This window comes from Lygodium microphyllum, chromosome 29 (assembly GCF_053477565.2).
Source record: "Lygodium microphyllum isolate KBCC chromosome 29, Lygodium_microphyllum_v1.1.10, whole genome shotgun sequence".
Lineage (NCBI taxonomy): Eukaryota > Viridiplantae > Streptophyta > Polypodiopsida > Schizaeales > Lygodiaceae > Lygodium > Lygodium microphyllum.
In genome coordinates, this window is record NC_141163.1 from 71,929,883 (window position 1) to 72,001,971 (window position 72,089).

At 38.7% G+C, this 72,089-nt stretch overlaps 1 protein-coding gene and 1 pseudogene across 1 annotated transcript; one reads left to right on the forward strand and one right to left on the reverse strand.

Annotated features, from left to right (window-relative positions):
• Positions 1 to 26,312: 26,312 nt before the first annotated feature.
• Positions 26,313 to 28,440, reverse strand: LOC148010780 (uncharacterized; annotated as a pseudogene).
• Positions 28,441 to 31,494: 3,054 nt separating this feature from the next.
• LOC148010781 (uncharacterized) lies at positions 31,495 to 33,896 on the forward strand. The gene is made up of 6 exons (XM_087671435.1): positions 31,495 to 32,128; positions 32,246 to 32,473; positions 32,606 to 32,960; positions 33,061 to 33,191; positions 33,280 to 33,415; positions 33,498 to 33,896. The coding sequence occupies exons 1-6, from the start codon at positions 31,779 to 31,781 to the stop codon at positions 33,735 to 33,737; spliced, it is 1,440 nt and encodes a 479-aa protein (XP_087527561.1). The 5' UTR covers positions 31,495 to 31,778; the 3' UTR covers positions 33,738 to 33,896.
• Positions 33,897 to 72,089: the final 38,193 nt, after the last annotated feature.

The following is a 72,089-nucleotide window of genomic DNA, read 5'->3' on the forward strand; positions in this document are numbered from 1 at the left end:
TGGTCAGGAATTTCAAGCCGTTTCTCCAAAAACCATTTTTGTAGCAAGATATAGCTTCTGCAAAAAAAAGGGATGCAGGCACAGTCTCCTTTGATGACGTTTTCTTTAGATCTGATGTCTTGATGTCAAATGGTCACTACCAAGCCTTTAGGCTTTAGGCATTCAAGCTCTGATACCATGTTGGAAGAGAGGGAGAGAGACAGAGTGGAGCGGAAGATGAGCCTCGGCTCATTGTTGTCCTTCTTCCATTATTCTTCCATCATACTAACTGAAAGAGATTTGCACACGTATGCATGACTAACCAAGTCTAAAGTCACTGACTACACTGACTTATTGAATGTCACACATGTGTACAGTTGTATCCAGCTAATGTCCAGGTCACACACATAAAGATAGACTGATTGAAGAGTAACGGGAGCTTGATATTCTAACACCATCATCATATCAACTTGAACAAAGTGAAGAAACTCCCTCATGTCATCAATACTTCAAAGAAGAATAAAAGGGCAATCTACATGAGTACTCAAGATCCATCAACCAAGGGGTTGAAGCTTTAGATGCTTGAAGGATCATGAGGGCCTAACCCAAAATAGAAAAATATTTCAGGTCTAAGCAGCCTCAAATAGTATGACTAAGATGAACATAAGAGAGAACCTTAATTACCCAAGAAGGATTGGGAAAATTTCAAGACTTCAAAAACCCTAAGAAAAACCAAGGAAAAATCTCAAGGGAAAGAGTGAACTCAAGGATTGTGTAGGGACTGCCTATTGGGATAAATTCTATCTTGAATTGTGCATTTAAAGGATTGATTGATGCACCTTGAAATTATATTTTTGTGTTTGTGAGATTTAAGTTTTTAATTGAATCTGACTAATAACAGGTTGACATGGTTACACTAGACCCCTCCTGAGGCTAATAGCAAAAATCCTATACCAAGGGGGTTTGTTTGATCGTATTAGGAACTAGGACCCGCCCCACTTTTGCAAGACAATAAGGGTGCTAAGGGAGCTTTGACCATAAATTTTTTATGTGCTTAGGACCTTCCTAACCCCTAGAAGCATAGGGTGGTCTTCTTAGAAGGCCCTATTACTAATTAAGGACATGAAACTTGATAGATTATATTTTTAGATTCATCCTTATAAACAAAAAATATATTAAAACAAAATAAACCTTCAAAATGAATAACGAACTGTTTTACAATAACTACTTTACTTGTTTGAGTGTTGTGATTGTTAATTATTGTGAATGAACCCTATGTTTAAAGGTTAGTTAAGGAAATTGTTTTTATGTGCTTTTATAAATATGGTAGATAATTAGATAATTAAAGAAACAGAAAATAAAAGTAAGAGGACAAAACCCCCAATGAGTTCATCCTAAGGATGGGTGGTCTCAGTTAGCCGAGAGCTTTCTAAAAGTCACATTATTTAGGAAATCTCACATTCACCAATTAGGAAATCTAGTAGAACATTGACTTCATGTTACTTTAGGGGACCAGAGTGAGGCTATGCCCTACGGGCAAAGGAGTTGGCATTCTACACTCCCCCTTGTTTCTTACTCTTTGTGAATCAAGTGCAACGTGGATCTACATACTCAAAGACTTATGCTAGAGGACCATTAGGTAATTGTAGCTTATGAAGAAACCATATTCAAGTTGATCCTTGTGGGAATGGCCACGATCTTCTTGTGCGAGGTGGACTCAAGTGACTCTAGGTGACAAACTTTGTGGTATTCCAAGGAGTCGTCCTGAATGGCATTGCTTACAAATATCTCTTGGGGGACCACCTAAAATTGTGGTACTAAGGGGTCTTCAATTAAGCACATCACATCATAACAATGCCCATATCACTCTAACACCCATAAAGCAAGTGATTTGTATTTTCAACATGGAAACCAATAGAGACAAGCTATTACGCTATCTTGTCATGCCATACTCTTGATGCTTGTTTCAACCCATACAAGGCTTTGCATAGTCTACACACATAATTGCATGGGCCATGATCTCATAATCTTGTTTGCTGCTCCATGTACACTTCTTCTTGCAACTCAACATGCAAGAATGTATACTTTATGTCTATTTAATGCAAGACCCAACCTTTTTCTTGTAGCCAATGCAATGATAGCTTTAACAATTGTCATCTTTGCTATTGTTGGACCAAATTTCTCCTCATAATCAATCCCATAAGTCTATGCATAACCTTTGGCAACCATTATTGCTTTATACCTAGTAATACTTCCATTTGCATTATGCTTTACTTTGTAAACCGACTAGTAGCCTATAGCTTTCTTTCCCTTGGGCAATGGCACCAAATCCCAAATTGGATTTACATCCAACGTAGCCATTTCTTTATCCCCATGACTTTCACCCAATGCATGTGATCTATAGCTTTCTCAAAACAAGTGGGCTTAACTGATTTTATAACATTTTCCATGCACGTAATGGCAAGCAACATAACCTTCATAGATCAAACTATTTATAAGATAATTTATTCTTGTTGATCTATGCATTTGTGAAGCACTTTGTGATCCCTTTACATCATCCCTTGTTTTTCTTATGCTAGGTGTACAAATAACTAGAGTACCAAACTCCTTATCCATACTCTAATCTAAGTCATCAAACTTGCCATCTACATGTGAATAGTCTACGAAAATATCCAGCACACCAAGTGGCTCAACCACTTTTTCTTTTCTCTTTTATGATAAATTTTATGCACTTATAGGAATGTTATTTACACATAGCCTTCGGCTCCCCATGGTCTTTCAGTAGACCTAGTAAAGGAGGATTCATCTAACCCACTCAATGTCTATGACTTTCCGAGATAGCAAGCTCAACACATGTGAACATTGATGATGGACCACCTAGCTAGATGTAACGTCCCCACCCGCGTAGGGATTCCCCCCCCCCCCCCTTTTTATTAAAAAAATCGATTTTTTTAATCTTTTCTCCCTCTGTCATCACTGGCAGGGCGGAAAGAAGAGGGATGACATCGGGGAGGAGTAGCCGGAGTTGACGAGGAAGGACTCAAAAGGGAAGGCAACATTGAAGAGGAAGAGGAAGTTGATGATGATGATGATGGAGGGGGGAAGGCCACATGGTAAAGCACTCCCCCTTGGGCATAATGGCCCGCCATTCACGGGCAGCTAGGAGGCCCCAAAACTCCCCGCCACCATGCAATATCACGCTCCCCCCCCCCAATAATACCTCCTTCCCCTATAAAAACCCCCCTCCTTAAGCGAAGAGGATCACGCTATTCTTTTCCCCCCTGCTGTCGGCTAAGAGAGGGGGAGAGAGAGAGAGAGAGAGAGAGAGAGAGAGAGAGAGAGAGAGAGAGAGAGAGAGAGAGAGAGAGAGGACCTTCTAGAAGGCTCTCCTTGTCTTTCCCTCCTTAGAGGGTGGCCACACACATTTTCTCTTTCTCCCGAGATCATCCCCTAACCCGCAAGTCGATTTTCCCCAATTGCCCCTCTTCTTAGGCAAGAGGCTGTCAAAAACCCTGCGGAGGTTGCACATGGGAACAAGGAAGATCGAGAATGGCCCCGAAGTGAAGAATGTCGAGTGTAGGAGAAAATTCCACAATATGCAACAAAGCCTCGTACGAGGGCATCATTGCCAATCCAACTGTGGTATTGGTTGTAAGTAATGTATTTCCAAATTCATAGAAGCTTGCTTTGATTCCCGCATGCCAGATGCATTAGACCCGAATTGTACCATGTGAGAATAGTTCATTCAAAAAGATAAACTTCGTCTCAATTATTCGAAGGATTGAGTTCCCAAATGCATGTATCAAGAAAAGTTAATCGCACCTAATCCATGCATAGTGTAAGCAGCATATAAGATTCTAAAGTATTAAGCATCGATAAGGCTTCGATTAGTCTTTACTTAGGACAATATTGTTCAAGGTTTGCAGGGTTACCTTGAGGATTATGCACATAGATAGTACTTGCACGGGAAAGATTAAACGAAACATACATCAATGGTACATGAAAGGATCTTGCATTAAAGGTCTTGCATATGTCCTGTGAAGGTTTTGCATTGAACAATAATTAAAGAGTTTACCTTGTGCTGCCAAACCATGAGTTGATTACAACTCACACAATAATTCAGGGATTATTTTACATTGGAAGATAGTCTTGCATCGTTATAAATTTGTACTCATATTACTCGGGTTAACTGTAGTTACAAGAGTAAGGTTTATTCCAATGCAAGTTGTATTACATGTCAATAAAATTTCTAGGATTTCTAATCATCCTGAAGAGTTGTAGCGGTTTCTAGGTCTTCGTCTTCATCTGATTCCTCTATATATCCAAAGACTGCACTTGTGTAGCTTCATTTTCTTGGAGGCTCAATATCTTCTGGGCTTAAGTTGGGGCAGTCTACTTGGACATGTCCTAGCTCATTGCAATGGAAGCATCAACGATTGGGATATCTCTTATGGATCTACCCTATCTCTCCGCATGTGTGGCATCTCTTGTCCTAATATTGGGAATCATCTTTGTCACAATTGCCCGATTTAAGCTCTTGGATGATTGGCTTTGCTCGAAGTAATGCATCTTGCAAGTTTGTTGGATGCATTGCTTCAAGATGGTGGTTTAGAGGATTGTTCAAGCCATGGCAAAACTTGGATACTTGCTATGCAATATCCATAGGTGGTGCGTATTTTAGTAAGGATGCAAACTTTGAGTAGTAAGCTTTCAGTTGCTTTAACTTGAAGAATTCATTCATCTTCAAAGTATGGTAGATTGGCGGAAGGTATCATGCACGTATAGCATCTTCCAGCTGAACCCAAGTGACAGCAGCTTCAGAAACACCTTGATGCTTCCACCATATCCGAGCCTTGCCAAGTAAGTTAAGTTTGGCTATCATTGCTTGATTGGCAGAAGCAGGTCCCACAGCAAAGAAATAATCATTCATCGACTCAATCCATATCTCCGCCTCCCCTGTGACGTCTATTCCTTTTCCACCAAACTCGGGTGCCTTAATTTGCTTGAGAAAGAATTTCTTCTCTTGCATGTCAACATCTGTGGGTACAAAAGGTGCCTGACAATCAAGCCATACCACTTAGGTTATTCTATTTAGGATATGTCTATGAACCATATATTAATCAATCACATATCATTACAAAGTTTCGCTCTAATACCAACTGTAATGTGCCTACCTAGTGGTTGTCCAGGTGCTTTTTTAGCGATCCATCGAGAGATGAATCTAAGTGACGCCACCCAGCACGCCCATGGAATGTTACGGGGTTTATCGGCTACGGTTTCTCGAATCTGCCTCGCAACAGAATGATCGTGGCTGAACCCACTAGGATCAACCTAAAATTTGGGTTCCTAGTGGTCAAAGTCTCTTAACAGCATTCTAGCATCGGGTCTTGGATATCCTACTTTACTTAGAGATACCCAAGCCGAAGCAGATCCATGCCACACTTGATTCAAAGAGAATGGGAAATGAGAGGGATGCATCCCTCAACCTCTCTATCAATAGGGCAGTCCCATTCCAGTCCCCTAAAACGGCATGAATCGGGGTTCTAACCTAACAATTTTTAAGGATCGGGGACGTCAGTAAAACCTTGTGAGAAGCCTCCCAGTTCTCTGGGACCACCCTACCATAAGGCAGACCCATCGGGGGTTCCGCCCACCCACTTCCCTCAATAGGCATTCTTTAGTTATTTAATTAGGTCCTACCGCAATTATGTGTGACATTTAAAGTCGGCTTCTTTAATCAAGCCTTTTAGGAAACATGGTTTGCTCACGTAATTTATAGCACAGACACAAATACAGAGCAAGTAGTCCTTTTGACAAACAAGTTCAAACAAGCTCATTAACTTATCTTCAAGTTAATCTTTGTCTCCTACCCATACAGGAGAAATTATATGTCCCTTTTGCCCTGCAAACGTAGCTGGTCCAAATCACATGGCACCACAATTCCATCCTTTATCTAAAATAGGATCTTCCAATGCCACAGACGTTGGGGCCACTGAGGTCTTCAACTCCATTTCAGACTTGGCAAGGGGTGTCTAGAGCTCCTCTAACTTGCAAGCTGCCTAGGAGTGAAACATTATTCCCATGCTTGGCCTTTTCACCACTCGACCTTCAACTCGTGAATCGAGTAGTGCTCTTTTCAGGTCAATCCGTACGGTGCGATCATGGAGGTGATCCACCCATGCAAAATATCCTTCCTTAATTAATCCAGTTAAGAATCACACACAATCAAGGCATTCAGCCCTAATATCATCTTTCAAAAAAGGCATCCTTTTATTCCCATGGCAAATTTGTCATCACATATCCCGCCACGAAATTATATAACTATTCAAGCACTTGAACAATTGTCCAAAACCGCAACCAATAATTAGTTTGGAAGCCCAACTATTATTGCACATTCTTGTTTAACCATCAAGACCATTGCATTTCTTCAAAAGGTGCACGAATAAGTACAATGTCACTTTTTCCTTATGTTTGCTCTCCCCCTCAGGATGCGAGAGCAATACTATGCAAAAATTTTACTTAACACTCCCTTCCTTTGGCTAAGGTGTATGTTAAGGTCTCATACAACTATACAAGATGTAGGTTCTATTGATCACTTACATTGATCCACAATCCAATAATCTTCCTAAACAAGTATAAAAGTATCGATCTTTCCGTTGACTTAGGGTTTTCTAATCCTTGAGGTCTCCACTTACCTTTGAGGCCTAGAGTTGTTATTTGTATCCAATCTAACCCCGAATGGGATGTCAATGAGTATGGACCGACCACAATGCAAAACGTCCCATCATAGGGAATTCTAATTGGACAAGAGGAGTTGAGGATACTAGGTGGTTACAAACTCCTTAGACTCTTGCAAATTGTAAATTACCCTTTGAGCCCAAATAGGATTCTAGAAGTCCCGATACTAGTCTAGGGACTGAACTTGGTGGGAATAATACTTTCGGGTTGATATTATGTCCAGTCGGGACAGGAAGCATTGTAAAAAGATATATTCTTAAAGAAATTGTTCGAGAAAGAATTGCTTTATACTATTTTTGTGTCGTGAAAGAAAGATGTATAATGAGCGTGTACTAGAAGATATTCAAGGAAGCCATTTTTATATGTCAAGCCTAAAGTGGTAGGTAATTAGGTAATTAAAACTACTCTATTGAGGAAAGTGGGTCCTTGACAAGTCTAAACCTACGGCGGGGTGGTCTCAGTTAACCGAGAGCTTTCCTCAAAAAGGAAAATTATCTTAGTAAATAGGCAAATGAATGGCCAGTAGACATTAGGAAAAACCTGACTTACATTGTTTTAGGGGATCCGAATGGGATTTTGCCTTACAGACAGAAAGCTTGACATGTTGCACTCCCCTTCATCTCCCATTCTCTTTGAACCAGGTGCAATGCAAGTCTACCTTAGTTCGAGTGACCCATGAGAAGTGGGAACTTGAAATATTGATGCTAGCTTACGAATAGGTGACTTGACCACGATTAGAATCCCAGAACTCAAGTTGATCCTCATGGGAATGGTCGAAGAATTCCACTACGAGGTAGACTCAAGAGAGCTTAGACACCAATCTCTAAGGTATTCTACGGAGTCTTGGATGGCATTGTCTAGGATATCTCTTGATGAATTACTAGGAACGTGCCACAACGAGAAGGAGCTCGGGGGCAGGCACCTCACAAGAACACATCATGCTTGGCTGGAAAGAGCTCGCAGAGTTCTACATTGGCCCTCACTGTGTATCTCAGATGCCATGGTAATGCACATTATTAGCTGCAAGACACTAGAGGACGCATGGACTATCTTGATGATGAGAAATTATGGTACTACTACTAGTGCAAGGAAAATACAACTGAAATAAAAGTTCAATACTATGGAAAGGAAAGGACACTCCATTCAGGAGTATGTAACATACATAAAAACCATTGTTGATTAGTTGGCAACTATTGGAAGTAAAGTAGAGGATGAGGATTTGGTTGCAATGACACTGAATGGTCTTGGACATGAATACAAGTCATTTGACACATCTATACAAGTGAGATCTAAGATGCCCAACTTTAATGAGCTTGTTTCATTGCTTATACATGAAGAGGTTAAGTTGGGTTTAGCTACCAACTCAAGTAGCCCGAAAGGAAAAGATGTAGTATTTTACTGAAATCAAAGAGGCCGTGGTAGTCGTGGCAAAGTGTCCTTTCATGGTCGAGGGATCAACAAAATGCATCTCAGAATATGCAAAATTAGCAAGGGTATAATGCTAGAGGTGGTGGATACTCTCAAGCAAGGGGGAGATCCAATTCTAGAGGCAAATGATCCTAGCAATCTTTGCAGACTACACATGAAATGCAAACAAGGATAAGGATTGTCACTACTGTGGAAAGTATGGACAAATTGCTAAAGAATACTAAAAGAAGCAAGCAAATCAAAGAGGCAAGCAATATAGTCACTATGTCTATCTCATCTAATCATGTAGAGCATGAGAGTGGTGACAAATTCTTTGCTATGACTTATGTATGAAACAAGAGTACTCAACAAGAAAAGTCAAATGACATATGGTACATTAATTCAGGAGCATCAAACCATATGACACCACATGGGGAGTGGTTTGATGAAATGAAAGCAGGAACAAATGGCTATGTATGTGCACAGGAGATTAAGCTCAGAGCATGACATAGCCCATATAAGAGTTGTCCCATTGGTTATGCGTGGTGGTAAGAAGAAAAATTGTATGATGTTCTAGATATTCTATCAATCACGAAAATTTTGTTATCTATTGGCTAGATGGCTTAATAAAACCTACATGTATGATTTAATAAAGATGGTTGTTTTATAGAGGAATTTTGATGGCATAGGTTACAAGCTGATTACAAAGGGCAAAGGACATATAAGAATGTTTACTTTGGATGCAAATATTCATAAGTTGAAAGTTGCAATGTTTGCTCATGATGATGCAAGTGTCAAAGATATAGATATCTAGCATAAACACATTGAACACATAAATGTACAAAGACTGAAAAATATGCAAAAAAATGATATTGTTTTGGGATTGCCTAGATTGAAATATGCCAATTTGGGATAGGTATGTTCAACTTGTCAATTTGGAAAACAAGCTTGATTTCCATTTGCTCAACATATACAAAACAACAATAGACCTTTATAGCTTGTTCATTTGGATGTATGGTGACCTTTGTGGATGATTTTAGCAAGTATACTTGGGTAATACATTTTGAAACACAAAGATAAAGTTCTTGAAAACTTTATGGATTTTAAAGTCATGCAGAGAAAGAGTTCAACTATTATATCTCATGCCTACGATCTAATGGTGGCGATGAATATGTGTTAAAGGAGTTTGACACGTACTTGATTAAGCATGGGATCAAAATACAATGGACATGTACCTATACTCCTCAACAAAACGGAGTGGCTAAAATGAAAAATAGGGTCATTGTGGAAGCAATGTTGAATGAGAAAGATATACCACTTTCTTACTAAGTTGAAGTAGTTCTTATTGTATTTATGTCATGAATCAAACACCCACAAATAACATACATGAGAAGACATCATATGAGCAGCTTTATGGTTATAAGCTTGACATTAGACACTTGAAAGTGTTTGGCAGCATTGTATATGTGCATGTCCCTGATGAGAAACAAAAAAAGCTTGATCTAAAAGCAGTGAAGTCTGTGTTTATTAGTTACTCACAAGAATGGAAACCTTATAAGTGTTGTGATCCATCTACTCATGAGACGTTGATCAACCGTGATGTGGCCTTTGATGAGCTAGCATCATGGTATAGTTCTACGTAGGTAATAGTTCATGATCATACTTCAAAAGGTCCATATGCCGAAAATGGGTGCAAGACACTGCTACTGCTAGTGGACCTACACATGATATATATGCTTGTGTGAGTCCTTGGACAGGACGATAATGTAGTCATGGTTCTCATTCCACTGACACGGATATGTCAGTAAGGGGGAGATTGGACATGGATAAAGGGAAAGAGAAGGTATTTGATGATGTAACAACAGGCTCGTTGACATCGAGATATGATTCCACTGATAGCTTGGATAGAGAAGTATGATTAACTGGACCAAGTTGTTGACTACCTTGTTGAAATGAACTTATTCAACTCCAATAGGTGTTTGCAATGTGGCTAAACTTCTCACATATATCACATTTTACATGTGGACAAGTATGTAGAAGATGCTGACTGCCACACCACTTATAGTTAAATCTTAATCCAGCTTCCTAGTACCCATCAAGTTCTATTAATGCTTAAGAAAATTAAGATCCATTACAATCTAATGGTACTTTTTTAAAAAAAGCATTCCTATCTTGGAGAAACTCTTTCATGAGCTCTCTAAAAAGTAACTACATAAGTGTCGAATAGTTTCCACATATGCACCTAATACCAAACTCAAAGACCAATCAAAAGTTGAGATACTTAACCAATGACGTACCTCTACAAGTCTCTTCATAAGGAATCGGTACAAGTTAGGGAAGACATGGTCAGTAAAGGTATCCACCTCATTACCTTGGCTGAACAACATCATGTAGTCAATTTGATACAATGTGATCCCACATATTATGAGACTACTTCTCTAAGGTCCAATATCAAATCAATGCACCCAAAGAATTGCTCCATCACTTGCTCCTAGATAAAATCCTGAATAAAGAGGAGTTACACATTTCCAACTGCTTTAGCAACCCCTCATTGCTTAGTGATCTAACTTATGTATACTTATGGCTCAACCCTCGCATCTAGATGCCCTTACCCGAGCACAAGTATAATCTTGAGTCTTATGATTGATAGGTACCCAAAGCAAACTTTATATTTAAATAAATAACCTTAGTCTATAATATCAATAAAAAACTCATATTCAAACCAACCAACACCACAAAAATCATGCATACACTTTAATTGACTCCTCTAAGCTTGGAAGCTTGAATTCCTTTATTGTAGGGGGAGGAAAGCTAAAAGCTATTGAGCATCCTCCAAATCCTCTATACATGAAGACCTTGACTACACACATGAAGTGAATTTTTGTGGTAAATCAATAAATGGGTAAAAAGAAGATAAGTAAATTAGATTTAACTTTTTCCACCAAATAACTCTAATGGACACTTTTTTTTAAAAACTTGCGGCTCACATCTAAGAGTGAAGCCCAATTGCATGAAGGTAAGGAATAGCATTGTCAATCATGGCATTGCACTCATTCAAATCATAATTGTTAGTCTAGGAGTCTCCCTTCAAGAAATCTTACCCCCACAATTTATTAGTCAACCTACACCATAGCAGGACATGCCTGGAGATCAAGACATTCAAGAGAGGGGAAAGAGGTAGAGAGAAGAAATAGAGAGCCCCCCAACCCTAGTGAAGAGCATGATAGGCAAAAAAAGAAGCAAAGGGAAGAAGAGGAATTGAACTAATGAGGGAGAAATCGAAGAGGAGTGGTTGATAATCTATCTTGCTAAGAAAAGGTCTAAAAAGGAGCAGAAGAAGCTAGAAGCTAAGATGAAGCAAAGCTAAGAGGAGTATGAAAGGGCAATATAGTTGAGGAAGCAATGCCCAAAAATGACAAGCCCCTTTCACAACAAGTAGTAGAAATCCTAGCCAAAAAAGGGTAGAGTAGTTCTAGGAAGGGGAACGAGAAAGTGACAAAAGAACCACAACTAGTTGACTCATTAACCCTCACAAACTAGTGACAAAAATAGAGGACTTACAAACACAAATTAAGGGATATTGCTTTGGTGATGATGTAGAAGATCTCTCAAAAGGTGTTCTCACATTCTAGAATAAAACACAAAGTGTACAACAATACACAGAATAAAACCTATAGAATGTTGAATGATAATGAGAATGAAGATGATACAATCAAAGGGCCTCTAACCTTTGTATCTCTAGGATTGGAACAAAGGTGTCTTGAGAAGGTATCACGGTGTGTCCTACTTGAAAAAATCTCCTCTTATCACCCATTAGAACTTTGTCACCCTTTTGCAATTGATCGATGATTTTTTTTTTTTTGGATGGGGTGTTGGTTGATTGTTGCCTCCACATGCATGATAAATAGGAAATGGAGTCACCTCAAGTGCTATATTTGACACATACACAATAAGTATTTGGGGCTCTAGGTACAAATGAGTATCAACTGCATGGCAAGGTTGATTTGAAGATGTTGGACACTATCCACTTTTTGATGGGGCCTTTGTATTTAGAGTCTCAGGTTTTCAATATTTTGTGATAAGTGGTAGGGTGTTGGTGATAAGAATTCATCATTTTGTAAAATCCAAGCACCATGGTCACTTCCAAGTAGATTATAACAAAAAGAAATACAAAAATCCCACAACTAATATCTGAATACACAAAGAGTAGATTTATGATCTAGGATGTACTTTGCTTCCTAGCTACCAACACAATAGTTCTAATCATTACATAATTGGTTCATATTACCTAAGTCCAAGGTGAACATGATCTACTAATACAATACTTCTAATTGTGACATATGAGTGCATCTTTCCAACTCCAAGGTGAACTTTGAATGAGTTGCATGAGGTTTCACCATGTAGAATTGATAATTGGCATCATCAACAAGGTTCCTTGCAAATGAAGTCTATTTGAATGTTGTTGGGGAGAGGAATAGTTAGCTTAGAATCAATTGCACAAAGTTCATTAAATGTACTTTAGGCACAACACAAATATATTTGAAAAAAAATATTTTCCAAACTATTACTTAAGGTAAATTTTATTTGGTAATTTAACTATTGGGGTTAAAGGTGCCTATGCCTAGTTGCCCGCGTATTACTACACTGACAGTACCCACACACATGTACATTGTAGGTGGCAAGCGCCCATCACTATCATTTCATTCTTTATTCTTTTAGTGATATTTGAACAAAGGGAAGGTTAGTCACACGTTGAGACTATTGGAGTTCCCACATATTGTGTGTCTCTCTCTTTATTGCTCTTACTCCTTCCACCAAAGCTCTTGCTTTCACTCACGTGCTTCCACTTCGGGCTAACTCCCTTCAACTAGTATCAAAGCCAACAATTCAAAGAGCTTCTTTATCCTTTGCTTCAACTTGGATTCAAAGCTTCAACTCAAGGTTTCATGGTAGCCATTGTTTCTCTCTCTCGAGGTGGTATGCATTGAACCTTTCCTTCTTTTGGCTTGTTCTAGCTTGCTTCGCGCTTGTTGAAGAGATTATCAAGGCTTAGCATAGCCTTATTGAGTGCTTTATTGAGTTGAAGAGTAGCCATTTTATCCCTTTTGAGTGGATAGAGAGCATGATGTAGAAGTCATGGACAGTTATGATAGATTGACAGTACTATTGTATTTTGGTCATACATTTTGCATGCAATATCGGATTTAGGCATTCTATAGCTATAAATGAAGAGCACGATGAGAGCTACAAATTTGGGTACTCATAGAGTTGATTCTATGTAGTTTTCTATTCTCTATTTCACACAAAATAGAACTATTCTAGTTTGGACAACAAACAGTAAATTCCATAATGCATGTTTTGATACTTTGAGGATGCTATTTTGGTGCCCGGATAGTATGTTTATGCTTTTGGAACTGATTTGAGCTTAAAATGGCTCAAATTTCATTGTCATTTCAGAGTTTTAGTAACAAGACAACAAGCATTTATTAGTGATAAGCTTATGTCTAATGCTCATTGATGCTTTACGGGATACTCAATGGATGTACCACTAGTTCTATTGTTATGTATACTTCCTGATACGTTATGGCATACTTTTGAGCTAAGATTTGAGCAAATTGGCTGTGGCTACATGCCTTGGTTACTTTAGTGGCTTATGTAGTTATAGGCTTGAAAGATCTATTGGGTTTTATGCTCCTCTTGGCTTATGTTTCATGTATCTTGGATACTCAAATGTCATTCACATGATGTTTTGAGCTTTGCTTGCTCATTTGGCATTCTACTTTTGCTTAAATGGGAGCTCCTTGACTTTGTGTATTGAGCCACATTGGCACTTGGATATACTATAAAGCATTTGGTTTATGCGGTTGATTATCACATTGAGACAATGGGACTCATTGTGACATGTACATGCTCTCTTGATCTTTATTGGATGCAGTTATCTTATCATGGGCTAATATTATCTCTTGGCTTGGACCTGGTACTTATGTTTGTTAGGGTGTTGTTAATAGTATTTATATGCTTCTAGGTTATGTATTGAGCTTTTACTCAATGGGTTATGCATCTAGTAGTTCTCTTCATTTACTGTTGAGACCTACCCTATGCATGATGTCTATCCATGTTGCATGTATGGTTTCTAACATACTGCAATTGTGACAATCTTCAGTGTTGATTGTTCTTAGGTTCTTCCTTCTTGGTTGCTCATAGTTGGTTGTTGACATATTATTGTAGCTTATTATAGCAACCTGTCATTTCTTTTTTATGCATTCTATTTGAGGGCAGTCACCTGGATAGTCTTTTGGTTATAGGTTGTGGACAACTCATTACTTCAGCGGTATCTCCTATCTCCCGCTTGATTTAGCAGTGGTTTTGAATATGATTTGCAGGGTTTTACAATATCCCATCTTGCCCTTCTATGCACTTTCTTGGTCTCATTATGGGTAGTGGTTCTCATTATGATAGTGCTATCTTCAATATTGAGAAATTGGATGGGACCAACTACATCTATTGGAAGACCCAAATATGGCAGGTTTTAGTGCAAAAATTGTAGGTTACACCACTCAAAAAATAGGGGTGCTAAACCTAAAAACATTGTAGGTGAGGACTAGGATGAATTGGATGAGCTATGCAAATCCATAATCATTTTATCACTCTCTAAGCAAGTTTACTACCATATTGTAACAAGACATTAGAGTGCATATGAACTTTGGACACAATTTAAGAATCTTTATGACAAGCAAAGTCCTGCATCTCAAATATATTGGCTAAAACAACCAATGGATCTTTGCATGAAGGAAGGGACTTCTATGTCTGCACACTTGAATGAGTTTCACTCCATCATCGGCCATTTAGCTTTGCAGGAGATTGAGTTCAAGGATGCTTGGCATCCTTTATTTTTGCTTGGTACACTATATGAGTCGTGGGACACTTTCTATATGCCTCTTTGTGCTAAGGATACACTAAAATTGTAGGATGTTGAGAGTGCCCTCTTGACAGAAGAGGTGAATAGAAAGAATGTAGATGCTTCCTGCACATTCCATGCATTGAAAGTGAGAAGCTAACAGGATGGAAATGGCCATGGTAGAGACTCTAATAGGTCTCGGTCTAGGATACGTGGACAGTCTCACAGTAAGTCCCATGGCCTTAAGTCAAGGCTTACTTGTCATTATTGTGAAAAGGTAGGCCATAAGCACAAGGAAAAGGGAAAGGGTAAAGTGTAGGACAAGAATGATGATCATAGTCTTGTGCCTAACAAGTCATCAAAATTGAGGAGATTAATGTGGTGTAACATGATATATCAAATGATCTTATCTTGACAGCTTCTTCTTTGGATGCTTCACAATTGACCAATGCTTTGTCAATATATACTTAGTGATGGTTGATAGATTTAGCGGCTTCCTTTTATGTGAGCCCTTATAAGGAGTAGTTTCACTCCTATTACAATATGATTGGATCTATATGTTTGGGTAATGACCTGGCATTGGAGATTATTAGTATTGGTGATGTACAACTGCATTTTGGTTCATGCAACATGTTCATTCTTCATGACGTATATCATACACCAGCTCTCACAAAGAGCCTTATCTCAATTTGCACCTTGGATGGTGCAGGTTATGTTGTCTCTTTTGGTGATTCCTCGTGGAAGTTTTCCCATGGAAATCTTATTATTACACGTGGTGCTAAGTCTAGTACTCTCTATCTTTTGCTTGTATATGGGTCAATTGACCATGTTTTGGTTGTGGTTGCAGTTCCACATGTATCTCTTTAGCATTGTCACCTTGGGCACATGTCTTTGAAAGAAATGAAAATGCTTACCAACTTGTAGTATCTTCTATCCCTAGGCTATAAGTGTTTTGAGTCTTGTAATTATTGTTCATATGTCAGATAAATAATAGCATGTATAAGAGTCTAGCATGAAGTGCATGGGTGACCCTTTGGCTCTTGTTCATTTGGATGTATATGGTCCCATGCCCTATCAGCAGTCGCTAGGTGGTGTGAAGTACTTTGTCACATTCATTGATGATTACTCACATAAGGTCTGGGCTTTCCCTACTATGAAAAAATTGGATAGCTTGTCTACCTTTCAACTTTGGCTTGCTCTTACTGAGAACTAGTTTGGATATATCTAAAATGCTTAAGGTCAGATAATGGGGGTGAGTGTGTCTCAAAACCTTTTGAGTAGGTTTGCCATGGAGCAAGGTATTATGCATCAGTTGATTGCTCCCTACACCCCTAGAATGGTATTGCTGAACATATGAACATGACAATTCAGAAGAGAGTCTGTAGTATGCTTAGCTAGGGAAGCTTACCACCACTTTGGGGTTGAGATAGTTACTATTGTCGTACACTTGATTAACAGGTCCCCTTACACTACTATTGATTATTAGGTTGCAGAGGAGGTTTGGATTGGGAAACCTCCATCATATACTCATTTGCACGTATTTTGTTGTGAGGCATTCTGCCATGCTCCCAAAGACAAGCGAAATAAGGTGGATCCTAAGTCCATGGAATGCATCTTTCTTGGCAATGGGGATGCATGTGATATGGGCTATCACCTATGGGATCCACAAGCTCACAAGATTATTCGTAGCCATGATGTTGTTTTTCATGAGGAAAAGATGCATAAGCAGCCTGAGCAAGTGATTGAGGTATTCAAGGTGATCTTTTAGGAGGAGCCTCCTACTCCCATACAACCAGCTAGATAGCCTACAATAGTAGTTGATGCTCCAGTGGCCCAAGCCTCGCCTATTATCTAGGATCAGCCTACTTTGAGATGCTCTACTAGAGCTAGCAAGCGCTTTATGCCCTCTATGGATTATGTTATGGTGACAAATGTAGGTGAGCCTCTCCCTTATGATGAGGCCATGCATAAAGATGATAGTCACTCATGGGATAGGACTATGTAGACAAAGTTTGACTCCTTACAGTCAAACCATATGTTGGATTTGGTTCTTGTGCTTAGTGGCAAGAAATCATTGCCATGCAAGTGGGTATACAAGCTGAAAAGTATCCCGGGACGCCCTAAGCCCACTTGTAAGGCCAAATTAATAGCTAAGGGTTTCAAGTAAGAATATGGTGTTGATTTCGATGAAGTCTTCTCTCTTTTGGTCAAAGTGACAACCCTACAATTGATACTAGCATTGGTTGATCAACTAGATCTAGACCTTTACCAAATGGATGTAAAGACAACTTTTCTATATGGGGACTTACATAATAAGATCTATATGAAACAGCCTAAAGGTTTTGAAGAAAAAGGCAAGAAACACTAGTGTACAAGTTGAAAAAGAGCCTTTATGGCCTTAAGCATGCACCTAAAGAATGGTACCACAAGTTTGACGCTTTTATGCATTCACAGGGATATAGCCAGGGTGCTATGGATCCATGTTTATATAGAAGAAGGCTTGTGATGGTAGCTTTATGATTTTGGTACTCTATGTGAATGATATGCTTATTACTAGGAGAGCTCATGATGAGCTAGATACCTTGAAAACTTAGCTCAAGAAGAGCTTTGAGATGAAGGACATGGAACATGCCTTGCACATTCTCGGGATATGCATCACACGCAATTGTTCTAAGGGGCTCCTTTATCTATCACACAAGAGTATATCCAAAAGTCCTTGAGCGGTTTTATATGTAGGATGGCAAGCCTATTGGTTGTCCTCTACCTTCTCATGTGAAGGTAAGTCAAAATGTTTGCCTGTAATTTGATGAGCAGAAGGTTCAGATGGCCAAGATCCCTTATGCATTTGCCCTGGATAGTTTGATATATACCATGATAGCTACTCATCCTCCTGACATAGCATTTGTAATGGGAGTTGTGGCCAACTATATGGCTAAACTTGGCAAATGACATTGGGATGTCATGAAGGGTATCATGATGTATCTAAAGGACACAATAGCTATGTGCATATGTTACGGTGGCTAGGATACAAGAGTCACGGGGTACACTAACTATATGATTATGTAGGATATGCAAACAATAAGAAGTCCACCTCTAGCTATGTCTTCACCTTTGTTAGAGGTGCCATTTCTTGGATGTCCAAGGTGCAAAAATCCACAGCCCTCTCTATTACTGACATCGAGTACATTGCAGCCACTAAGGCTTACAAGGAGGCTCTTTGGCTAGGTTGTCTAGTGTGGCAGTCCTAGGTATTACTGATATGATCCCTACACTGCATTCAGATTCTATGAGTGCTATCTAGTTAGCCAAGATTCTAGTCTTCCATGTGAAAATGAAACACATTGAGATGTGTTACCACTTCATTAGAGAGGTCATTGAGGACAGGTGTGTTGACCTTATCAAGATCTCAACTAACCAAAATCTTGTAGATTTGCTCACAAAAATTCTCTCAATGGAGCATTTTTCCTTCCTTAGGAAGTCGATGGGCATTGGATGAGATGACATCTTTCCTCATCCTATTGTACTTATGTACATTTATACTTTGTCACTTTTCCTTTCTTGAGAATGATAAATTAGGGCAACAAGAGCTACTATTAAAGGAGGGCGAAATTCATTTACTAGTCCAAATGGTACTAGAGTATTCTGTCCCACAACATGGGATCTTCGGCTTCAAAAGCTTTTGGCAGTTCCTCCTCATTAGTATCCCCTTCATGCTAGATAGATTCCTCCATGTTTCTTTTGTTATCTGTATCTTCACTTAATGGCAACTATAGGGGAGATCCTTAGGCCACATCTCCTTGTTAGTATGCTTTTAATATATTTTGACAATTGGGGGATAGCACTAAACCAAGAAGCATTTTTCCTATATAAAATAGAGTTACCTGGTTTTTTTTTTGTGGTTGTGGGTTTCTAAAATTGGATTTGGGATAGCAAAACAGTCCACCATTAATGCTCAGCCCATCTCTGATCATCAATATCTAGCCCCAAGTTGACTCAAAAGTGATCCGGTACTACACTGGACAAGCATTCTTTAGCCCCTCCAAGTCCTGCTACCACTCGAACAATTTGAGTAATAAGTCCACTCAAACAATGTCACTTGACATGGACCTAATTTGGCATCAAATAGCCAAATTTGAATGCCCCAAAATTGTCCACTCTGACACTCATAGATTTAGCCCCAAATGACCAAGTGCACATTCATTAGGACCACTCAGACTAGGACGGTCCGAGTTTGGCAACTCAGACACAGGCACTTGGATAGTCTATTCGAACTCGAACATGACCACTCAGACTCGCGATCGGACGTCGAAGTCTAAAACTCGTACACTACAACTCGGACACTGTCACTCGGAGGAGGTGTATATGACCTACAACCACAACCCACCCCCAACCCATCAAATTCAAATGTTATGATTCCTCCAAATGCAGTTCTTCTACGAGAAACGAAGGAACATAGATGCACTGTATGCCTTAGTTACAAGCTGTTCTAACAATGTTTCAGTACACAATCAATTCATCAAAGGCTTGAAACGTACTAAGGAGTTAGTACTAAACATGGAATCAAACGAGGATTTAGAACTTAGAGAATCAACTACTAGTAGAGAAGTTTGCCAAAGGAGAGATAGATGAAGCATTCATCACTCAGATCAAGAATTTGCACAACTAAATGGTTGGTGTTGGGATACAAAAGACTAGTGAGGAGCTGGCTAGGAGGTGTCTTCGGATTTATCCACCAAAGTTTAACAGATTGGTAACTGCCCTAAACACTCAGGTGAGACCCCACGCTTTGACATTTGAGGAATTTTGTGCACTATTAATGGAGGAGGAGTTGAGGCTTAAAGCTCGAGAAGGTAGTAGCAGTGGAGATGTTGCATCCTCCGTCAATGTGAAAGGCAAAGGTAGTTCCTCTACCAATGGTGACAAAAAGAAAAAGGGTGGTAAGAAAAAGTTTCAAGGAGATTGCTTTTACTACAAGAAGAAAGGACATGAAATTACATATTGTTGTGTCAAGAAGGTAGATGAAAAGAATGGCACTATGAAGAACAAAGGGAAGGAGATAGCCAATATGGCTAAAGTAGAGTTGGAGTTATTCATGGTGACCATTGAGGAGGTGTGTTCCTCGGTGCAAGAAATATCTAACACTGACTCATGGGTATTAGATAGTGGTGCCTCTTGTCACATGACCAATAAGAAAGGTCTATATAGTTCTATGAAACCTTTGCAAGAATCCATCACTATGATGGTTGGGAATGATGCAAAATGCCTTACTAAGGGCACATGTACTATTTGCTTTGTTATTGCAAATGGTGAACTCAAGAATCTTTCAAATGTGTTGTATGCTCTAGAGATTAAGAGAAATCTGCTATCATTTGCTTCTACAATTGATATTGGCCATGAGGTGAGGTTCATTAAGATAGGTGCTGAAATTATCAATAGCACTGGCAAAGTTGTTGGCAAAGGAGAAAGGAGGAACAACCTATATGAGCTAAGTACTCTTATAGCCATTGCTAATGTGGGCATAAGTAAACTTTGACATGAAAGATTTGGTCACATTAGTTTTGCAATGTTAAAGGAGATGCATAAGCAAGGTATGGTTGCTTACCTACCTGTAGTAATTGAAATAAAGGAACCATGTGAAGCTTGTATGATGGGCAAGTAACAGAGAAAGACATCTCCACAAGAAAGCAAGAATAGAGCAAAGGCTCCTCTAGAGTTGGTGCATGTTGACTTGTGTAGTAAAATGCTTGCAAAAGCCTTGGGTGGATCTTTTTACTTTATATTGATCACTCAACGACTACAATAGGAAGATGTGGGTGTACTTCATTCATGATAAGGCTTAAGCTTTAGGTAAGTTTAAAGTATGACTGAAACTTGTTGAGAATGAAATAGGGAAAAATGTGAAGAAGTTCAAAACAGATGGTGGTGGTGAGTTCAACTCAAAGGAGTTTGAAGACTTTTGTAAGAGTAAAGGGATTAAGCATAAATTGATAACGCCTCATACATCTCAATAAAATTGCATTGTTGAACATCGAAATTGCACCATTGTGTAAATGGCAAGGTGCATGCTTAATAAGGGCAAGAGATTGTCTAACCAGTTTTGGGCAGAAGCTATTAATAATACGGTCTACATTCTTAATCGAAGTTACACAAAGGCTCTGAAGGAAAAAACTCCCCATGAGGCCAATTCTAGTAAGAAACCATCTATCTCACATTTTAAAACTTTTGGATGTGAATGTTATGTACATGTTCCAAAGGATAAGAGAAACAAGTTAAATCCAAAAAGCACAAACTATATCTTCTTGGGTTATAGTGATGAGCAAAAGGCTTACAAATTATATGACCAAGAGGCAAAGAAGATTATAGCGAGCCGTGATGTGGCGTTCAAGGAGCAACCACATATAGTGGAGGAGAATAATATAAGTTTTTTCACTTTATCTAGTAAAGAAGTACTCCACTATGAACCTATCCCAAGAGTCGTCCCTACTCTCAAGGAGGAGGAAGCATCATCTTCAAATGATAAGGACAAAGTTCACCAACCTACAATCACACTATTGGAAAAGCCATTGCCATAATGGGTGAAGCAACTCTATGATCACAACAATCCTATGCTTACCACAATTGAGGAAAATGCAGATGGACTAAGGAGATCTTTGAAAATAGAGGAGCAAAGAAAGACTTTTGCTCACATAGTCAATATGGCCTTGATCGTTGAGATTATGAGAGAAGTAAAAAAGCCAGTAGACTTGAAAGAAGCACTTGTTGATTCAGCATGGAGAGTAGCTATGCAAGCTGAGTATGATAGCATCATGAATGACAGTTGGAAGTTAGTGGATCAGCTAGAAAAGAGGAAGATTATTGATACCAAGTGGGTCTGGAACGTAAAGTACAAGACTGATGGCAGCTTAGAAAAGTACAAAGCTAGATTAGTTGCATAGGAATTTTCACATGTAAGGGATTTGATTTTCAAGAATCATTTGCTCCAACTACTAAAATGACCACTATTCACATAGTACTTGTAGTGGTTGCTCATAAGAAGTGGCCAATTTACTAAATGGATTTCAAATAAGCATTCTTGAATGGTGACCTCAAGGAGGTGGTGTATGTGGCTCAACCACCAAGGTTGAGGTCCCCCATTTTGAGAACAAAGTGTGTAAGCTAAATAAGGTATTGTATGGGTTGAAACAAGCCCCTAGAGCATGGTACCAACGAATAGATAAATTCTTTCTAGGTTTGAATCTCAAAAGATGTGCCTTAGATACTAACTTGTATGTTTATAGGGATAGTGAATCCTTTATAGTGATTATCCTATATATAGATGACCTTCTTATTACAAGTGATTATGAAGATATGATCCATTAAACTTGAAAGGCTTTGAGCTATGAGTTTGAAACAACAAACTTGGGCTTGTTGGACTATTGTTGACTATTGTTTGGGGATGACTATGGTTTGGGGATTGAAGTCTGGCGCAAAATATTCATCTCTCAAAATAAGTATGTACGGAAGATCTTAAAAGCATTTGGCATGATCGAGTGTAAGGAGATAGCTACACCTATGGAGGTCAATGTGAAGTTATCCATTGAGGATACATCAGTACTGGCTATCATTGGGAGGTATATAAGGTTGGTTGGCAACCTCGTCTACTTGTGTAACACCATGCCAAACATTAGTTTTGATGTTGGTGTTTTGAGCATGTTCTCAAATAAACCACGAGAAAGTCATTGGAAAGTTAGGATGCAGGTGCTCAAATACTTGAAGAAAACTCTTGATTATGGTATCGCATATAGTTTTAGAAGTGCTCTTATGGGAAACTGTGACTTAGATTGGGCAGGTGACAATGATTCCAAGAAATCAGATCTACATATTGTTTCTCTTTGGGTTCATGAATTTTCTCTTGGATGAATAAAAAGCAACCAATTGTGGCATTGTCTTTTATCGAAGCATAGTACAAGACAACTTGCTTTGCTACATGTGAAGCAATATGGTTAACGAAGATCCTATGGCATATGGGACTACAAGATGAAGATCCAACAGTGCTAAGATGTGACAATTAGAGTTGTATCGCCATTGCCAAAAATCTAGTTTTTTATGTATGCACTAAACACATTGAGATCCAGTATCATCATGTGCGTGACTTGATTGAGGATGAGATAGTGTCCAATGGAGGAGAATGGAGCAGATATCTTCACCAAAGCTCTTACGAAGGATCTCCTTCGAATCCATCTTCAGAGGCTCAACATTGAGCCGATAATGTAGTTCACCTATGGGTGGACATTGAGGGGGAGGGGTGTTAGATATGCTCAATGCCCCACCTTGTAAGGTGCCACCAATGATCCATGGTGCTATAAGTTGTAAGGCTCCCATTATGAGGAGAAGCTATGTATGAGCATGGACATTAGATAGGTCCTGACTTGTATGTTAGATGAGGTCTATGTGATTGGATGGCAAAAAGGTAACCTTTGTGGATCTAGCCTTTGGATTGGATAGAGTAATTATGTTGGTAGCAACTTGAGGCACAATGCATCAAGTTCCAGGGTGTGGAAGTTATCAGGGGTCCCTATTGTAGGGTCCTAGGGTCATTGAAGTAGCCCTTGGTTTTGGCCCCCCTAACAAGGGTTCGAGGGTAGTGCCCTCGACCTGATAGTAAAGGGAATATTCCCCGGCTAACTAGGAAAGGTTCATGATATGGTCGGACTTGCCGACTAGACTACCTTCTAGGGCTATTAAAGGAAGACCCCTCTAAAGCCATCGTCGATCTATCTTTCACCCAATCAGAGTTCTTCCAGCTACCCTAAGCTCTTTGCTTATCATGTGTCTGGATTGCCATCTAAGCTTCACAGTGGAAGTGCATAGGCAGATAGAGCCATCTTTATATTAGTTCATTTGAAATTAAAGCAATCTTTGTTTTTCTCATATATGTTGTGCGTTCTCTACTCCTTGCTCAAATTCAGTTCGTTATGCAGTGTAATTTCTACAAAAAGTAGGGCATTTATTCAAATGTAGTGCTAATGATAATGTTGAGGATGGTAGGATGTACTCCCTCTTTGTCTTCTCTTTTCCTCTATCTTGCATTTTTGTTACTATTTCTCTCTCTACCTCTATTCTCTCTCAAGTTTTTTGCATTCTCTCTCCCTATCTCGTTACCCTCTATCTTTCTACTCTCTTTTCATTTGTCTCTCTCTTTCTTATTTTCTCTCACCCCACCTCTATATCTATCTCTTTCTCTTACTTTTTTAATCTCTCTCTCTCTCTCTCTCTCTCTCTCTCTCTCTCTCTCTCTCTCTCTCTCTCTCTCTCTCTCTCTCTCTACCTTAATGCTACTAACCTTTACTTTTTCTTTTTTGGATTGTAGCCATCCACTTCCATCGCATCCTTTATGCTTACCATCTTCTTCCTAGCCTCTCTAAACCTACTAACTCTTCTCCCTTTCTATTAAGAACATTAAAGGGACTTTGTTATTTAAACTTTCCCTATTATTTCATACTAATTACAAGAAACTCTAAACCACTTCTTATATAGCAAACTCCTATTATAAGTAGTAAGAAGGTCAAAGGTCAACCAAACTAGAAATAGCAAAACATTTGCTAGTTATAACCAAAGAATTTTGGTTTCATGAGTTCCTTCTAATTAGTGAATCCCTTTTTCTAGAAGTTATAACTAGAATTACAATCCTCAAACTAGCAAATCTACATAGTATTTCTAGTTATTAAGGAACTTATACTTTTCTTGGTTATAGCTATTAGGTCAATATTGAAACTTGGGAAAACATCTAAGGTTGTGGGGAGCATGGTCAAAAATGAATTTAAAATGGGCACGTGAATTGGGAAGGCTTGGAGTGTGGTATTTGCACATGCAAGGAAAGGAAGCCTCTAAGCAATAGGATGCTATAGAAGGGGCTCAAATGTTATTGAGACCGGTTCCCAATGGTACAATATATGGATGCGGATGCTTATGCTATGCAACTAAAGAATGCTCATGTCAACTTACAAGTAGTCTTCAAAGCTACTTTAGACATGCACAAGCTCAATAAGTCCGAAAAAAACTCTTTGTTTTCTTTCCAAAAGGGGATCCACAAAGGAACCTTCACTCTATCGATGGAGGCATTATGTGGTTGTTACTTCAACTTTACCATGGTAGATATGTTTATGTTCTTTATGGGTCATATTCCATTAGAGGATGAGTTTCCTTGATGGTTTACCTCCACATTTTAGTTTAAGTGTGATCTTGTCCATTTTAAGTTTATTGGGATGGGCTTCTACCAAATGGTAGTGGGCTCTCCAATGGAATGAGACTAGATTTTGTAATGGTCCATCAGTTTTAGGGGAAATTTGGTGCACACCATGCCATGATCAACCAAATTCTCCCCCTCAAAGGTTCTCTTGTCAAAATGTCCAATGTGGGTTTCATTTCTAGGGCTTCATGCCATCTTTGATGCTAATACCAAGGAGATTGCAAGTGCACTTAGAAAAGAGTGCTATACATTTCCCCCTTGCCGATTAATCTAAAAGGGAATCGTGTGGTCTACATTCTCTAGGATTGTAGAATGGAGCAACTTTCCATATGAATTTGGTCTTTTTGCAAGTGAATGCCCTTAAAATACCATCATAAGATAAAGTAGAAACAAAAAATGAAGTGACATGTATCACTTTACTTGGGATGCCAAGATTTCTTAGGCAAACTAGGGAGAGAAGAAAGCGCTTACCATCATGGATATAAACAAGGAACTACTGCATCCAAGTGCTCCAATATATAATGCTAGTATGAGTGCCATGTAGGTTTATGTCGGATTTGGTATTTGGTCCACTGTATATGTGTGTGTGTGTGTGTGTGTGTGTGTGTATGTGTACATAAATTATTGAAAAAGCTTTTCCCAAAAATTTAAAGTGAAGTAAAGGTGGGAAAGGGGGGGAGTCGAAGTCGGAGTCAGAGTCGGAGTCGAGGCTTTAAATTTGATGCCCAAGGTTGGGCTTCAAGACAAAATCAATGACGCCTTTATCCTTTTTTGTGAGCTTCATTTTGACGCCTTTGCTCAAAATTTAGGCATCAACTTTCGAAGCTTACAAGAGAGCATTCTTAGATGGAACTTAAGAGATAGCAATTCTTAATATAAGATGGTAAGGTCCCATAATACATGAAACAAAAAATAAGTATAAACTAGTGTGGAAAATCACAATAAAAACTTTGGTTTCATATTCTTAAGACCAAAAATTTTTCCAAGGTCTAGACCCTTGTACATCATAGTTAATTGATATAGTTCATCATGATAGAAAACAAGGTGAGTAATAAGCAAGAACTACAAATCAAGTAGTCTACGTGCCTTTACAAGCTCCCATTTCTCATAGACCAAGGCCCAATCAATGCTTTTGATGTCAGGGCCAATAAGAGAAATTCACATTAATGCCTCAAGAGTCGACACCTTCAATAGTTGGCGACGATCAATTTTGATTATATTCTGCTTTGAGAAGCCTCGTTCACATGCTACTGATGAAGTAGGAAGAACTAAAAGAATTTGCCATAATTTCATCAAGTTTGGATATGTTGTTTGCCAATCAATATTGCTGGAGAAAACACGCCATGCATCCTTCATACTCATTCCCTCACATCCAAAATATAGTGTGTCGGTGAATGCATAGATTTCATCCTTGAGTATCTAAAATAGAAGCATTAAACTTTTGAAGTAACCTGTCCAACAATAGATTGACCTTATTTTCTCTTTCTTTTGGATCATGTGGAAGATATTGTGGAGAGAATAGTCTTGTTGCACCAAAAACATACATATTTGGAAACCGCTCATTCACACAATCTATGATCTTTCCAACAAATTATTTTGCAAGTTGAACACAACTATCAACATCACCCCTTCCATTATCAAGAGCAACACCTGCTTTATCTTGTCCAAGCATTTTTGTGAAGAGAAGTTGATGTATATATTCTTCCCCATTCTCATTTACATGGCGTAATAAACCATCTCTTGTGTCTTTCATAAACTTGAGAAGATATGATGTACCTGCTCCGAATGGCTGTTCTAAGAACTTCCTTGTAAGAGATCTTATTGTCACTTCGATGGTAGGAGTGATTGTTGTGATATCCAAAGCATCTTCTTGAACCTTTTTATTTAGGAGGTTTAAGTCCTTTAGGACATCAACAAGCATACAAATACAGAACAACACTTTGTAGATCCTTAACTTTTGATACCATGCTCGTGCACTATCTTTCCAAAATGTCAAAATTGCAGGCATTAGCTTGCATAACCTTTCCATTACGTTACCTCTTGCCAACCATCTAACATCATGGATTTGAAGTACTTCCAAAACTTGTATATTCATTTCTTGTAAAAGACTTTGGAAAGCTGTATGACGTAAACTTGAGGCATTTATCCAAGAGTAGACCTTATTTGCAATTTTATCGACATAAGAAAGGCAAGGAAAACACTTAGATGCATCAACAATGGCAAGGGCTTCTCTATGAGCAATACAACGTGTGCTAATAAGATGAGGCACTTCCCTTTGTAGTTTTGCAACCAAGCCTTCATGACAACCTAACATTGAGCTATCTCCATCAGTGGCGATGCCAACAAGATGTTGTATACTCAAACCAATGTCCTTCAAAACTATCATGATAGCATCAAACTTTGTTTGACCAGTGCCATCAGCAACCAAGATTAGTCGTACAAATTCTACTTTGCATATACCTCTTCCCTCGGAGGATAAGAATGAAATATAAATGATTAAGTGCTTTTCTAAACCCCTATCAGTTGTTTCGTCTACCATTAAGGCATAGTAAGGACTTGACAATATCTCTTGAAGTTGCAATGTATATAGATGTTCTGATATAGAGAAAGCAAACTCCTTACCAGCCATAATGTTAGTATAAGATGAATAATCATGATAAGAAGGCATTGATTCCAGTGCCACTGCATAAGCCAACTCACAAATCTTAACAAACTTTTGGATTGCCAAGTCTTCTTTTGCCACAAAGTACATGGGTTTCATTATTGTAGTTACTCACTCCTTATTTCTATCATTAATTTCTTTGACCTGTGTGGATACTTTGATTCCCTTCACATTAGCGTCGTGTCTAGCTTGTGCCCATTGATGCTCCTTAGAGATAACATGTTTTCGAATTGCACTAAGTTGCATGGTTTTACATCCCTTTCCTTTTCCCCATGGTCCTTTGACCCTAAACTTTTCACACCACTCACACTTCATATACTCATTCTTTCCCTCCACCACACGTTTTAAAAAATGATATTTTCTAGTCCATTCTATTCGAAATTTTCTAGAATACTCTTTTGATGTTGTTGTGGAGTCTCCTGTGTTAGCTGCATTTTCTGAAGTGCTACCCGGCATATCAAACATTTCTATATCATCCTCCATTTCATTATCCTCATCTTCATTTTCAATCTCATTGTCTTCATCTTCATCATGCTCTGGAGTATTGCCAAAGAGTCGACAATGAAGATCTAGATCGACATCTAGATTGTCTTCTAAATAGTCATTACAATCTATGTTTGGATTCACTTCTAGGTTGACATTTGGATTAACTTTTTCCTTTTGTTTTCCCTTTCCAAGAACATCAAATAAAGTTCGTTGACTCGTCTATTAACAAAAACAAAGATGTATTTCAATCATGGTTTTCACAAGCTTTAATTTTTCTCTAATAGTTCACCTAAATGCATACTTAGAAGAAGTAGAACTCGTACCTTGATGCCTTTTGGGTGCCTCTTGTAAGTTGCGTAGAATCCTCACAAAGGGTAGATATACTCACTTGGTCAAAAGCTTGGGAACCTAAAGTGACATATAAGTTTCTACTTGTAAATATTAATATATTAACGTGCTATAAAATTGATTGAATATCTTTTGACAAACTCTAAAACATTATGCAAATGAAAAACACAATACTTATTAACTTTCTATGAAGATTTTCCTCAAGCATTAGGTCTATTTTGTCAAGGCAACTTCTTCTAAATGAAACTCCTTTGGTAACCTACAAGAAAGCAATAGATGTTAGCTTGAACAAAAAATATAAAAACCCTACACTTACATCCTCTCCCTTAAATGAGAAAGCCATTATTTCCTTTTCACTCATGTCAATTGGTTGTCTTGAGTTAGTAAGAGGCTTGCTATTGGCACCCTCTCCCTTAAACCTGAAAGCCCTTTCTCTTCTTCCTCATTTGTAAGCTCGTTGTCTTGAATTAGCAAGGCTCACACCATGATAAAAGAGGGCACATGTAATAAATATCTACCCCTATAGTCTACTTAGTAATGATCTACACCCCATATGATGATCCTGAATGTTGACGGTCTGTTTCTTACTGAGGCAGCATCTAAATTCCCAATAGGACCTTCACATAATATCATTCCATCAATCGGTTAAACATAAAGTCAACAAACCAAAGCCCACATATAGTCAACAAACTGAAGATTTCAGCTTGCTTAGGCATTGCTACCATGCTTAAGAACACACTGCAATTTGCTTCATCGACAGTAGCTCCCTTGGATTCTCATTTGTCACTCAAATTCCTATGATCTTATTAGTAAGTTCCCACCTGATAGTAAAAATAGTTCTAAAATTCAACCACTATTAACAAGCTGCAGCACTATTAATGGGGTATCAAGTACCAAATAAAACATTTTTTCCAAAATACAATACACAAAAGAGGGACCACTTGCTTCTTGCAGCAGGTGATACTCTCACATGAGACACTGATTATTCAAGGTTTTTATTTCACATAATTTTATAAAAAAACATAGCAGAAACAGAATGCATTGCCTCTTGTCCACCCAAATGAGGACAGCTAGATCCTTTACAGCATTACAAGGTACAAGGAGCAATGCATTCTGTTTGTTGACTGCCAAGATGTTGGACCATAGCCAGCATCCCTACCCACCATCTCACAATAGGAAAAAAGCATGCAACCTGGAAAGTATAGTTGCCAAAAAATGAGAGTGCCTCCCCGTATATCTCATGCCCAGCATCCTAACAACCAGTTCAGAGAAGTCTGTACACTGCACTGCAGATGCCATGAGGGGGTAAACACCTCTCAGATCAAACTACAGCAAATGTAGCTTTGCATATCCACACGATGCAGAATTCTTCAGTCTGCATGCTTCGCAGGCTATAGGCATTCAGTCTGCATGCTTCACAAAATCAGGATCTCAGACTTCAGTTTGAATGCATCTTTGAAGTCGGGTTGATCGTTAGGCCTGCAGGTTGCCGCCTCAGACTTCAGTCCCAATTGATCGACGGGCTAATCGGGCTGATTGTTAGGCCTGCACGCTGCCGCCTTAGACTTCAGTCCCGACTGATCGGGCTGATTGTTAGGCCTACAGGCTGCCGCCTCAGACTTCAGTCTCGACTCTCCCGAGTCCCGATTGATCGACGGGCAGTGGGCACGCTTTGATGGTGATGGGGCAGAAATGTCGATATTGGAGCCTGGAGGTGCCGGCCCCTGGGACACCTCGTCCATATGCGCAGATAGCGATTGGAGAATCATCACCAACGACGACTTGGACAGACACGAGGTGGAAGTGTACTAGTGGTAGCCAGACAAGCAGACGATCAACATAAATTATACAATCAACATACCTGTAGGCTATAACCTTGGGCCGTGCAGGCAATGTGTGTAATGTGTTTCTCCTCCACGTAGGAGTCCACAGTCTAGACTCTACCCTTTCCTGATTCTGGTAGCTGCAAACGGGGTCGGCACGCCTAATAAGGAGGAGTCTGGAGCAACCAACCGATGCTCCCGCTGTTGCAAGAGGAGACGAATCGTTATGGATTCATGACTGTTCAGGCTGAAGAGGCCTGTTTTTTCGTTTTGGTGCTTGGTGTTCCACCTTCCACCCCTTCGAAATTCAAAGGTTTTAGTGGCAGCTAGCCTTTAGGTCGAAGTTCAAACTCATGTAACAATGCCTAGCAATTTTCATCGATTGGGACGGTGCGCTCTTTCATGAGTCCTAAAGTAGAGTGATATAATAATGAACATTGAAAAGGAAAGAGGTGTGTTACGTATATCATATATATATATATATATATATATATGTCTAGGCCCTATGGTGACACCTTACCCCATACAAGTAGACTTCATTTGAAACCTTTACTTGAATTTTTAGGTTTCACTTTGACCCCTTGTCCTCAAATTTTAGGTGTCAATTGATGCCCAAAATCCTCAAGACGTCCAAAATGGGCTTCAAGTTTAAACACGGGGGGACTCAATAAATAATTATTCATAATTCATAGTGCACACGTGCAAGAGCGTGTGCACTGTGGGGTGTGGCGTGGTGTGAAGAGAACTTGCTTGAGAGTGAATTGACTTAGGGAGGCCTCAGGCTACGTGGTTGCGCTTTGAAGTTGGAGTAGGTAGTAGTAGTGTTTTTGGTGTTGTGGCTTTGGACGCGTTTGGATCGTCGGCTCGGCCGACTTCTTCTCTTCTTCATCATCGTCGTCAGCGTCATCAGAACAAGAAGAATAAGAAGAAAAGAGAGAGAAAGAAAAGCAGGTCGGCGTTTTAGGGTTTGAGCAGCCTCCCTGCTGCGTCCATCGCCCTCCCCCCTCTCTCTCTGCCATTATCAAGGTATTTATTTCCCCTTTCATCTCAGATCATCATCTAGCGCACAGAAATTCAGGCAGGCCTTCCCCCATCGTCAGACGATATAGGGTTCCGCGCCCTATTGTCGAAAGCCTCTCCCAGCCGACGCGATCTCAGGCCCTTTGCACACAGCCCACCCGCTCCCACAACCCCGGTCCCCCCGTCGCCATGCCAGGAGGTGGCGGCTTCCGCGTCCTTCACCTCGTCAAGCCGTTCCTTTCCGTCCTCCCCGAGGTCCAGACCGCTGACCGGCGCGTCCCTTTCCGCGAGAAGGTGCTGTACACTGTCGTCTCCCTGTTCATCTTCTTGGTTTGCAGCCAGCTCCCTCTCTATGGAATTCACTCTGCCACCGGATCGGATCCATTTTACTGGATGCGTGTCATTCTCGCCTCCAACAGAGGGACAGTCATGGAACTGGGCATTACACCAATCGTGACATCTGGCTTGGTGATGCAATTGTTAGCGGGCTCAAAGATCATTGAGGTGGACAACAGCGTCCGGGAAGATCGAGCCCTACTGTAAGTCCTTTCTCGCTGTTGTTATGTTTCTGTTATTGGTAAGTGTTGTAATGAGCAGCATGATGAGGGCTTGTCCCAAAGCAGAATTCAGCTGATTATGCTGTTATTTGTCTGCAGCAACGGCGCCCAGAAGCTGTTGGGTGTGATGATTACCATCGGTGAAGCTGTTGCTTATGTGCTGTCTGGCATGTATGGGGATGTTAGAGATCTAGGAGCTGGAAATGCAATTCTCATAATTATCCAGCTATTTTTTGCTGGAATCATCGTGATTTGCCTGGATGAGCTTCTCCAGAAAGGTTATGGATTAGGATCTGGGATCTCATTATTTATCGCAACCAACATTTGGCAAGTATTCGAAGCCTTGGAGTTTTCAAATTTCCTTTTAATGGTTTATTGGTATGCTTAAATGTTTGGACTTTGATGCACGCGTTGTTTTTCTCCCATTAATACTGACTGCTATACCGTTTGTTTTTGCAGTGAAAACATTATCTGGAAGGCATTTAGCCCCACCACTATCAACAGTGGTCGTGGAGCTGAGTTTGAAGGGGCAGTGATTGCACTTTTCCATCTCTTAATCACTCGATCAAACAAAGTTGGGGCTCTTAGGGAGGCCTTTTACCGGCAGAACCTACCAAATGTTACAAATTTACTAGCAACAGTGCTCGTTTTCCTGATAGTTATTTATTTCCAGGGTTTCCGAGTTGTTCTACCTGTTAGGTCCAAGAATGCTCGGGGACAGCAGGGTTCCTATCCTATCAAACTTTTCTACACGTCTAACATGCCAATTATTCTTCAATCAGCTCTTGTGTCGAACTTGTATTTTATCTCACAGGTATGCCATTTCCTTACATGATAATAGGTTTTTTGGATAGTGATAGATTTTTTGCATATCAAAAACAGTTATTTTACTTGGAATGTGGTATGCTGTCCAGCTTCTATACCGGAAGTATGGTGGAAACCTCCTCGTAAACCTTTTAGGAAGATGGAAAGAGTCTGAATACTCTTCTAGTGGTCAGCTTATCCCTGTTGGAGGACTGGTGTACTATGTCACTCCTCCTTCAAGGTGAGAAATTTAGAAACTTCCTGCCAACGCTTGCTTTTATAGTATGTGAGACATAAGGCAATTAACAATACAACTTTGGTATTTACAGCTTGGCAGACATGGCGGCAAATCCATTCCATGCGCTTTTCTACCTGGCATTCATGTTAACTGCATGTGCACTGTTTTCCAAGACATGGATTGAAGTTTCTGGATCATCAGCACGTGATGTAGCCAAGCAGTTGAAGGTATAATAAACTGGCACATGTACCTTTGAAGTTTTTTGTCAGGTTTTAGATGAAGTAAAGCTAAATACTTACCATTCTGCAGGAACAACAAATGGTTATGCCTGGTCACCGCGAGTCTAACTTGCAAAAAGAGCTTAACCGTTACATTCCCACAGCAGCTGCATTCGGTGGCATGTGTATCGGTGCATTGACAGTAGTTGCTGACTTCATGGGAGCAATTGGTTCAGGGACTGGAATTCTACTTGCAGTGACAATCATATACCAGTACTTTGAGACATTTGAGAAAGAGAAAGCAAGTGAACTTGGTTTCTTTGGGTTTTAGATAGTGAGGTTAGTTTTGTTTTGGGTGGTAGGTGTTCTTGGTCATTTGAGTGGCCTGAGATGTTAGCCATAGCTCTTGGTGTATTATGATGCAATGTGCAAGATTGCTTGGTCTCAAGAAGTTGGGACTAGTTTAATATAAACGTGCATTTTGTTAAAAGTGACCATGGAGTCTCAAGAGCAATGAAAAGTGACAGTTTTTTTCATGATTTTACCTGTGCTGACTGGCAGTTTTGTTTTTGTGCCAGCTTTGATTGTCCATATTTAATTGTTTCAGAAGGCTAGCTTTTTAAGCGCCTATAGATGTGGAATATAACTTATTTTCTTTGTGATTAATCTCGTTTTGGTCTTGATGCTGCTGTGTGATAAATTCGTGAATTTGAGTTCATGTCAGGTACTGTTCTGAACATTTTTAAGTAGGTAGCGTAAACACACAGGGCAATGCACAGCTCTTTGTTGGTTCAAGGTTCACGTTGATTGTCTTGTAAAACCTGTTGGAAGTGGTCGGGGCAGGGTTGCTATTGGAATGGCTCTATTATTGTCACTAGGATGATTTTTTTGTTCTTAATGTCCTGTGGCAATGCCAAAATTCATTAGTAAAACTGTGAGTTCACATGGATAACTTACACGTGGCAGAATGCACTTAAAGCAGAGCCTGCAAGGTTGAATGTTCACAAAATACTTTTACTTCATTTTTATATGTAAGTTTCAAGTAGCTGATTCTTCCATTACCAGGATGTTCTGATATTCCGTTTGAGCCAGCATGTCATATAGTCCTTACATTGCCTGTAAATTTGTTCTTTTCATGTGCTGAATAGGGTTTGCCTTAAAGCATAGTGAGAGGAAAGACTGTTCGGATCTCTGATGTAGGCCTGTGTGTAACAGTTTGCGTCATAGTTTAGATACATTGTGGTGCCATCAGTGTCATCTAGTGATTTTAATGAATCGGATACATATTGGCACCATTCTGAGTATCATCCAATTGGGCTGCTGATGATTTCATCTTGCCCTGTGTGTCTCTATCATATTTTGAAATTAAAAAAATTCAGTTGATGTGCATGAATTTACGGCCGTATTTGGAAAAATGAGGGTGTGCAATTTTGATGCAGCTATGTTCACCTCTGAACGGACTCCTTTTGCTTGGTCTTTTTCCCAGCCTTATTGGCATATTTTGTTTCGTTTGACGGCTCACCATTATTGCTTGCATATCAAGGAAATACGCCCTGGAGCTGCTCAGCCAGGAATCAAACCCGCAATCACATGCAATGCATCCACTACTACTACCAGCTAAGCTGTAGCTCCAGGGTTAGCTCCTGCTGAGACTTGAACAGCCAAATTTTCATTTATTTTGGAGTTCTTAATGTTATGTTGGTACTGATCAACCCGTGTGCAATGTATAGAAAAGAGTAGTTAGTTTGAGTTGGTGCTCCTCATGAGGGGAGGCAAGTGGTGCTGCTCATGAGGAGAGGCACTTGCCTTGTGTGTCATATGATGGCTGTGTGTCTTTGTCAATTATGTGAGAAACTAAACCATTTGAGAGGTGCTTGCAAATGAAACACACGATGAAGCAGTAGTGCTTTCTTCACATTCATCATAGGATAAGGAATGGTGCTTGATCCAAGTAGAAGTGGTGCTTCATGGTTCTCGATTTTGCTGATAGGAAAATGATTTTGAGCCTCTTAAGTGGAATTCCTTTGGATCAAAGAGTAAGAAACTTTCTGGATAACTTAAAAATGATTCATACATAAATAAAACTGAGGTTAAGAATATGGCCATGGATCTTGCACTGAAGTGTTTCGTACTTATATCAATATAGTTATATGATGGAGATGCATACTAAAAATATTACTTACATCAAGAATATGAGACTTTAAGAATAAATATCTATTTATGCATGGCCTTTGCAATGAGAAAGCTGTGTGGTTGAGCTGGCAGCTTGACTCTTTTAATCTCTTGTTGTGAACAAGATTATATTTCAATGTAGAACGTACAATAGTTGTAAACTTTGTAGCACATTTGGGTGAACAAAAATATGCATAAACTAATGATGCTTAAATATCTTTATGAATGGAGAGGATGAAAATACATTCTCTCTCTCTCTCTCTCTCTCTCTCTCTCTAATGTGAAATAATATCTTAAAAGTGAGTTTTGCGAAATAACCAATATTTTGTGAGTATCATGAACAGTAAACTCTGATGTAACCTATAAAGAGAAATAGGACATGTACTAAAGGCACTCTTATGCTTCCTATGGCATTCATTTTACAAACAAAAAGAGGAATTGGACATGCATTTCTTATTTTGCAAGATTGGTGATATCAACATATCAACCATGTAGCTACATACATGCATCTTTGTTGGAAGAATGGATAGGATATACCTACAATCAAAAATGCAAAGAGACAAAGTAAGAGTTTCTGAAACTTCTTCGTTAGAAAAATTGATAGGACATATTAAAAAGTAAAAATGCAAAGAGAGAATCAAAATTTGTGTAAATTTGACCTACTAGTAGTTACTATATATCATGCATCATACTTGTCATGCACACGTAGGTGCCTTGCCTTTAGTGAACATTGAAGTTAGGAAAAGCTTGGTCCACTCCTTGGCCACTCAAGAAGATAGCCTCTTTTAGTACTGCATTGGTATCTTTAGGTAGATCCATGGACTATTTTTAGATGAACTTTTAGTAAGTCAATTCACATGGATTGCCTATCCTTTGACCGTTTGGTCTATGTACCCTTGTGCCCTAATGTAGACTATCTCTTGATCCCTTAACCCTATCAATGCCTTAGCATAATAGTCCATTACTCGTTATTAGCGTTATGGTCCAACCATCCTATGGACCATGTCCACTCATGACCCTTAACTTGATGTTACTCCCCCCTTTTGGAAGAGTTTTTGTTCTTGAAAACAAAAGTGGGAAATTGCTTCTTGGATACACTAATGTTCTCCCAAGTAGAACCTTCTTTAGGTCTTACCTTTCTACTTGACAAAAACTTATTTTCAAACATGATGTCATGTATTTTGGAATATGTAAGTAGACCTTATCATCTTTTTCAAAAGTGATCATACATCTATGTTCATCTTTGCATATTTCTTATAACAGTCTCGAGCTTGCTTAACATTCATGTGTGCTACTTGTCCCTTGTTCTTGACATGTTGGATTTTCTCATAGGCTAATCCCACCGTAATTGGTGATTGAGGTTAAAATCCATACATAAGCACGAGCGGACTAAACCCTGTAGTCACATGCTTAAAACTATTGTAAGCAAACTCTAATACAAATAAATAATCTTCCCAATTAGATTGTTTTTTGCTTACATATAATCATAGCATATCTTCTAGAAATTGGTTTACCTGCTTCGTCTCTGCGCATACATTTGAGGGTGATCCATGGTACTTAGATTAAGCATTGTATCTAACCTTTTGAATATAACTCTCCAAAAATGGCTATCAAACTTTTGATCGTGACTATCACATGATATTTTGGATGGCAACCTATAGAGCCGATAAATATTATCCACAAATAGCTAAGCTAATTTAGGGATTTTAAAGGATGTCTTTGTTGGAATAAATCTACACATCTAAGTCACCAAGTGTGATGGTCCCAACCCTCAGAATCCCGCACGGGGCACTCCCACGACCATGTCCAGGCTCCAAACGAGCACTAGACCTGCCGCGTTGCATCACAATGTCACCAACTCAACACGACATGGCACTATCTCAACACGACAAGAACGCACCACGAAACTCACAGAAGGCACACTAGTTTGTAGAATGGTCCATCTTGAGAGCAGAATTTTATATTCACACCAAGGAAGCATGTACAAGGTAAGCTCGAGGCACAATAAGGGACCATGTCACAGGTGAGGATGGAGTTATAAACGCGCATCCAACTCGACTCGATACCACGGGATGAGGGAGCTAGAGGTCTATCTACTACTACCCAATTGGCATCATGACCACAATTGGTAGTAGGAAGTCCAACAATAAAATCCATGGAGAGACTTTCCCACTTGCCATTAGGAATCTCTAAAGGATGTAAAAGCCCACTTACCTTTAGGTGCTCGGCTTTGTTTACTTCACACTTTTGCATTGAATAACATATTTTTGCATATCCTTATGCATTCCAAAGCAATAAAAGTGTCTATGTACATGTGCATAGGTTTTTCTTATCCTTGGATGCCTATACTAGGACTATCATGACGCTCATAAAGAATTTGGCGGTGCGTTCTAAGTTTGAGGGTAAACTTATTCAACCTTTGTGAAGTAAGTACCCATAATTAGTTGTTGTAAATTTCTTCCATCAATTGAGCTCATCATTGTAAGAAAGGAGCCATGTGTGAAATTCACATCTTATGTATGAGTTAGTAAGGGATCCCTTCTTTTAACCTCATTCCACACCTTTTCATAAGATTAATCATACTCACATTTGCCTCGTAGAGATTCTAATAGATCACTTTGTAATATTATAATTGAGAGAGTGCCAATCTCAAGCATTCTACTTAGAGCATCTACTACAACATTATATTGACCCTTGCAATACCGTAGCATGCAATCAAACTATTGAAGAAATTCAGTCCATTGAGCTTTTCTTCCTTTCAAATCCTTTTGGGTTAGTAAACCATTTGGTACTCTCTTGATCAAATACTACCTCAAATGTAGCACCATACAAATAATATCACTATTTTGTCAAAGCATAGACAATTGCATAGAGCTCACATTCATAAGAAAAATAATTATGGTACCTTTTTATTTTCAAAAGCCACAGATTGACTCTCTTGGAGGAGCACATGTCCAATGATATGGCACTAGCATCAATTTCCACCACAAAAAAATTGCGTTGATCCACTATAGCTAGGATTGGAGCAATAGCAATAGCTACTTTAAGTTTATCAAAACTATATTGTTGTTCCTCATCCCAAGAGAAAGTGCGACCTTGATCTTTCAATCGATTTATCATAGGAACAACTATCTTAGCATAATATTTGATAAACTTATGATAAAATCTTGCCAAACCAAGGAACATTTGTAACTCCTCTGGATTTGTAGGATGAGGCCATTGTAAGATAGTTTGGACATTTTCTAGATCCATTCTAATACCTTCATTAGATATGATATAGCCAAGGTAGTAAACTTTTGTCTTAAAAAATTCACATTTAGTTTTCTTAGTATAGATTTTATGCTGTAAGTAACTCAAAGACTAAACAAAGATTTTTCAATGTTCTTTGGGATAGACCTTTCGTTACAGAGCCGGTCTAAGCCTCTCGAAGGGATAACCATGACCCCCTTGGATTAGGGTCTCACAGCTAGCTTGGGGGTAGCCTAGCGTGACCTTTCCTTTTATTCTGTTTGTCAATGTTTTTAGTGATCTAGATTCTAGCAAACACAAACAGTCCTTTCAACGTATATCAAATGATACAATGACAATCACACCATCGTGTAGCTCACAGCTTCCATAGCCAAGGTAGACTTTATCCTAAGGTAACCTTATATTCTAATGAGGATTCTCCTCCCCATAAAGAAGTGTTGAGTACATCTCTTACAACATGTTAAGCAAGGCATGAATTTCCCGTTTGGGCTATCTTACCCAACATAAGCGAAATCCCTTAAAGAAATATATTGTGCCAATAATTTAACGAGATGACTTATAGATCCTCTAAATAGAGTTTCACTTTTTAAGTGTTAGCCAACACTTAACCTTGTCGCATTTGATAATAACTATATCGAGTTATTTTACTAATCTTGAGTGCGCATAAAGTCATATGTGCAATAACCTCTTGCAACTATTTTCGTCATGTCCTTACGATTTAGAGTCTCAATTAATCTAACTAAAAATCATAGCGATTAATCGTTTATGCATGTACTAGTATGCTTTCTAGATGAAATTGTCAATTCGTGTAAGTGTAAAATATAGAAGATAATATTTTATGTAATTAATTCTTATACGGATGCTGCCCACGCAATCTAACAAGTAGCTCTTGTACCATTTGAAGCAAAGACTAACATTTATTTTTTTGTAGAAATTCGGCATAAGCCTTATTATTTTATGTGGTGAAATAATAGCCCACTAGTGAATAACCTGGTTTGACATGACAACATTGGGAATTTTGTCTTTGCTCATGCTTGTGTTCACCACACCTGATGTTCCATTGGTAGTGGCAACTCCGGCAACCTCGGGCATTCTTGTATCTCTGGTAATACTCGTTCTTTGACTGATTGCAGTGGTTCTTGTGGTCTTTCCACCTCGTCACTTTGGAGCCATCATCCACAAGTGGATTCAAGAGATAAAGAAGGAGGAATGAATTTGGGATGGAAGAGTGTAAGAGAAGATGTCTTAGTCGAAGATCGAGACATGGGGGATTGAGCTAACTCTCTCCCTCGTAGCCTCTTCGGGTAACTCCTCTCTCTCTTTCTCTATAGCTCTGTCTCGCAGCCTCTTGGAGGGTATCCTTCTACCTCCCTCTCTCTACCTCCCTCTCGTAGCCTCTCGGGGTCTCCTTGTGTCTCTCTACACTGCTTCCCATGCCTCTTATTTATAGAGCTGAATTAGAGAAGAAAGGTTGTGGCTGAGAAGAAGAGCTCTTTATGGAGGGGATCTTAGCAAAATCAGCAATCTGAAACTTCTAAGATGCAATCTAATGCTCAAATCACAAATCTGATAGTTCCATTGGCTCTAAAAGGGGGGCGAAAATCCAAAGACATATGATCAGAAATCTTCGAGATTACTCCTTCTTCTCCCTGTTCGAAGTGCTATTTGCTGCTTATAAACTGTGATCATCGTCGATGAATGCGCGCGATTTCACCAATTCTTCTTTTTGTATTAAATCTCCAAAACTGGCTGAAAAAACCACTTGTTTTTTTTACATGACACCCTGTTCTAGATGTTTCCATAGCTTTTTAGGATATTTACAATAAATAATATCTAAAATATCAAAACTATGCTAGTTTTGTCCAAAAATCTAATATTTTTGGACCATCCATACTATACACATTGACATTAATGACTAATATTGGCTCATAACTCTCGTTTATGTTGTAACTTCCGTGATGGGTCACTATAGTCCTTGTCAATTCGAAAAAAATGTCAGTTACAATTCTTGTTCTTTTAAATATAAAAAAATTGTTAGTTAATTAGTTATTAATGTTAGTTAGTTTTTACTTTAGTTAGTAGCCTTACTAACTTACTAATTGACTAACTAACTTTCAAACTAACCAACTAACTTTTAATTGTGTGGAATTATTATAGATAAGTAGTTGCCGCATCTTATTATGTACATGTGGTAGAGAATGAGAAGAGGAGTTTGTAAGAGAATGTTGTGGTGAGGAATTTTCTTTTAATGAGAGAGAGCATGTACTTAATTTATCATTGAATTCTAGTAAAGGAATATCCACAACATCATTAATAGAAGGCAAAGACTTGTGCAAAGAAACAAAGGAAGACAATATATAATAACAATATACATTGTTTATTTCATTATGTTTGGCCAAATAAAGAAGTTCTGATTCTCACACATCCTTATCATCCCCACTTCTAATGCAACATCATTGACTTTTGTATCTCACACATCCTTATCATCCCCAATCATGGGCGAGACGATGTAAGTATGCATACTAGGTACTTGGAGTAAATGCAATTTCTTAATCAACATATCGTCAATGAAGTTATGAGTCGGCCCATTATCCATGAGAATCAAGACTCGTCATCCATTGATCATACCGTGCATTCTGATCAAGTTATGGGGACTAAACATGTGTTGCCATGGTGCAACAATCAATCAATACTCATGCTCATCAATTTGATGGCTCACTTGTATAGTCGAATATTTGAACAAGCTTCTGAAGGAAGTACCTACACCATGTGTATTGTTTTTTCTTTGTTCTTGTTCTTATCAAGATCATTCCCTTCAAGTTTTGGACAATCCTTTTTTTCTTGAGAGCCTAACCATTAAAGCATAACTTCTCCTTGCATGCTCTTACAAGCTCTTTGCTTGAGAGTGGCCCTCTAACTACTTTGGGCTTCTTAGTATTCTCCTCTTTGAATGTATCATTGAGCTTTCTCTTTTCTATTAATGTTGATGTAGTTTTTGAACGTGCAAATGTATATGTAGATGTTTTCCATATATTTTCCTGTCTAACATATCATAATAAATTATGCACTCTTGATGGCTTCTTCTAGTGTTTTAGAATATTGACTTTTCACCTTGGCCTTGTACTTGTTGTCCAAGCCTCAAATAAATCCTCTAACCTTTTGAAAATCATCTAAGCCATCAAATTTGAGAATGATTTCTCTATATTTGGAGATGTACTAGGTTAGTTTTAGACTCTCCATCTACAAGGAAACTAGGTTACTAGTTATCAAGTTAAGCCTTGGAGTTGCTCCAAATAACAAAGAAAGTTTTCAAAATCTTGCTTGGGAGAAGATAATAGCTTTTCAAGGACCTTTCAACTACGTCTTTTTTTCTCTCTCAATTTCAAGCATCACATCATGTGTTGACCTCTACATTCACATCATGATGATCTTGTAAATAGGCACAAGATGAAACATGAATGATTTAGATGCATTTGAACTAATGGGCATGAGAGTATTTGGTGCTTTAGTGGCTTGCAAGATGGCACTAGAGAAAAATTTTGATGCTCTCAATTAAAATGTTACATGAATCTCTAAGCTTTTAAAGCAATCGGTAAGCATCATGAATATGCCTCTTGAAAATGGGGTTGCTATTGGCACTACTCTATCAATAGGGACACCTCAAGGAGTTGAGGCCTTTGGCTCTCTCAGTACACATGAAGTTAATAATATGTTAAAGAACATGAATCCACTTGTGTTTCAAGGAGATGGATAAGATTGTAACAAGAATGCAATCAACAGTTTTTACAAAAGTGCAATGACTTGCATCAATTATGTTGCACACCAAGTTTTGCTAGATCCCTTGAGGCAAGCCTCACACTTGAGAGAAAGGCCTACAAGTGGAGGATGAGTCTCGATGCCACCACTCATTTTACAACATGAAGAAAAATAATGTGGGCCCTTCCATAACATTCTATGGCTCTCTTGCACAAATTGATGCTTTTGCAATAGCTGTGTGTGTGAGGCAACATTATCTGAAAAGTCTGGAGCTGATTAGTGCTTCATTGCATACTCGCCTATGACATTTCTCGATCCTCAAACAATAGATTTACTACTAAATTTCATGAGAGAATGTCTCAGGTTGTTTGAGAATATAAATATTTATCCATTACTTAGATATCCTATGGAGTCTTGTCTTGTTACTGATAAGTAAAAGAATTTTGTTAGTTGATGATGATGATGGTGGATGCAGTTGATCTGTAAATAAGCAGGCAAGTTGTAAGAAGAGGGGCTGATGGAGCTTTTCCTTTGTATTGTGAAGATTCTAGTGATTTTATAAGCACTCTGACTTTCTGGACATCTATTTCAGAAGTTAGATTATTGGGATCTTTTCCTGATCCTCAGTCATTTCATGACAAATCTCTCTGACAGTTTTGACAAGATAGAAACAATTCATTACTTAGATATCTTGTGGATGTTTGTGTAGATATATATTAGTAAAACATTTTGGTTAGTTGATGATGATGGATGCATATGCTCTGATATTAAGGATGCCACTAGGTACTGATGTAGTTTTGTCTTTGTGGTGTGAAGATTCTATCTTATTTCCGGATGTGCCCATTGCTCTCCGACTTTAGTTGTAAGCCATAAGAGGACACAAACACAACAATGCAATTTGTAGTGTGATAGTTGTTTGGGTACAGGGCCGGTGTGGCCTACTATCAAATGGTGTCATGCACTCCCTGATCTTTTGCTACAACCTCGCTTTGATACCAATGCCATGCCCATATAGGTGGCTTGCCTTTAGCAAACACAGAAGTTAGGAAAAGCTTTGTTAACTCCTTGTTAACTCCCCAACCACTCAAGATAATGGCCTCTTTTAGTATGTCACTAGTATCTTTATTTCCATGGAATATTTTTAGATGGACTTTTAGTAAGTCCATTCACATTGAATGTCTAGCATGTGACCCTTTGGTTCATATACCCTTACATTGCCAAGCCTGTAAGGTAATTGGAGGAGATTCATTGGAAAGATATTTTTTCTCATTTTCTCTTGCAAAAACCATATAACATATTGTAAGGGTGATCCACATGGTGACTTCCCACATGGACGGAGTAGTTGTAAACGCTCTTGTTATATTTATGAAAGAAGGATACGAGAGAAGGGGTTTCTTCCCCAACAAACAAAAATGTTACAACGGTGGAGATGATGGGGTTCTTGGCACTCAACTCTTCTTGTAATAGGGAATGTTGGACATAATCACTTTATCACACATATACAAAATTCTTTCCAATTCAGTAGCCACATTTGTTGGGCTAGTACCATCCCCTCTGGGCCAAAGATGAGTCATCCCGCTTCCCCTTCCCATATTGCTTCCCTTGCACAATATGATGAGGAAATGACTCATAATGTTAAATCAAAGTTATAGCCATAGATGGAACAAATGCTAGTTTCTAAGACAACTTTATCACATCACATTAGTCATACAAATCAAAATTTAGTGGTAGTTTTAGAACATTAATAGTAGTGTCTTGAATGCTATAATCCGCAAGTCCTGACCGAAATCTTTTGTGGGTTTGTCTCAATAGAAGACATTCTATCTTGGGTGGATTACTTAAAAAATGTAGATACCACCAATGTTCAGAGCAACAAAAGGCACATGAGGTTCACACTCTTTTTGAAGGATTGGCAGCAACTTGGTACATGTAATAAGAGGAAATCATCAAGAGTAATTGGACACTCATGAAACATTATTTTATATTTTTTTTTCACAATAGAATATCACATAGTCGGCACTTCACCAACACAAAAAATGTGAATAGGTAATAAGAGAATTAGTGTGACAATTTGCAGTTAGATTCAACCAGATATTACTATGAACTTATCCTCATATCTTTGAAGTAATGACACTATATTTCTTATGGCTTAGAGATTACCATAAGACATAGCTTGGAGGTCAAGGGATCAAATGTATATTGCCTATTAACCACATATTCAAAAATTTGGAAATTTTCATAAAGTTTGGGAATTCCTAATGTGATTAATATTTGGACACATGGTCAAATCTTATCCCCTTACTTGAAGGTGAAATTTTCCCTAGATATTCTATATAAGCGATCCCCCAAGTCCCTTTCTCAAATATGGGGTTAAGATTTAGCCACTTGGTCAAATCTTTACTCCTTATTTGAAAATGGAACTTGGGAGATTCCCAAATTCTCTAATATGGTATTTAGTGCATAAAAGCGAATTCAAACACTTAATTTGTTTCAATATCACAAAGAGTCCATAAAAGACCAAATATTGATATTGCAACTCCAATGGATATCGATATGCAAAATACTCAACTAGCTGATCATCAAGCTCTACCTTCCAAGGATGCTCAAGATTGGCCTAAATGCTTTTATTGAGCAATGATTATGGTCATGTAAAGAAGCATTACAAGAAACTCAAAGCAAGGCAATAACAAATACAAAATGCTCAATTTCATTCAAATGGAGTAGCAAACTTGGGAGCTTTGTCGGGAAACAAGGAAGAAAACTATTAAACAATCGAAAAGAAGCTCTAAGCAATTATTTGGGTTGTTACCGAATTACATCCCTACTTGCATGGGCCATAGGTAAAAAATATAGGCATATTACAATCATCTTATATCATTGTTTAAAGAGTCGCATCCATTAGGGAGGTTATTTCATTGGATACTCACATTGTAGGAATGTAAATTTATATTAAAATATTACAAGGGAACATCAAATATAATTGTTGATGCTCTATCGAGAAATGTTTAGGCTCAATAGGTTCAACTTATCAATCTGCCACTAATACATGACCAATTACCTATAGCTCCACAACAATCGGATTTTCAAGCAAAGGATCCCAAATAATTTAGAACAACAAAAGCATGGGCCAAACTTTAAGCAACAAAGAAAAAACATAATTCAAAACCAATTACTCTACTTCATTCAACAACACCAACAATCTCGACTCTACATACTAGACTATAACAATATATATGGGTTATCACCGTAAGCATCGTCTCTTTGGATAGCTTGGTCTACACAAGATACTCAGTCTCATGCATCCCTAATACTATTGGCCTAAAATGTGATAAACACTTGCTAATCATATCAAAACTTATGCAATATTTGAAAGTAACATAAAACACCATCTAGACTTTTGCAACCCATTCAAATCACACATCTGTTCCAACTTTTTGCATGGGATATAGTTGGTTCATTACTAGAATCAAGAGCATGGGATAAATATCTTGTCCTTTTTACTGAATATTTTACAAAGTGGCATCAAGTCAATGCAATAACCACAATAGTAGCTTGATTTCTATTAGAAGAAGTTATAACAAGGCATTCATGTCCTGACAATATACTTTCTAATTATGACATGCCTGACTAAGACATCCTCAATGGCACGATTTAGTGGTCCATCGAGATGTTTTCCTAGGTGATGCTGCTCGGCACTCTTTCAAATAATAGGCTTGCTACCTAGATTCTCTCGAGTCCACTTTGCAATAACAAGTCTCGATGGTTCCCACAAGAATCGACTTGAATTTTTGGTCTAAGTAAACTAAGGTCACATATCAGATTAATTAGTGTCAATCTTCGATCATTTGCTTATGCTAGATCACTTGACGAATCGAAGCCAACTTATATCGCACTTGCTTCGAGGAGAGTGAGAAATGAGGGGGAGTAAGTGCATGCCGACCCCTATGCTTGTAGGGCAAAGTTTGACTCCATTCCCCTAGAATGATATTGAGTCAGGGTGGTAACTGATTCTATGTGGTCAATGTTCCCTATACTATAATGCATCAAATTGTGGAGAAGCTCTCAGCTTACCGAGACTACCCTGCCTTAGGGCCGATTTGTTAGGAATCTTACGCTCATGCTTCCCTTGGTTGGATAAATTTGGTTAACTAATCACCTAATACATTTATGTTGTACAAATAAAATCAGCTTCCTTAATTAGCCATTTAAGTCACAATGTTCCTTCATGTAACTTAAGTCACAATACACAAACAATGAAAAAAGATGCTTTGAAATACAATTTTTTATTTATTAAAGAATCTTATACAAGTGTCCACCTTTTTCCCAAAAGTAAGAATGACTTGAAGACCATTACTTTACCAAGATTTTGCCCCTACCTAGTAAAGGAAGCCCTTTAGGAAATCCATCCCGAGTCACACGCGAGTTTGAGTGGTTCTTACGAGCATAAGAGTTTACTTGTCAGAGCCCCTTTGGCACCCTCAACTCTCAAAGGTGGTAAAAACCAATCCCCCTTAGTGAAGGGATCCATAGCTAGCCCTGGGGGAGGTCTAGCACACTTTCCTTTTATCTTGTAAATTTGGTACATTAGGGTTTTGACTAGTTCAATCAAGCCTCCTAAGCGCATGAAGTAAATTTGCATTCACCATTGTAAGCACAATCAATTCTTTTCAAACAATATTTCTACATAAACAGGGAGGCAATCATAGTAAGCTTTTAACCTAGCAACAATTCTTTCCAACTTGGTTCAGGTCGTCCCCTTCTTGGATTTTAGGTTTCCTCTAAACCCCCAAATAGCTCTTTTTGTTGGATCCCTCCTTGAGCAATATCAGTTTATCTAACTCATCATTGAAGGTTGGTCATGTTGTTTTAGTACGAACCTTGGCTGCTTTACCAGAATTCTATGTGTTAGGTTATGGCTAAGGCTTATCTTAGCATACAAAACTAGTTCTCAACCTTAGAGTCCTCTTGAGTGAGCTTGCTTAGAAGCTAGATAAGCTAATAAGGTAAGTATTTTCCCTAGGAAAATTTAAGCTTCTAATTTTTTTTGGAAAGAGAATTACTTAGGTCTTTACGTTTTACTTTTTAAGTAGCTTTGTATTATAGTATTTTTATAAAGTTTATTCTAAATTATCATTGGTTTTGAATGGATACAAATGTAATTTAAGAATTTCAACTTGAGCATGATTTACTCTTTAAAAAAGTACATTCCATTTTGCTAGCTAGTCTAAATTAGTAATTGTTTTAATGAACTCCATTTATTTACCTTAATCACATTTCCCTACAATGACTATATGATTCGTATGCCAAAAAATTATAATTATTTAATGCAATTGCATGGCCCCTATATATACATAAATCTATTCGATGTATTGTGATTACATGTAGCTATATTTCCTTTCAACATTAATGATTCCTACTCTATTCCAACATCCTTTTCTCGTCAAAATTTTATCTTGCCTAATTTGTGAATCATAAGATTTCCATTTATAAATTTGGAAGAACATTTGATATGCCTATGAAAAGAACTTGGGATTGTGTTGTGAGAGATGGTGTGTTATTCATGCTTGCGACTCCATTTGTAACTCTCGGGTTCCTCGCTCCAAAGTATCATCTCTTTGGGGTTATTGTGCATATGGAGTCCTCGTGTGTTAGTCTTTCGACCTTCGTTGGTCTTGAAGATATGATTGAAAACCTTGAATCAAGAGACAAAGATCTTGTGGAGATGAAGGAAATGTTTGTGGATGCTATAGTTGATGCTAGTGGAGTTTTGTCAAAGGCACTAGTGGTTCTTGGATTGATAATCTTGACTTTCCTTTGCTACTCCCCTCTCTTTCTTCTCCTTACTTGGTGCGCAAATCGGATGCTGGATGTGCGCATAGTGAGCGCCAGAAGGTCCCCAAGAACAAAGAACTCTACATAAACTCATAAAGTAAGAAGAAGGTTTTGCACGACATGAAGCAAAAAGACAAACTGGGTACAATCTCCCCCCATGCCTTGTGTGAGCGCTCTATAAGGCAGGTATTTATAAATTTATTAATCTTCAAGTTAAAAAATAGCCCAATTTTACAATTAACATGCTTTGGCTTTTGTGTTTGCTTTTGTCCAAATAAAGAATAAAGTGGTTGGGCGTCCCAAAAGTCGGGATGTGTCCAAATACAATGCCCACTAATGAAATATTTAAACTGAGTATCCATGCACATACAAAATATTAAATGTTTGTTAAGCTCTTGAATAAATAAGTGAGTCTAAATAAATATTAGCACCACGTCTTTAATGATAAGGCGTGCGCCCATAAAAAATGATAATTTCTTCTAGGTAATCTGAATACACGCCATTGCCTCTGGTGCTTCCAAACGCCATCACTGCTTGCTCTACACATCAACTGAAGCATTCACAATTGTTAGAAAATAACAAAATTAAACCAACAAAAGTGAATACCTAGCAGTCTTTAGCTACAAAATAAATAAATAGGTTGGAACTCTATCCAAAACTTAATTTAATACGAGTGCACTCTAAACTTATAAACATCCATTAATTTAAATATGTATTTTGCAGAATCACCCGCTGTAGAATCACCCACATGCACATTAAATTAATTTGATGCCCGAAAAGGATAGGCATCCCTGTCAAATTTTCGCACAAGGAATCCCCCTTGTGTAGGAGCCCCGAAAAATAAATATAGTTTTATGGAATCCACTGCAAAACCTCATGGAATCCACCGTGGAATAAGAACCTCATGGAATCCACCATGGTCTCACTGAATCCACCATGAAATATGCCTCCTGGCATCATACCCCCAAAGTGGGATATCAATTTTCCTCAATTGCTATTAGCTCAATGTGGAGCAAGGAGTGAGGGGTAATCACTTAGGTTGCGGGCGTGCATCCATTGGGCTTCTTCAACAGAATCCATTGGGTATGAGATATCTATGGCCAATTCTGGTGGTCATAAAATCAGTGTCTAGAATAGTTTCAAATTCAAGTATTTCAGTTTCTTCTTCTAACAAAGGCGGATTTTCATATACAGGGTGAACAGGTAATTGGCCTCTAAAAGGTCGTAACAAACTGATATGAAAAGTATTATGAATTTTCTAGTGTTAGAGTAGTTCTAATTTAAATGCATTGTCATTGATTTTGTGAATGATTTTGAAAGGTCCATAAAATCTAGGGGCTAACTTAACAACATGGTGTTTCTCAACACTTTGCAATCTTCTCTTCTCAATGCATAACCAAATAATATAATCATCAACTTTGAAACTCATGGCTTTTCTTTTCTTGTTAGCTTATTTAGTGTATGATTGCTGGGTTTTACAATCATATCTTTAACTTCAGCAAAAATAGTAGCATGCATATTGGCAATATCATCAGCAACTTTAACTTTGTTTGACAATGATGTAACATGTGTAGGCAATCTATGTCCATAAATGATTTCAAAAGGTGCTTTATGTGTAGCTATATGTGGTGTATAATTGTATGCAAATTGAAGTAAATGCAAGTAACACCATATTGGGGAATATGGAAAATTTCCATAAGTTTGGGACACATGGTCAAATCTTTGGATTTGTCATAACTTGAATACTATAACTCCAAATCCAGCGCTCTATAGCTTGCAGCGAGATGTGCTAGCTAGGGTTTTTGAGGAAGCCATCAGAGTTGACGGTCAGCTGAAAGAGAGAAGTTCCAGGAGCTTAAAATCAGAAGAAACCAATTCGCGGAGCTCAGAGAGAGCTTCAACCTCTAGCGAACGATCAGGCCCAACCACCCAAGATAAGGGGAAAGCCATCGAGACAAACCAGGACTTGGCTGATGTAAAGATGGAGATAGTCAAGTTGCAAGACATGTTGAGACAACCAACGCGCCCACACGTCCAATGCGTGTACTACGTGTAGTGTAGCGGAAACCACTTGCTAGCCGAGTGTCAAGACCTTAGGTCAAGACCTTGCGCTAACTATGGTAGGTTCGGTCACGACGTCGCGCATTGTAGATTACCAAGAAGACTTCTATAGTCACAACCATATGGCCAACCCTACCTAGCGAATAGGCCGTAGCCATTCTTCGAAAGGGGAGCCCCATTGGCCCTTCTTGTGCCTAACGACATTAAGTTGGCTGTTCCTAGGATGGACATTAACCCTACAGGCATACCTAGACCGCATGCTCCCTACATGACCTATCCATTGAGTGACTCTCCAGTCCACTATGTGGAAGAGCCAAATGAGGAAGAGACTTACGTATACCCTTACGTCTCGCACGACGATGAGGGCAACACATTCCTTATGGACTATCGACCAGTACCGGTGATGGAATTAGGAAGAGGATGAGGTAGAGGCCTAGGAGGGCAGACACAGGATCCAATTATCTGTTGGACTTGTGGTCCACCCAGGGCATATCTCATCACGCTGCCCTGAGAGGGAGTAGCAGAACATAGACAAAGCTGACCTAAGGTGCGTTGCGTGTGGGACCACTCATCTCTTCGTCGACTGCCCAAAGCAAAAACCATATTCGAGTTCAACCAACGTGCCATCTGTCCCATTGGGGCTGTTTGGTGTCAAGAACCTCGATGGGGAGGCCACACCTATCCCTTTGCGGGTCATGACTCATGCCTAGTTGAAGCAGGCCTGCATATCACTGCCAGGGCCTAGCAACCTCGATAGAGTGTCGATAGGGAAGAAGAACCGTAGGCGAAGAAAGAAGAGGTCTGAAGCTAAGGTTGCACTGAAAATTGAGAGTGCTACTAGGCCTGTTGGAAAGAATATCATTGATGTAGAGGTAGAAACTTTAGCCCCCAAGACGGCCAAAACGGGAAGTGCTAAGGTAGGGGAATACCCGGATCCAAAGTGCCAACTAGAGGCCATAAAGAAAGTGAAGGAATGGGTGAAAGAGGCCCAAGAGCACCTAAAGGACGCTAAGCCCATCCTAGAGGACGAGATCGATGATCTCTCCAGCATAAGCATGCCAGTCTCACCCCCTCGACCAAAGTCGGGGGATGTGACCGCACCACAAGTAGTACCGCTTAGGCAAGTCTTGATGCTGCAGGCCTGCAAATCAGTCATGGCCATTGGCCAGGACAATTTGGATTAGGAGAGAGACGAGTAGCCAATGAACTCCTTACCATGCTGATGACCATCCTTGTGATGCTAAGTTTGGGAGACCTGCTTAAGCAGCATCCCACCCTATGGCAAGACCTGAAACAGTAGGTTGAAGGATCACGAGAGCAAGATACTAATTTGCATGACCATGATGCAGAGATACAAATACCGACTTTGATGCTGCACTTTGTGCCAAAATCCTTGCACATTAATGCCTTCTGGGAGGGCACGGAGGTGCATGCAGTCTTACCGGTCCTAGCCCTAGGCGACACAATGAGAAAGGGGATCATAGACATGGGAGTTGGGATTAGTGTGCTTAGCCACGTAGTGCTTCAGACTTGGGGAAACCCACCTGTCGAGACTGCTAAGTTCAATATCACACTAGCAAATGGTATGAGAGTGAAACCATTCGGGATGCTAAAAAACTGGCCAATGAAAATTGCAGGTGTCTAGTTCTCGGTTAACTTTATAGTCACGAAGGGTGTGGACTACGATATCCTATTAGCCCGACCCTGGATGTGCAATGCCAGAGTCTTCATCGAAGATTGGGGTAACGGCTTAATCTTCCTTGGCAATAGAATAGACTCCGTGAGGGTAGAGATGGATACCTGGAAGACCTCACCAATCGACTTGGATGCCATCTCCGCGATGCTTAAAGGGAACGCTCAAGTTAAGAAGTCCTATGGATCCTTGACCAAGTATATTACATGCCCAGAGGACGAGCGAGATTGGATGCATGTCCTTGCTGCAATTGACTTGCCATTCTCGGATCATGAGGCATATGAGCAAGCCATCAAGACAATCGGTAAGTCTAAAGATGCACTCTTTGTACCAGTTTGCATGATGGCAGGAACCCTTCAGGGGAGACCTAAACCCATCACCTTCCAAGTGCCAAATAACAAGAGGAAACCCTAGCAGATTCTGGAATATTTAACGGGCAAGCTAGCTGGCAATCCAACAGCAAACTTCAAACCACTCCAGGATCTCTTAGATGAATCCAAGTGGCAATGGACCAAGGTGCATGACTTGAACCTCATGTACAACTCGGCCCTAATCCCCGATTAAAGACAAGAGATATACCAAGACCTAGGAGACGATGAGCAATCACACAAAGAGGAATCCAACGATGAATATGAAGAATGCCAATCTTTTAGTGAGACAAAAGTGAGGGTGAGATGGATACCGTAGAATATGACACTGAGGGACGGGAAATAGAACAAATACGGGCAGACTCCAAGCCACAAAAAAAGAGTGCCTTCAGGATAGAGCAAGGGGTCATGCGCATCGATTGTGATCGCACCTGGTTGGAATACGTAGGAGCCATAGATTTCGATCAAGTAGGCCTAGCCCAATCCGGTACGACACCAGTGCTTAGGACAGAGTCACCATCTGAGTTGCAACCACCAGGGGAGACCACCTCTTCTAGCGAAGACGGGGAGTTCGACTCTAAGTCAGAGGTAAGTTCAGATTGCAACCCAAAGATACCTAGGCTGGCAGACACACCAAGGGGGACCTATCCATCCACTTGAGGCACATATGGTTGAAAGGGAAAAAAAAAAAAACCCAAGGATACACGAACGAAAGAACAGAGAAAACCGCAGGACCTCCCTAAAAGATTTACGAAATTCAAGAAAGGGGATAGGGTAGTGATCCTGTTGGGTGCCAAACATCAAGGGAAAATGAGTGAACCGATCGAGGGAGCAGCCAAGGTCAAGGAGGTGAACCTAGCCTAGGAAGGGGAGACACCTCGACCAGTCTTCATTGCTGATGACTTGACTGAGGAAGAGGAAACGAGTCTTGTCGCTCTCTTGCAAGAGTACATAGACGTATTCGCTTGGTCCTTAGAAGAGCTTAAGGAGGTAAATCCGAGTGTAGTGACTCATAACATACCCATGACGCCAAATGCTACGCTGGTCAAGCAACGACTGTACCCTATGAATCCAAAACACGCTCACGCGGTCAAGGAAGAGATTGACAAGCTGATGAGAGCAGGATTCATTTACGAAATTGAGCACACGGACTGGGTATCGCCCATAGTCATTGTCATGAAGAAGAATGAAAAAATCAGAGTATGCATCAATTACAAGAAGGTGAACACTGCTACTAAGAGGGACAACTATCCATTTCCGTACACCGAGCACACGCCTGAAAGAGTGGCTGGCAAGGAAGCCTACAATTTTCTGGACGGCTTCTCGGGATATAATCAGGTGCAAGTGCATCTTGCCGACATGCATAAGATTGCCTTTGCCACTGAGTGGGGCGTCTTTGCTTACATAGTCATGCCCTTCGGGTTGACTAATGCCCCCGCCACCTTCCAACGCCTCATGTGCACCATATTTAAAGACATGCTTCGCAAAGAGTTGGAAGCCTTCGTAGACGACTTGTGTGTTCACTCGACCTGGAGAGAACACTTAGACAAACTTCGAGCAGTCTTTGAGCGGTGTCACCTATATCGTCTCTCCCTGAACCCCTTAAAGTGCCAGTTTTGGGTGAAGCATGGATCCATCCTAGGGCACGTGGTGTCAAAGAACGGCATTGCCATTGACTTCTCGAGAGTCAGGGTTATTGTTGATCTTCCATCCCCAATCAACTATAAGGGAGTTCAATGCTTCTTAGGCCATACGAAATACTATCGGCAGTTTGTGTTGAATTACGCGTTGATTGCCAAACCTTTATACAAGCTGCTGATTGTCTTTGAATGGATGAAGCACGCCAATGAGCATATGAAGAGTTGAAGAAGGCTCTAACCACACCACCGATTCTACGAGCCCTAGATTGGACCATTACCTTCCACGTGCATATAGATGCCTCGAAATTTGCTGTGGGGGCAGTGTTGTTACTTGGCAACGAACACAACCTGGACTATCCAGTGAGCTTTGCTAGCAGACAACTCACTGAGATGGAAATGAATTACTCGACAATAGAGAGAGAGGGCTTGGCCATGGTTCGACATTATCTATTAGCTAACTTACAATTTAGCATTTCCATGGCTTCCTTTCATAGAGTTGATTAAAAAACATTGCTTATCCACACAGTCTATTGCAATCAAGCTCCAATGAGAACCAAAAGCAATCATATCTCAACAGATTAGTAGGATAAAATCTCAAAAACTCTAATAGAATATTGAATCACTTACTTTTCATTATATGGAATTATAAGGAGCTCTAAAGTATCAAATTCAATCAGATTGAACCACTGCTCAACAAAACTTGTATCAAACTCATTCCTCATAAAGAATGAGATAGATGGATCAAGAACCTCAATTTTTTGTTGCATATCCAAAGGAAACTCATGCATTACACACCTAGAAAAGGCATAGAAATAGTGAGTATAAACAAGAAAAATCTTATTGTTTAAGAAACATCAAAAAGTAGAAGTAATTATGAGTGGATATACCTTAGGCCAACAAGAATAATACTGCCATTTATTTCTCTTCTTTTATCCTTAAGAATTTGAACACATTCAGCATCAAAGGAGATAATCTCAGTTCTTTTGCCTAAGTCACCAGGTAAGAAACAAAACACACTGAATCCTTTTGGATTAGCTACTTCAAGAAGGGTCAACAACTCATTTTCAAAGGACTCTAGTTGCTCTGCTTCCGTTTCTTTAGCCCTTTGCCTCCTATACTCTCTCCATTTATCTGCCTGTTCCTCTTTAGCTTTCTCCTCTTTTTCATGTTGGCTTGTATCCCTCTCATGGGTGACATCCAAAACCTTGAGACCAGAATCATCTTTCTTTCTCCTAGCTAGGGGCACATTAAGGATATTAAATGTCTTCTCATCAGTGAGGGGAATTGGCTCAAGGACCTTTGAAAATCTATATCTTAGCCTCCTAAGAATTACCATGTCCTTGTCCATGAGTGTGAGCCTATGAGCATGAGCAGCACAAATATAGGTATCTTGAAAAAACTCAATTAAAAAATCCTATGTGGCTTCTTGTATACAATTAAGGGCTATTCTTGTCCATCTAAAACTATCCAAACTATATTTGTCACAAATCTCCCTGACAAGCCTCTGAAAAGACAACTTTGGAATTGCATTGTCAAGAGCCTTTATTGCATTTCTAATCTCCCTTAGGCACCTGACATTTTGAGAAAACTTTCTCTTTGGCTTTGACTTTCTAGAGAGCTTCTAAGGCTTTGAAGATTCATGAATCTTTGATGTTAAACCCCTAGGATCAATCTTCCCCTTCCTTGCTGTTGCTTTAGTCCTAGCCATCAGCCAAAAAAAAAGATGTTACTTCATGTCCAGTGTGTCTAGTGAAACGCGAGTTTCAGACAAGAGGCCTCCATGCAGCATGTTGTTTTCGTGTTTCAGCAGACTTCTTGTCCACTGTGTCCAGTGAAACGTGAGTTTCAGACAAGGCGTCTCCTTGCAGTATGTTGTTTTCGCGTTTCACCGGATTCTTGTCCAGTGAAACGTGAGTTTCAGACAAGAGGCCTCCTGCAGCATTTTGTTTTCGCGTTTCACTGGATTCTTGTCCAATGTGTCCAGTGAAACGCGAGTTTCAGACAAGAGGCCTCCTTGTAGCATGTTGTTTTTGCATTTCACCGGACAACTCATAAATAGCAAAGTAATCAACAAAACGAAGAAAAACAAAGCTTTGATCTAAGGAATGCCATTAAAATTACCTAAAATATCCACAGAATTAAGGAAAAAGTTTGAAGGATTGCCTTAAATCTCCACAACATTAAGGAATGCTCACACTAGGGAAAGAATTCGTTTATAGTGCTCATAAGCTCATAATAATAGAAAAAATTAAGGAAAAATATAAAAAAAATGCAATGAATGGACGCCTGGGCATAGAGAAGGAGGATACAGAAAACCATACCTTCTTTCACGCTTTACTGGGAAAAATCCGTTTAGAATGGATATTGTCAATGGGTTGGTGAAACACGAATACGTTCTTCACAACCACAGCATCACCATGAAAATGTGCTCAAAGGCCCTACTGCATGACCACGAAAATGTGCTCCATGACCATAAAAATATGAAACGAATTTAGCCGTTGCTTCCCTTTATTGGGGGATTTTGATGGTACATGCATTACTTGGTGAAGTGTTAAGCAAAACATGTTCGACGTATTCTCGAAAAAAGGGAGTGCACACATCTTCTGAGAAATTTGTTACGGTGTGTTAAGTGAGACATGTGTGCACGTATTCTGAGGTATTTCGTGCATGTAAAAATATTGGAAATTTCGTCCAAATTTGCGGTCGCGTTTATTTTTCATCATTACGCAAACTTTTTCATTGGAACTGTCAATACACGTTTGACGATCAATATAAAAGCTTTTCGAAGCCATTCTCTCCGATATTGTCTGCCTTTCTCCCGAAATTTTGTTTCGACTTCCCTTCAAGGTCTTTTCTTCCTGTTTGAAGAGTAGTTCAACAACTTCTGATAGGTAACAAAATTATGTTATTACAAGTATTTGAACAAAATCAATTTGATTAATATAGAAATAATTTTTTATAACACTTGAAAAATTACAGATGTTATGTGCTTTTTATCTTTTAAAAGGAGTGCAATGCTTCTAGAAAGGATCTTATCATAAATTTCTTTATTTTAATAGAATTAATTTATAGTTTATGTTTCTCTTCTTGTTTTGTATCTTTTGACCGGTGAAACACGAAATAATGCCTCTGGTTAGTGATATTTTACTAACTATCGCGTTTCACCGGTGAGATATTCAAATAACTTTCGTCTTCAAGTAGTGTCCGATGAAACGCGATTTCTTCACCGGCATTTGCCTTGAACACCTTGTTTTCGCGTTTCACCGATCAATTAAAAAAAATTCTCATTTTTTGATTTTTTGTCTTGAAAAATGCAATTTTGGGGCCTCTTTCCATGGTTCCATCTTGTTTTATTGGACATTGTTGCCATTCTGCTTTGTTTTCAGGGATACATCTTTTGTTGGTCAAGATGACAAAGAGAAAGCTATCTCTAGAAGGAATGGATGAGGAGGAGATAGTGGAGACTTCTGATGATAGGCTCTTTGATTTCTTACACACAACTAGAAATTCTTCCAAGTTTAGCTATATCAGGGAAATTTTCAATGTTCCTTTTGATTTGAAGGAGTTATTGGAGGATCTTGAAGATAAACTTCAGGAGTACAGATATTTTTATAATAGACATGTGCAAGGTTTAGAAGTCAATGGATTTGTTCATTATAGTGATGTCATGGGAGCCACCAGTACATCCAAGTCAACTTTGCTAGGCAGGTTCAACCTCATTGATGAGGAATTCAGAAAGAGAGAAACATGTTGCCCTTTCCACAGGTATCAACACCAATGCCTTCTGATCCACAAGGACGTTGGATTTATTGTGTATCTTCAGTACATGGAAAATTCTTCTCGAGATATAGACCAACAGGGAAAGCTAGAGGATATTGCAAGTATGGATAAGGAGGTCGAAGAGAAGGAGGAGATGTTCCAAGAAGATATTGAGAACCAACTTGTCCAAGGTTGATGTAGGTTTGTTCAAGAGTGACAATATCACAATGGTGGAAGAAAAGGAGATCGAGCCAAATGCACAGGTTGATGAAGAAGGCCCTCTTGCATGTGTTCCAACATTTCCCACTTATCTTATCAATAAGAAGAGATATGTGTTGCTAAATGATATTCAACATCTTTTTGATCTTAGAGAAGATTATTGCTTAGCAATCCTTGCAGGTTGGGGCAAAAATGACATGAATTTTATAGGTTATGAACAAGAATCACTAGCAAGTCTTGATGTTGAGGGAGAGAATTTCCAAGACAGCTCTATAGCCTTACATACATGTATTAATCAGATCGTAGAATACGAAAAGGGGGGGCTACCTACAGAAGAAGAGTTCTTGCAGGTCCAGAAGAAACTTCATATTATGATGTAGGGTATGAAGAGAGATTGAAGTCTCCATCAGATGAGAAGCCCAAGAGTTCAATAAATCTTTATGATGATAGTCTTCTTGAAGAAGACGAACACCCTAAGGTATGAAATATAATTCGAAGTTACCCATTGAGTTTATGTTAGACTTTATTATGCATTATAGATAAATATCTTATATCTTTTACTATTGTGGTTTGTTGTGTGGATTGAGATTGAAGATCTGGACAACTTTCTTGGAAGGGCCAAGGGCTCTAGGCCAATGAAGCTTGGAAAAAATCAAAGCCTTGGCCATTATATTGGAAACTTAAACAATCAAACAATTGTAATATATCATAGTAGATTGTCAAGCTCTCCAAGTCTACCAATGATGGCTTTGAGAGCTATCTCAAAGGTAATTGGATCTCAAGCTTTCAGCAGAGGTTTGGACAAGATCATTTTAGTGAAGAAGGAAGAAGCCATAAGAGTTTTTGGCTTCATGCGTGGATACAGTGGATCTAGAGCTGGATATTTTGGAGTTCTTGGCTCCTATTTGCTCTCTTATGTAGGAGATAGTAAGAATTTGAAGCTTCTTCCAGGCTATCGAAAATAGGAGTTTTTGAAATACAGAGGTCTTATTGAGTGGGATGAAACAAAAGATTCCTCTAGAGGCCCTCTCGAGCTACCTGAAACCAAGGACTCCTCTGAAGGCCCTGTTGAGGTGCCTGAAACTAAGGACTCCTCTGGAGGCCCTGTCGAGGTGCCTGAAACTAAGGACTCTTATGCAACACAATCAGACTAGAAGATGCCAAAGATTAAGGGTTTCTTGAAACCCATCTTTTCCCAAATCTTTGTTTGGTTTGTAACCATTTTGTAAATCTTTGCTTTGCGCAAGAATTTAAATATCTATCTTTTCTTCTTTGGGTAACAATTTGTATAGTCCTTAATAAAAATGATGTATTGCTTGATGTGGTTGTATCTTTAAGCTTGAATTTATGCCAGATTTATCAATAGAACCATTGAAAGACCTCTAATAAACTGTTGGCTTTGTGTCTTCCACCTCCATGTCTTGTGTGTCTGAAATATTTTGTTCTTGCTTGATAATGTGATTTTTCCATACCTTGGGTTGACCAGATAGATAGAGATCCATATTGTTTAATAAAGTATGGAGCATGGTTGTATACAATATGCTGCATAGTCAACAAATAAAGAAAGTTATTAAAAAACATTATATGAGTTCGACAATGAAGAAACAAACATATACAAACTTCTTACCATATAGTGAGTAAAGTGTTGATCACCCCAAGCTTTTGTCATCGCCTTTTTGAAAAGGTTCAATTGGTTTCTAAAGTCTTTGAGATCATCATCATTCCATTCAGTCTTATCACAATAAAAAAACACTTTGTCTAGTGTTTCCCAAACTTTAGCTTTTCTATTCTGAGCTTGTCCATTATCAATGTGATCCTTAACTGCATTATGTAGGGATTTCCACTGATTAAATTTAATAGTTGAGCCACCATTTCTCAAGTTTATCTTGCCAAGTCTCCCATGAAAGCCTAGAAACCTTCTAGCCTTCACTCCACCAATAGATGGTTTTTTTGGGACACAATTACCATCCTTAGACTTCTGAAGATCTGGTTCAATAACAGCATTGCCACCATGCAAACCAATTGGCAGAGAGAACTTTTTCAACCTTTGTTATAGCATCTGTTCTAGTTGATAATGGCTTCAGCTTCCATGCAAATCCTATATAGAGATGAACAAGCTTTTCAATTATCCTGCAAAGTGCATGAAGTGTACAAATATGGGCATTCGCTAAAGGAATGTCCAAGACTGGTTTAAACTGTGGATCCTTATTGTGCCTAGAGGGAGCTCTATTCCAATTGCTTGAGTTTAACTCTGCAGCTAGTGACATGCAGTATAAGCAAGGAGATCTCGAGTTGGCTCTCTTTGATACATTATACATACATTTGAGTGTCTTTAGGTCACCAACTATGTGCCACTCAATCCTATAGTTCCCAAATCCTTCAACAAATAGCTCTCCTCCTGCTTGTTGCCTTTGAATAACATTAGGTATTGATGTTTGATGAAAAACCCAATATAATATATCAAAATTCTCAGTATCTACCTCAAATGCTCCTAGCCACCAGATGTTATATTCAGATTGAACACTAAATGATGTTGAGTGATTGCAATGACCTGACGAAAGTGCTCTATTCATCAAGGTGATAGAGATTCTCTCCAATTTTTTACATTTTAGAATCTCACTTTCATCAAGTTTAATCACAAATCTAGCCACTCCCTGTGCCTCTGCTTATTGACAAGTCATAAAATTTGATCATTAAGCATTGTAGGGTGGGCAAGTCAAGGAAAATATTGTTAAATTCATTGAATGTAACCTCCTTTTTCTTGCCCTTGAAGCTAGCCTTGATATGAAAAGGCTCACCTAGAATCCCCATCACTTTGTTATTAACTCTCTGTCTGATAGTCCTAACCACAAATGGCTTCGGAAGTATGCAATTGCATACCTGTCCTTGCTTTATATTTGATTGTAAAAGCTGAAAAATTTGCATTTAAGCATCTCAACTGATACCAATACTATCCAGTGTCTTATGTACTAACTCAGAATCCAAAGAATGATCCTTTACAAATGACTCCAAGCATTGTTTCTTTGCCTTTTTAAATTTCTTCTTCTCCAAAATATCCTTTGAAACTACTGAAGGAAGATGATGATAATAAAACTGAGCTGCTTTTAAATAATCTCTTTTACTTGCATTTGGTTGTAGAAGAGATCTAAGCAAAATTAACATCACAAATCAATGCAAATAATTTAAATAAAGCCATATTTAAGATTTTTCAAGTGAAAAAAAATATACCTTGCTGCTTGGATTCTTTTACCACAGCCTCCTCCTCCTTTGAGATTCTCAATATTTTTAAGAGCTCTTTGTCGATTTCGAAGGCCTAATAAAGTTTTCTTTTGTTGATAAGCTTTGATACGCTTTTCCAATGAATGAATTTTTTGTTGACAATCCTCTAGCTTCTGCAACAACTCTATATTGTGTTTCATCAAAAGATGATTCTCTAGTCCAAGGATATCCTTTTCTGCAACAAGGTTAAGTGTATAATCTTAAAATCCATTGTAGCCATCACCAATAAACCTCATTAATGATGAGCTATTATAGAAAGGAGGAGTGCTATTTCTGCTAGGATCTTTGGGATATAGCTTTCCATCTAACCAAAGATCAATATTCTTCTTTCCTTCAAACCTCAATATATGTTTAATAGACTCTGTAACCGTGATAGATTTTGTTCTCTTTCTTATTGGTTCATACTCACTATCCAACTCAATATGAAGATGATAGAGAGGTCTTTTATGAGAGCTACAAAGATCATTGGATGATTGATCCGCAGCTGAGTTACAGAGATCATTGGGTGATTGATCCATAGCTAAGGATATGATTAGAAGCAAGAACGAAAACAAAGAAGAGACTACTAAGGAGGAGAAAAAAAGAAGAGAGAAACGATGGAGGGAGGCAATCGAGTATCCACAAAAATTCAAATTGAATATTACTTTTCACTTTAATGAGGAGAGGTAAGATCTTCATTATGACAACCTTGCCAACTTTATGGCGACCTAGATTTCTAGGTTTGATGTGACCACGAGAATATCACGACAATGACTTATTAACGAATTTTGATATTTTAACTTACCAAAATATAAACCATTTAAAAATTCTATAAAATAATTTTATTTCTTAAATTTTTTTCTCTCTCTATGATCTCTTATAGGGCATTTTCGAGACCTCAAAACTCCCCTAATGGCTTTCATGCTTTGATAGTCAGAGATAGTAATGCTGAGAATGGTAATGGCTACTGTCAGAGAGACTCTGAGAGTCTCATTCTTAATCACATGGATAGTCTTGCACTAAGTCCCATACTTACTAAAAGTCCACGTTAACTTGTCATTATTGTAGAAAGCCATGTCTTATTCAACCAAAATGCCATAAAATGTATGATGACAAGCACAAGAAAAAGGGAAAGGGAAAGTACAAGAAAAGAATGATGATCGCAATATTATCCCCAATAAGCCCACATTAAGATTGAAGAGATTAATGTAGTGCACGCAGATTCGAATGATGAGTACATACTTGTAGCTTCCTCTCTTTATGTTTCATGGTTGGCTAATGCCTCGTCTACTTATGCCCAAATTTGGTTAATTGACTTAGGGGCTTCATTTTATTTTGTCCCTCATCGAGAGTGGTTCCACTCCTATCGCAACATGATAGGATCTATCAGATTGGGTAATGACTTGGCACTAGATATTGTTGGAATTGGAGATATATGGCTATAGTTTTATTTAGGGAGTATCTTTTCTTTGCATGATGTATGCCATGTTCTAGCTTTGACCAAAATCCTACTCTCTACTAGACAATTGGATGATACGAGTTACTTTGTATCTTTTGGTGATTCCTTATTGGAAGATTGCCCGTGAGAATCTTGTCCTTGCACAAGGTGTCAAGTTTGCCTTTTTATTCTTTACTTGTATCTGGGTCTATTGACCATGTTTTGGATATGGTTGCAGTAACACCACATGTATTGTTATGGCATCGTTGACTTGGGCACATGTCATTAAAAAGAATAAAAATACTTATCCATTTATAGTATCTTCTATCCCTTGACAATAAAAATTTATATTATTGTGTTTATTTTCTTTATGGCAGATACATAGTTTGCATAAGAATTCTTGCATTACATGCATGGGTGAGTGTGAGGTGCCTCCTCCAACTGACCTGGAGGAGTCCTCTAGTAGTCAACCGAAATTCATATCCATGCACATCACCATCCCGTCTCCCCATGGGAAACCTCAGACTTAGTTGAACATGGGAATCTCAATTCTACTTCAAAGGGAAAATGTGGACAAGTCACCCCTAACAGCAATCTAACATCCACCTAAGAAAGACCACTTTGTAATCAATCAAAGGCAAGAGTGAGGTTAACACCGCACTTGGTTCAAAGAGAGTGAGAGACAGGGGAGCGATCCCTCTACCCATAAGGTAAAATCTCAGCTCCAGTCCCCTAAAACGGTGTTCAACCTAGTAACGAATCCTACCAATATTGGGAGGGTCATGATTTAATCAGTTCTATCTAAAGTTACCCGCCTTATCATGTCCACCCAACCATAGGCGTTCATTCGTCAGGATCGAAGCCTCCCACTTTTCTCAATTGGGTTTACTTAGTTTTCTAATTAGCAAAGCATACTACCACACTATTTGGACATATAAAAAACAGCTTCATTTTATTACTCCATTAAACTGGGTTTGTTAAACTCAATCTTTAGCACATAACAAACAATTCAAAAATTAGATACTTTATTTCGTAGTAATATCCAGAACCATCACTCTGCAGAGTGGTACAAAACCATCTTTCGCAAAAATACACCGTCCAGCCTAGGATAGGACCTTCCAATTCCTTGAGATTGGGTTGTATGCGATCGCACTCCATCCACGGTCAATAGGGAATTTATTGGCTTAGAGCCCCTTTAAGCTTCCTTGAGCCTCAGGAGTCATCCTACATAACAGGGGCACTTATCACTTGGCTCTTTTCCTTCTCGGGTGCTCGAGTGATCAAAAACCAAAAACATCTATCTTCCTCAAGAGTGTAGCACCCCTACCTATGTGAGTTTGTCCACACTCCGTAGAGTGTTAGGGAGCATTGGGTTGGGGACCCCAAAGTCCTAAACCACCATAATCCACAACTCATCCATCTGTGCAAGTACGGAATCATATGAGCCATAATTCATCATTCACAAATCCAAAAGCAGCCATAACCATAAGACATTTTTAACACACTTGTCAATGTATGCAATGCATAGAATATATCCCCTCCATCAATTCCCGTTTTCCTTCTTCAAAATCAATTGATAATATTAACATGTTTTTGCAAGTTTAAGTACGTTCTAACTTATCATAATCTATGTAACGGACTAACTTATCCCTCATTAGAAAGTTGTAGAGTTAATAACTTAAAGTAATATATTTTCTATGTACTAAATCTGATTATCTCCATTCAGCCATCCATCATGATTACGATTTATGGCCGCAACCTCAATTTATTGTGGAATAACCGGTCCTTCGGGTTGAATGGATTCGAGGGTAACTTTCGCTTGCACTTTCCCTCAACATCGGCTACTTCCTTGTGTTGGGGAGCTCTCTGAGCATGACCTCCCTCGGCATATCAACATCTCTTGGGGGCCATGGAAGAAGCTTGATGGATTTGAGCAGTGCTTCTGTGTAAGTGTGGAGAGAGAGAGAGAGAGAGATGTTCAGCTAATTGCAGCAGACCTTCATTGTGTCAATAGTAGAGAGACTTCTGCATGAGTTGTTGTGTGTTTTTGGCGTGACACTCTACCCCTATTTATATAGTAAGGGGGAGAGGGCGGTAAAGAGAGGATGCTTACTTTTTAGCATTTTTTATGACATCATCAATAATAAAGAAAGAACACTTTCTTTTAGCGTTTTTTATGACATCATCAATGACGTTGGAGGGGGGGCTCCATTTTTGTAGTGCAAAGATAAAAATTTATGAATATATGGGCGAGCACCATGTGTCACATCGTCGAGCAGCGATCAAGGCATAGATCTTGGCATCTTGGCCTTGGCATATTTGGCAACGGGCTACGAAGGCTTCATTGGCGCATTTGGCTACTCATGAGAAGCTCCCACTAGCTTGTAGGAAAATCTTTCTAGGAGGTCATCCATCCCGGCAGTGTCGTCATCCAAGTGCACTTAACTGCCAAGTGACTATCCACTAGGCTAGTTCTTTTTGTTGTTTTATACTACAAACATAGTTTAATAAGCTTATCTTGGGAGGGTTTCCCAAGTCTTTCTTCCATGAACTGCCATATAATACTTCATTAATAATAATAAAAAGTCTTCATATTTAGAGCTAGTTTTTAAAATATGCAATTGTTTTTCAACATAAATCAATTTTTGGAATGTATACACACATTGTTTATTAAAATGAACTAAGTAATGGGGACATTACAGTGAACCTCTAGATCTTGTTCATCCTAATGTCCATGGACCTATGACATGTCAGTCATCATTAGGTGGCGCAAAGTATTTCATTACTTTTATTGATGATTACTCACATAAGATCTAGGCATATCCCATAAAGCATAAATCCAAATTAGTGGCTATGTTTCAACATTGGCTTACTCTTGTTGAGAATTACTTTAGGTATTTAGGTTAAAGTGCTTACAATCTAACAATGGGTATAGTAGTAGTTTTGTGATGAGAAGGATATTAAGTATCAATCGATTGCCCTATACACCTCACCCCAAAATGTTATGGTGGCTAAGCACATGAACAAAACAATTCACAAGAAAGTTTGTAGTATGCTTAGCTAGGAAAGCTTACCACAACATTTCTAGGCTAAGGTAGTTACTACTACTATACATTTGATTAACATATTCCCATGCACTACTATTGACTATCAGGTTGTAGAGGATGTATGGTCTAGAAAACCTCCATTATATGCTCAAATGTGTGTCTTTGGTTGTAAGGCTTTCTGCCGTGTTTATAAGGACAAGCATAATAGAATGGATCCTAAGTCAAAAAATGCATATTTCTTGGTTATGAAGATACAGGTGAGATGAGCTATTGCCTATGGGATCTACATGCTCAATAGGTCATTTGTAGCCATGATGTTATTTTCCATGAAGAGAAAATGCATAACCAACATGAGCAAGCAATTGAGGTACTCTAGGTGATATTTCAGGGGGTGATTCCTACTTCCATAAAGCAAGCTAGAGAATCTGTATAGTTGATGCTCTAGTGGTCCATGACCATAAGTTAGACTACAACATGTTTTGAGACATTCTACTAGAGATAGACATCCTCATGAGTGGTTTGAACCCTCCATAGACTATGTTATGGTGACAAATGTCGATGAGCCTCTTACCTATAATAAGGCCATGCACCAAGGTGATAGTCACTCTTAGGAGAGGGCATGTAGTCAGAGTATGACTCATTGCAAAAAAATCATACGTGAGATTTAGTTCCTTTGCCTAATGGAAAAGATGCTTTGCCATGCAAGTGGGTGTACAAGTTGAAAAGTACCCCTAGAAAACCCAAGCTAGTATATAAGGCTAAATTAGTTGCTAAGGGTTTTAAATAGGACCATGGCATTAACTTCGATGAAGTCTTCTCTCTTCTAGTCAAAATCACTACCCTACAATTGGTTTTGGCATTGGTTGCATAGTTAGATCTAGACCTTTATCAGATGGATGTAAAGATAATTTTTTTACATGGGGACTTGCATGATGAGATGTATATGCAATAGCCTAAGGGCTTCAAGGAAAAAGGTAGGGAACACCTAGTGTGCAAGTTGAGAAAGAGCCATTATAGCCTTAAGCAGACACCTAGAGAATAGTATCACATATTTAATACTTTCATTCATTCACATGTATATATCTGTAGTGATATGGATCCATGTCTATACAGGAAGAAGGCCCATGATGGCAACCTTGTGATTTTGGTACTCTATATGAATGATATGTTGATTGTTGGGAGAGATCATGATGAGTTGGATACCTTGAAAAGTCAGCTCAAGAAGAGCTTTGAGATGAAGGATATGAGATAGGCCTCACATATTCTTGGAATGTGCACCACACGTGATGCTTCTCAAGGGCTCCTTTACTTGTCATAGAGAGAGTAAATCCAAAAGATCATTGAGCAGTTTCATATGCAAGATGTTAAGTCTATCGGCTATCATTTACTTCTCATGTGAAGGTTAGTCAAGCTGATTGTCCCCAAATTTTGATAAGCAAAAGGTCAAGATTGCCAAGATCCCTCATGCATCCACAATGGGTAGTTTGATGTATGCCATGATAGTCACTCGTCTTGACATAGCATTTGTAGTGGGAGTTGTGGCATGCTATATGGCTACACCTAGCAAGTAGCATTGGGATGCCATGAAGGGTATCATGAGGTACTTTAATGATGGCACTATAAAAATGTGCATATGTTATGATAGCTAAAACATAGGAATCATGGGATACACTAACTCTGATTATGCACAACATGTAAATAGTAGTAGGGAGTCTACCTCTAGCTAAGTCTTCACCTTTGTTGGAGGTATTGCTTCTTAGATGTCTAGGGTACAAAAATGCACAGTCCTATCTACTACAAAGGCAAAGTAAGTTGCTGCCACTGAGGCTTGTAAGGAGGCTCTCTATTTAGGGATGTTTGGTGGTAGACCTTGGTATTATTGATGTGGTCCATACACCATATTCGAATTCTGTGAGTACTATTTAGTTGGCCAAGAATCCGGACTTCCATGCTAAAACAAAGCACATTGAGCTACATTACCACTTTATCATAATGGTCACACAAGGACAAGTCCATTGAGATTGTCAAAATCTCAGTCAATCAAAATCCTATAGATCTCCTCACTAAAAGTCTCTCAGCGGAACATTTTTCCTTTCTTAAGAAGATTATATAGGATCAGATGATGTCTTTCCTCATATCCTGTTGTACTTCATGTTTATTTGTACTTTGTCACTTTTTTCTTATTCTCTCCTCACTAGAGCACATTCGCCTTTAAATGGGAGGTTGTTGGGGGTGAAGTCACATGTTCCTACACTGCCTATGTATTCACTATACTTACAGTACCCACATACTTGTGCACTATAGGTTGTGGGCACCCATCACTATATCTTCATTCTTTATTCTTTTAGTGTGATGACTAATGAATTGGTCATGCATTGTGACTATTGGAGTTTCCACATCTTGAGTCTGTCTCTCTCTTGGTCTCTTACTCCATCAAAACAAAAGTTATGCCCAAACCTTATGTACCTCACAAACCTCATTATGTGTTTGTGAGGTGAGAGGTGTTTGTGAGTATGTGAGGTGTGAGTGTGTGACCCAAACCTGTGCCCTTATTAACGTTTGGGCATACTTATTGTGAAGTGTTTGTGGACCTAAATCATTAGGTGGTGCAAAATATTTTGTTACTTTTATTAATGATTACTCACATAAACTTGAGCTTCCAAGCTTTGAGTAGTAGCTATGGAAGCTCCCATAACCTCACAATCTTTAGAAAAGAGAATCTGATACCATGTTAAGAAACATGGTAGATCAAGAGAAGATAAGGGATTAAGGAGATAAGAAGAAGAACAAAAATGAGACCACAATGGCATGGAGAAGAACTTGATTGATTTTAGCTGAGCAAGTACATACATTGCTTTATAGCTTTGTAGCTTGGACACAAACCTCATACTTGGGTTATGGGATTCAGTTACATGTGCCTTTAGCACCATATATACATTTTAACAGCCAAGAAACCAAGATATTTGAATTGTAGTAGACTTATCTACTTAACTTTCCACATTGTAGTTAGAAGGCTTGAAGGCTTATAAGTGGTCTCATGATTCAAGTGGTGGGCTCCTCAAGCTATCGCTCCAACTCCCTTTCATCTATAGCAATTAGCTCCAATGTTAAGAGAATAGAGAAGAAGAATGATGATTCCCCAACCAATCCCTCTCTCTCTCTCTCTCTCTCTCTCTCTCTCTCTCTCTCTCTCTCTAGTGCACAAGAAGTTAATAATAAAAATATAGAACTGTAAAAGGTCCAAAGCTTGCATAGACAAGAATGAGATTATAGTCAAGGTTAGGGTTTCCAACTTACACTTGGGTAGGCCAACTCTTTTCCACTAGGTTTGTGTTGATTGATCATTGCATTTTGCATGCACTTTGGCTTTTCTAGACATAGTTTAAGGTAAAAATGAATAGAGATTGCCCACAAATTTCTCAACAGTTTGGGTCTTCTAAATGTCACTCTAGAATAATTATAATATGTACATTAGTAAGCTTGTCTCTCATTGAATTTTTATAATCATGAATTATGTATTTACCCATAAGTAATCATTTGGAAGCATTACAAGAACACCTTACAGATGAGTGGTGCCTAGATTAATGCATTAAGCTTATTTGAATCTGATCGGGATTCTAGAATTTTAACTCTGGCAGCCTTTATTTTTCTTCAATCTTCCTTGGTTCTACTTGAAATTTTTATATCCTTGTGTACAATTGTCACCCCATTTTTCCCTTTCTAATTTTATCCCATTTTCAAAATATGGATAGTGTAATGCCACACATTTTGATAAGAGAGCTTTGGTACGATAGACCATTGTGAATTTTTCTATCATATTATGTTCTCTCTTTCAAGTTCAAGCCACCTCATCTAAGAATTAGATTAGGGCATGCTTGTGGATCAACTCGCTTTTAAAGTGGGCCAAGAAAATAATATAGTAATTTACCAAGAAAGTAAAATATATTTACATGGATTGAAGCACTAGATTGTTGTTAACTTTTGACTTCATTTTCAAGCACATATATTACATATATTACATTTGACTTCATTTTCAAGCACATATATTACATATTAATCTAATTGACAACAAAGCTCATTGGGAATCTCTCCTAGTCAAGACTAACTTTGCCTTTGTTAGAAGGCATTAGAGATTCTATTGCACCAAATGAGCTTAGCTAATGTGTATCCCAAATACAATAAATAAGTTAATCCTAATCTTTTTGATCTAGTACAATGTCATCAAAGGAGCTTCTTAGGTGAAAGTTCATCATTAGCAAGGTTCTAAATGAGCTTAATAACCATGTTTAAAAAGAGAACCAAGGTAGAGTATTTGCAAAACACATGCAATGGATTCTAGTGATAAGTTTCGCATTTGACGAAAGTCATAAGCTATTTTCTTATTGGAATGTAAAGAAATCATTATCTAGAATGCCATTTCAATCAATGAATTCATACCTAAATACCAACTTAGTTTTTATTAACAAAATAATCACCCATTCATTTATAATCAAGAAAGAAGCACATTATTTTTTGCCTTATTGCTAGCTAGAATAAAATGATCATCCATACCCATAACTTATTGAACCTATTTGCCAATTATGGTTAGTTCTAAAGTAAGAATCTTCCTATGCAAGATGTTATTTGTGATTGCAATAACTCATTTGTTAGAAAATCTTTGGCTATTTTCTTCCATTTCAAGGCAGTGGGAGTGGGGATATCATGATCCAAAGTACAAGTTCTTGTTACAAGGAACTAGCATCCTCTTTGGACAGTAGTCTTATTAATAAGACTACAGACAATAAGAGATCAACATGTTAGGTACACCTTTAATTTTGAGCAAGTACAAAGCATGAGAAGCAAGTTCCAACTATCCAAAGGTAATGCAACAACTAAAAGAGATATGAATTCAAGGGGGGTCATAAACGATGCAAGCCATAAAGTTGAGAAACAAAGAATAATCCTCTCATACTTCTCATTAGCTTGCCTCTTTAAAAGGCATATAGATACATCAAGTACATTATATCCAATCCAGTTTGGCTTGCCAAATTGGATCCTTATCCTTCCAACTCATCTCTCCACACTCTAAGAACTATTTCATACTGCATTTGCATACAAAGAAGGCACCACTAATACATACGCTCAAAGAAATTTTCCAACAACCCCCCTTGGTGACTTATTTGGCTACTACAACATGGTCAAGTGATTACATGATTGAATTTACAAAGTTTGATTGTCCCTCCCTCTACTAAATGCATTCTATGGCTACTACTAATGGGTGGTTAGACTCTTTAACCCTTTTTCTTTAGTCTTCATTTTCAGAAAAGGTGTCCTTTTGTCTTTTTTTCTTGGTTATTTTCTTCCATGAAATTTGTCTATATCTTAAACCTACATGCTTTTTCATGGTGTCCAATCTTCTTATACTGATTACATTTGGATGGATGCTTAAAACTGCATTCAATGCTAATGTGTCCTCTCCTTCCACAGTGATAGCATTCGTTGGGTTCCTTCTTTGTAAAGAACATGGTGTCTTTGCTTTTGGATGCATCAGCTTGCCCTTTATGTTCCTTTTCTTTCAATAGGATTAATTATATGCAACCTTCAAGATTAAGTTTTTCATGTGTAAGAAGAGAATCCTTTAAGGATGCATACTCTTTAGGTAGATTGACAAGAAGCATTGCTATTACATCCTTTTCAGGAATTTTGACTTGGATGCCTTCCAATTGATTAATTAAGCTCCTTAATTTTGAGACATGCTCAACAAGTGAGTCCTGTATTCATGATGCAAGCTATAGAAATCCATTTTTAGATACATCTCTTGGTTTTTTGCTTTAACACCAAAAAATTTATTGAGCTCTTCCCACACTTTGTTGTTCCTGTAATGTTGATGTGATGCATCAAGCCTAGAGCAAGATGCAACCCAATTAAGGTGAGTGCTTGTTCATCTTTTTCTACCCATTCTCCAATCACTTCTATTGGTGCATTATCACATATTACTATCCATTATTTTCTATGCATAAGCAAGAATTGCATTTGAGTTGCCCATGTATGGTATTTTTTCTCACCCTCAAAATTTTTGATGCCATAGGAAATATTGGAGTTCGAGGCCATGGTTTTTATGGAAAGGTCTTACCAGGTTTATAGCAATACTTGGTAGTGTCTAACTCCAATTTATATGGGATGCTTACATACAAACAATTATATATGCTTTT

Bases quoted from the DNA above. Each gene is read 5' to 3' on its own strand.
- LOC148010781 (XM_087671435.1), top strand. From the start codon at position 31,779: ATGCCAGGAGGTGGCGGCTTCCGCGTCCTTCACCTCGTCAAGCCGTTC. The intron at 32,129-32,245 runs GTAAGTCCTTTC...ATTTGTCTGCAG, and splicing joins CGGGAAGATCGAGCCCTACT to CAACGGCGCCCAGAAGCTGT. The intron at 33,192-33,279 runs GTGAGAAATTTA...TGGTATTTACAG, and splicing joins TATGTCACTCCTCCTTCAAG to CTTGGCAGACATGGCGGCAA.